The following is a 72,089-nucleotide window of genomic DNA, read 5'->3' as shown; positions in this document are numbered from 1 at the left end:
TTCTGTTCAAACGACAGCCTCTTGATCTATGTACAGGCTCCTCATGAGCACAATTAAGTGTTGTGGAATTCCCATTCTTTACAATATTATCCATAATTTGTTATGATCCACACAGTCGAATGCCTTTGCATAGTCAATAAAACACAGGTAAACATCTTTCTGGTATTCTTTCTTTTAGCCAGGATCCATCTGACTTCAGCAATGATACCCCTGCTTCAATATCCTCTTTGGAATCTGGCTTGAATTTCTGGCAGTTCTTGTCGATATACTGCTGCAGCTGCTTTTGAATGATCTTCAGCAAAATTTTACTTGCTTGTGATATTAATGATATTGTTCGATAATTTTCGGATTTGGTGGGATCACCTTTCTTGAGAATAGGAATAAATATAGATATATAGATCTCTTCCAGTGGGTTGGCCAGGTAGCTGTCTTCCAAATTTCTTGGCGTAGACAAATGAGTACTTCCAGCACTGCATAGGTTTGCTGAAATGTCTCAATTGGGATTCCGTCAATTCCTGGTGCCTTGTTTTTCTCCAATTTTATATATATATATATATAATTTTAGGTTGATTTTAATGAGAGGGAGAAAGGGAGGAAGGGGAAATGAAATTTAAAAACAGAGAAAAGAAACTTTGGAAGAAAACAACATTTATTTACTTGACAAACATTTATCAAACATCTACCATGTGCCTGGCACTTGTTAGGAGCTGGGTACCCAGAGATAAGTAAGATTTCAGTCCTTGCTTTCAAGCCTTTCTCTGGGTAGGTTTGAGTCACTAAACTTTCAGTTAGTAGTTGAGCACTTAATCATTTGTGCCAGCCAGGGACTCCTAGGGAATAGAGTAGGCAAAGGCAATTTTCAGATTCAAGTATTACATCAGGTCTGTGATATCTGATTTAATATTCCATTCCCTACATTTAGGTATAGGTTTTTTTTTTTTTTATAGCATGTTTATAGCATGTTAGGTGCCATCAGGTTGATTCTGACTCATTGTGACTGCATGCGACGAAATAGAACTGCCCCATAGGGTTTCCTAGGCACCTAACAGCAACAACCTTTTTTTTTTTTTTAATAGTACATTTAGTTTTATTGTGCTTTAGGTGAAAGTTTACAGTGCAAGTTAGTTTCTTATTCAAAAATTTATGCACTGATTGTTTTGTGACATTGGTTGCGATCCCTTCAACGTGACAGCACCCTGTCTCTATTCTGGGCTGTCTCTGTTCATTTGTCCAGTTTCCCTGTCCCTTTCTGCTTGTCTTGCTTTGGGGCAGGTGTTGCCCATTTGGTCTCATGTATTTGTCTAAACTAAGAAGCATGTTCCTAACTTGTGTTATTGTTTATTTTACAGGCCTATCTAATCTTTGTCTGAAAAGTGGGCTTCAGGAGTGGCTTCAGTTCTGAATTAGCAAAGTGATTGGAAACCCTGGCGGAGTAGTGGTTAAGTGCTGCTACGGCTGTTAACCAAAAGGTTGGCAGTTCAAATCCACCAGACGCTCCTTGGAAACTCTATGGGGCAGTTTTACTCTGTCCTATAGGGTTGCTATGAGTCAGAATTGACTCAACGGCAATGGGTTTTTTTTTTTTTTTTTTTTTTCTGAAGCCATAGTCTCAGGGGACCCTCCAGTCTCTGTCAGACCATTAAGTCTGCTCTTTTTGTGTGTGTGTGACTTTGAATTTTGTTCTACATTTTTTTCCCACTCTGTCTGGGACTCTGTATTGTGGTTCCTGTCAGGGCAGTCAGTGGTAGTAGCCAGACACCATCTAGTTTTTCTGGGCTCAGGTTGAAGGAGGCTATGGTTCATGTGGTCCTTTAGTCCTTTGGACTAATATTTTCTTTGTGTCTTTGGTTTTCTTCATTCTCCTTTGTTCTGAACAAGATGGGACCAATAGATGTATCTAGATGGCTACTCGCAAGCTTTAAACCCCAGACACTACTTACCAAAGTAGGATGTAGAGCATTTTCTATGTTATGTCAATTGACCTAGATGTCTGCTGAGACCATGGTACTGAGCCCTCAGCCCCAGCAACTCCATTCCTCAAGATGTTTGGATGTGTCTAGGAAGCTTCTATGACCTTGCCTTGGGAACATTGGCTGACTTCCCCTATATTGTCTTTCCCTTCATTAAAGTTGACACTTGTCTACCATCTAGTTAATGATTTTCCCTCCCCAACCCTTTCTTCCCTCGTAACGGCGAAAGATTGTTTCTTTCTGTGTACAAACCTTTTCATGAGTTTTTATAATAGTGGTCTCATACAATATTTGTCCTTTTGTGATTTACTTATTTCATACAGCATGATGTCTTCCAGATTCATCTATGTTGTGAGATGTTTCACGGATTTGTCATTGTTTTTTATTGTTTTATAGTATTCCATTCTATGTACATACAATAATTTGTTTATCCATTCATCTGCTGATGGGCAGTTAGGTTGTTTCCATCTTTTTTTTTTTAATTGTGAATAGTGCTACAATGGCCATGGTTGTGCATATGTCCATTCATGTGATGCCTCTTATTTCTCTAAGACATATTCCTAGAGTGGGATTGCTGGATCATAGCTTTTAAAGGACCATTTTACATTCCCACCAGCAGTGAATAAGAGTTCCAGTCTTTCCACAACTTCTCCAACATTTATTATTTTCTGTTTTTTTGATGACAGTATTGTTGGGGTGAGATGGTATCTCATTATTGCTCTGATTTGCATTTCTCTAATGGTTAATGATCATGAGCATTTCTTCACCTGTCAGCTAGCTGTCTGAATGTTTTCTTCTGTTCATATCCTTTGTCCATTTTCAAATTGAACTGACTTTCTGTTGTTGAGGTGTTGAAGCATTCTACAGATTTTAGAGATTAGACCTGTGTCAGATATGTTGTAGCCAAAAATGTTTTCCCAGTCTGCATCTTCTCTCTTTACTGTTTTGGTGAAGTCTTTTGGTGAGCATAAGTGTTTGCTTTTTAGGAGCTCCCAGTGATCTAGTTTCTCTTCTGGTGTTTGTGTACTGTTAGTTATGATTTGTATACCATTTATTCCATGTATCAGGAACCCTAGCATTGTCCCTATTTTTTTCTTCCATGATCTTTATCATTTTTATGTTTTATATTTAGGCCTTTGATCTATTTTGAGTTAGTTTTTGTGTATGGTATGAGGTATGGGTCCTGTTTCATTTTTTTACAGATGGACATCCAGTTATGCAACACTATTTTTTAAAGAGACTGTCTTTTCCCCACTTGTTGGACTTTGACCCCTTGTCAAATATCGGCTGCCCACAGATGAAAGAATTTACATCTGGGTGCTCAACTCTGTTCCATTGGTCTATGTGTCTGTTGCTGTCATCAGTACCAGGGTGTTTTGACTGCCATGGCAGTATAGTGGGTTCTAAGACTAGCTAGGGTGAGGCCTCCCACTTTGTTCTTCTTTTTCTATAATAATTTACTTCTCTGGGGCTTCTTCCTTTCCATAAAAAATTGGTGGTTTGTCTCTCTATCTTGTTAAAGAATGCTGTTGGAATTTGGCTGGGGATTACATTCTATCTGTAGATCGCTTTGGGTAGTATTGACATTTTCACAATGTTGAGTGTTCCTATCCATGAGCATGGTTATTTTCCCGTTTACGTAAGTCCCTTTTGGTTCCTTATGATAGTGTTTTGTAGTTGTCTTTGCATATGTCTTTTACATCCCTGGTTAAATTTAATCCTAAGTATTTCATCTTTTGGGGGCTATCATAAATGGTTTTGGAGCCCTTGTGGTGAATTGGTTAAGAGGTCAGCCGCTAACCAAAAGGTCAGAGTTTGAATCCACTGCTTGGAAACCCTGTGGGGCAATTCTACTCTGTCCTAGAGGGTCATTATGAGTTGGAATCAACTCCACGGCAACAGGCTTGGCTTTTTTTGTTCAGTCAATGGTATTTATTTTTTGATATCCTTTTTAAACTTCTCTTTGTTGGTGTAGAGGAATCCAACTGATTTTTGTATGTTAATCTTGTATCCTGCTACTTTGTTGAAACCTTCAAGACTGTAATCTTTACATTAGCAGACTACCCACATTTTCTCTCATGGAGTGGCTAGTGGGTTTGAACTTTTGACTTTTGGGTTAGCAGCTAAACAAGTAACCACTGTGCCACCACTGTGCAAAAGAAAGAAATTGTGCTATTATGGAATCTGTGATCATTCAAAAAAGGGTTGTGCTCAAATTCACCTTCGTCTTATGAAAAGAGGGTTTGCTAAACAAATTAATAGCGGGAAGGTTATGACCCCTTTATGAAAAATGTGTTCATCTGCAGAGGTGTGCAAATGGGCACATTGGGCTTGTTCTAAAATTTGAGGCAACTCTAATTTTTTTCTAATGTGGGCACTGACTTCAGATGACCTCAGGTGTAAACTTGTTCTGCTCCCCTCCTGAGCCTTTCAACTCACCTTTTCAAAGTCCAGAATGGTGCCAGGAACATGATCCAGAAGTGTGGAGCTGGTGTTTAGCACTGACCCTTGGAAGCTGGGTCAAGTTGATTAAAGGTTTCCCTACCCTTCCAACTCCCATGGACAGCCTAGTATTTGGAATCCTCAGGTACTCCTTTCCCAGGGGCGGGAACCCTGGAGTTTCCAGGAAGCAAACCCTCCAGCCTCTGGGGTTTATTTCTCACTTTAGCTTGATACCCTATTTCTGTTCTACAAAACTGTTAGCTCCTGGTTGATTTTCCTTTGTGCCTGGATCCTGCTCTTGGTTTTTGGCACCAACTTGATAATCTGGAATCATCTATGATAGCTCTCTTTGCTCTAAAAATATATTTTTTTTGTCGCAGAAAGCTGGGGCAAATTAACCACTAAACAAGGTACACGTGGGCTTACATTAAATTTACATTAGTGTTTACTTGTGAATCTGTAGTGCATAATTTCACGTGGGTTTCACCACATTAAAGATTGGGTAAATCTGTCTATCAGGAAGTATTAAGCTTCCAGCATCGAGAGAGGTTTCATCATTTCGTTTGCCCTGCCCCTCATTTGGAAGGCAGGTAACCTCAAGTTTCCAGGACATAGGATAGTCTTTAAAGTAAATGACTTTTGAGCTTGGTTTGAGTGTTCTGTTATGATAATTAACCCAGAGCCATCCTGGCACAGCTTTGAAGAAGTGAGAAGTAATTGTGCCCTCTTGGCATTTCTTCTGGAAGCTTCTGGTTGCTCTCAAGTCTAACAGGTAACTGTCTTACAAAGCTTGTCTCTGATCAGGCTAAATAAGTTATTCATCAGTATAATAAATTTGAAAAATATGATTATTAATGAAAGGCGGGATCATCAAAACAAAAACTAATGACATAGGATTACAATGTGTCTCTTTTAATCCTTTCTCTAACCATTATGCTTCCCTATTGGCACATTATTTGTCTGGAACTCACTAAAATGTAGGACCTTTTCTCTCACATCCTCATGGAGTTATCAGCTCATTACCTCTGATTTACTGGTGAGTCTGTAGCTCTGGACTGTAAGAGGGAACACTTCCCTCACTCTACGGTGTCCTGAAATATTTTCTCCTTTTCTAATGAAGAGTTTCATTAACTCTTTCCCTCCCTTCTTAACAACCCAAAATATCACTTGGAAGTGATGTTTTAAGCCTTTCATATGTCAAGTAAGTTACCACAATTACACAAAGACTGAATTTTATTCTTGCAGGTAATTTAAGTTTTTCTTTGGGTTTTGGGAAGGAACAGTAAACTTCATTTTTAAAAGGTTATATTTTGGGGTTCAAGAAATATACCCAATTACAAGGGGGTACTTATATTAGGAAAAAAACTGATTTTAATTGCTGGTTTTAATGTGGTGAGTTGCTATTCATCCTTTAATATGAAGCTCAAGTATTACTTCCGTAGGAAAACGTCTCTGGATTTCTCCTACTCCCACCCAATAGGCATAAACTGGGACTGATCTGGGCCAACCAGGATGTATGGTTACCCTATATAATGTTATGTCTAATCTTAATCAGGGTGCTTTGCACATTGATTGGCCTATAATCACACAGAGTCACTAGATGACAGAATGGCAAAAAAAAAAAAAAAAAAAAAGGGTCGTATAGGATATGCCTTATCTGGGTGTTCAGAAGAAGGTAGCCAATTTGTCCAATGGTTAAATGCATTACCTAAGGAGCAGACTGATTCTGTTCAAATTCCAGCTTTCTCACTGGCTGTGTAACCTTCAGCAAGTCGCTTAAACAATCTGTATCTCAGCTTTCTCCACATGTAGAATGGGGGTAGAGTTGTTAGTGAGGATTAAATGAATTGCATATGCAAGATATTTAGAGCAGTGCCTGACACTTAGTAAGTGCTATATAAATATTAGCTATTTATTGTTATGGAATAAAGGAAGGAAACAAAAACCCTCACAACTGGACCAATAAATATCATCATGATAAATGAAGAAAAATATGAATTTGTCAATGATTTCATTCTGCTCGAATCGACAATTTCCACAGAAGCAGCAGTCAAGAAATCAAATTGGGCAAATCTCCTGCAAAAGATTTCTTTATAGTTTTAAAAAGCAAAGATGCCGCTTTGATGGCTGAAGTGCAACTGACCCAAGGTGTGCTCTTTTCAATCACCTCACATGCATGCAAAAGCTGAACAATAAAAAAGAAAGACAGAAGAATTAATGCATTCAAATTGTGATGTTGGTGGAGAATATCAAATATACCACAAACTGCCAGAAGAATGAACAAATCAGCCTTAGAAGAAATACAACAAATACTCTTTAGAAGCAAACATGGTGAGACTTTTGCTTGTTTATGTTGGACACATTATCAGGAAGGACCACTTGCTACAAAGGGACACCACGATTGATAAAGTAGAGGACTGGTGAAGGCGAGTGTAAAAACAGTGTGGGGGTGGCATCTGACCTCTAAGTTCACAAGGGGGAAGGAGAATAGAGATAAACAGCTCAACGCTGATTCCTATGAGGCGGAGGTCAGACGTACCTCCACTCTCTGCCATCTTTACCAATTCTAGACACCAACTATCCCTACAGCACTCTCTACTTCTCTGCTGGGTTTGACAATTCATCGCAATGGCCAGAACAGAACTCACAGATGATACAATTACAGGGTTTATTAGGGAAGTAACAGATTACAATTCAGGTTCAGTATAGTTCTTCCATTAGGATGGCCTCTTCTCAGCCATGCTCACAGGAACATGCCTCTCTGGCCCTCAGCCTCTGCCCTGCTCAGGGAAAGTGTTAAAAAGCTCTTTTAGCTCTGCTGATAAGTGCCCAGAGGCACCCTACTCCACCAGCAACCCTCCTGCCCAAGGGCACTCAGCTTTCTCGCTCAGTGGGCCAGCGAGCTCAACATACTGTCTCCTGCCATCGTTCCTCTGTCACTTTTTCTGCCACCACATCTCAAGAGCTCTCTCTCTGTCTCCTGGCTCCAGGAGTTTTTCAGTGTAGGGATCCAGGGTCCAAAGGACACACGCTCTCTGCTCCTGGCTGTTCCTCCTTGGTGTTGGTGGGATTCCCTCTCTGCTCTGGAATTGGCTCTCTTTTAAGCTTAGCAGAATGGCAAAACTGACCAGTCCCCTTGGTGGGCCGCAATTATCTTATTTGCACAGTACCACGCAGTCACTTGGGTGGAAGTTACAAGACTGTAACAAGAAAGGTCACACAAAAGGCCGTCTATGAGATAGATTGACACAGTGGCTGAAACAATGGACTCGAACATGGCAAGGATCATGAGGATGGCTCAAGACTGGGCAATATTTCATTCTGTTATCCATAAGGTCACTATGAGTTGGGGCTAACTCAGGCAACTAACAGTAACAGCAACATTGTTATGGCACGAAGCTGCCCTAGTAGAAGAGGTAGAATTTGAAATGGAGCTGAAGGATAAGAGTGACTGGGTAGATAGACACAGACTGTCAGTATGTGTATACATTTTTATATGGCTGGGAAGATCAACAGTTAAGCTGTTGTAAATAGTTGTATCATTTTATTGCTACTTATCTCCATTCACTGTACTGGGCTGAGAAGTAATTCTCCAGTCATTGGTTCAGTAGACTTAAACTCCACTTTCCTCCCCTGACCTCATGGTAGATACTAATATGTTGATAATGGTCTCATTTCCAATGAGCAGATATAAACTCAGAGCCTTTCTCAGCCCAGCCCTCTAGGGAGGGCCTGCCAGTAACGGGAGTAATTAATATGATAAAGGTGATCCAATCGAATGCGGAATTATTGAACAATATTAGTAATATCACATGCAAGCAAAATTTTGCTGAATGTCATTCAAAAGTGGCTGTAGCAGTATATTGAAAGGGAACTGCCAGAAATTCAGGCCGGATTCAGAAGGGGACGTGGAGCCAGGGATATCATTGCTGATGTTAGATGGATCCTGGCCGAAATCAGAGAATACTAGAAGGATGTTTACCTGTGTTTTATTGACCATGCGAAGACATTTGACTTTGTGGATCATAACAAACTATGGATAACACTGCGAAGAATCGGAATTCCAGAACACTCATGAGGAACCTGAGGAACATGAGGATCAAGAGGGAGTTGTTCAGACAGAGCAAGGGGATATTGCATGGTTTAAAGTCAGGAAAAGTGTGCGTCAGGGTTGTATCCTTTTACAATACCTATTCAGTCTGTATGCTGAGCAAATAATCCAAGAAGCTGGACTGTATGAAGAAGAACAAGGTGTCAGGATTGGAGGAAGGCTCATTAACAACCTGCTTTATGCAGATGACACAACCTTGCTTGCTGGAAGTGAAGAGGACTTGAAGCACTTACTGGTGAAGACCAAAGACCACAGACTTCAGTATGGTTTACACCTCAACATAAAACAAAAATCCTCACAACTGGACCACTAAGCCCTATCATGATAAACAGAGAAAAGATTGAAGTTGTCAAGGATTTCATTTTACTTGGATCCACAATCAACACCCATGGAAGCAGCAGACAAGAAATCAAAAGACACATTGCACTGGGTAAATCTGCTGCAAAGGACCTCTTTAAAGTGTTAAAAAGCAAAGTCGTCACCTTGAAGACTAAGGTGCACTTCACCCAAGCCATGGTATTTTCAATCACATCACAGGCATGGGAAAGCTGGACAGTGAATAAGGAAGACCGAAGAACTGACACCTTTGAATTGTGGTATTGCTGAAGAATATTGAATATACCATGGACTGCCAAAGGAAGGAACAAATCTGACTTGGAAGAGGTACAACCGGAATGCTCCTTAGAAGCAAGGATGGCAAGACTGTGTCTTACATACTTTGGACATGTTGTCAGGAGGGATCAGTCCCTGGAGAAGGACATCATGCTTGGCAAAGTACAGGGTCAGTGGAAAAGAGGAAGACCCTCACGAGGTGGATTGATACAGTGGCTGCAACAATGAGCTCAAGCATAACAGCGATTATAACGTGGCACAGGATTGCTAGTGTTTTGATCTGTGGTACATAGGGTCGCTATGAGTTGAAACTAACTGAGGGCACCCAACAAACAACAACAACAATATGATAAAAACAATGTCATTCTCAGTTGAAACCCTTATTTCATGGAAGAGCTATCTGGAGTCTTGAGAAGCTAAGATACTTGCCCAAGGCCACACACAGCTAGCCAGAGCAAGAACTAGAAGTTGGGTCACTCCACTTTGAGGTTGGTGTTTATCTTTCCATCACATATATCACTTGGTTAGCTTAGTTTCTAATTAAAATGCTTTCTGCCATGAATTATATTGGTGAAGCCTTAATGGTAAATATGAATATGTGTGTGACAATGAAAACATAGCTAAAACTAATTAAACACAAAAGGCATGAGATACAGTCATTCATCCGTGTGGCATTCTACAACATGATTATAAAATACATAAAGCCTTGCATACTCCCCAGCAATGCTGATGGTGCTATTTACCTGGCTGGACCAAATCACTGTGACATGATCTTGTACTCAGGTTGCAAATGAAAAACTCCACTAGACTCTTCAGCAGCAAAGTGAGTGTACTTTAGAATTTCATGTCTGTGAGCATAAATTGTGATACTTTACTGCTCTTAAATGATACATGATGAAATGACTGAAGACACCATTATGTGGGACAAAATCCAGTGGGGAGCATGATGCTCTTAACTATTTAGCACTTCAAGCTCTTATGGGAATGTTAAGTACTTTTACTGAAGAAAAGTAGGGAAGTGGTGTTTGTTTGAAGACTGTATCTGGAGAAACAGTAGTGCATTGATCATATCATAGACAAGTTCAGTGTGCTGGACAAGTTGGAGATAGTAATAGAATATCCAGCTCTAAGCTGGATTAAAAAAAAAAAATGTTAGTGGGTTAATCAGTATTTACTGAAAGCCTGGAAAAGTGGCACTCAGTCTTGACATTAGTACCACCTGCGGAGCTTTTAAAAAATACCATGCCCAGGCCCTCCTCCAGGGATTTTGATTTAATTTTTCAGGGGGTGGGGAGCATTGGTAGTTTGAAAGCTCCCCAGATGATTCTCATGTACAGTAGAGTTGAGAACTTGAAGAGCATATTGTTTGCAGATCTTTGCAAATTCATCAATTATCCCTTTTGATCCATCAGAATTGACTGAATGGCAACTACCCTTTCTAATGAAAAATCATGTCTGGAATTGTTACCGGAATAAGGTTCTTGCCTCTCACTGCTCAAGAATGAACAGTTAAGGCACATAGAGTTTCCACAGGAGCAAAGCTTTATTGAAGAGGTTTCCAAGTGGAGATGAGGAGGGCCTAGAGCAATGCATATCCCCGTCTCACAGAACAAAAGGCTGGCCTGGGTTTTTAAAAGTTCTTGGATGGGAAAAGATCCATGTTTATTCATAGGCACAGGTGGGGATATGTTAACTATGGTGCAGGTGCAGCAACTTTCTGAGATGGCTCCTGTCCCGGAGGCCTCTGGGATTTGTAGCAGGACTTATTATGGAGTGTTGCACCTGCGCAGTCTCTCACTCTCTGGGTTCAATTCCCTGGCTGGTGCTGTAGCCCCTCACTGCGCCTGGTGGAAAGTCACACAACAGTCAGAGGTGGATGTTCTTCACATGTCCCTGGGCTGGTTTTCTCCAGCTGCTTCTGAAAGGCAACTTTAAAGAAGTTTGCGGGCTATTTTTTGATACCGTGCCCCATTGTTCTGCGGAATGGCTTTGTTTCTGTGCCCCTGCCCATTTCTTGTTACTTTGTTTGCAGTTGCTGTTCAGTCAATCCTGACTCATGGTGACCCCATGTGTGCTCAGTAGAACTACTCCATAGGGTTTTCAAGGCTGTGACCTTTTGGAAAGAGATCACCAGGCTTGTCTCCCCAGGCATCTCTAGGTGGGTTTTTCAAACCACTAACCTTTTGATTAGTAGCCACTTAACCATTTGCACCATTCAGGGGCTCCTTTTACTGAGTAGAGGCTTTCATGTTAAAACTGCCTGATTTCTTGACATTTGTGTGTGTGTATGTGTGTGTGTGTTTGTTGTTTTTGGACAAGTAGATAAAACCAGATTTGACTTGGCCAATATCAGTGAAGAAATATTTTATGATTTCTAGTTAAGTGACAAATTGAAGCTCATTGGAACTATGGAACTTTTGGCTTTTTTTTTTTTTTAATTTAAATTCTGTTCACAATATTGAAATATGCAAATAATAGAAGAAAAAGAAAAGCACACAAAAAGTGTTTCTAATCAAGGCTAACAGCAGTCAAGGTAAAGGGCATTTATGGCCTACAAAATCAACAGAGCAGGCAGAGCAGCCTTTCTTCCCATTGTCTGCTGATAGTTATTTTTCCAAAAAATGTTTGAAGAGCCCTGGTGGTACAGTGGTTAAGACCTTGGTGCTAACCAAACGGTCAGCAGTTCAAATCCACCAGCTGATCCTTGGAAACTCTATAAGGCAGTTCTTCTCTGTCCTATAGGGTCACTATGAGGTGGAATTGACTTGACAGCAATGGGTTTGGTTTTTTGGTTTGTATTTATTATTTTGATTGCTCAGAGGAAATGCTTACCTTCAAAGCGACATCCTGGGACAGTACTATGCAATAACCTTTTATTAAGCCTTACTGTGTCTATTCATGTTTATTTTAACTCTCATATATATATATATATATATAATTTTTTTTTTTTTTGAGAAGGTTAATGCAGTATCTTTGAGACTGAATTCCAAGAGTGCTTCCATTCCCAGTTTACAAGGTTGAATCATTGTAAACCGGGAACGCATCCAAGCTCATACTTAGCTGAGAATTCTGTGTTAAATATTTAACAGTCAAAACAATCTTTCAAAATAGGCATGTGGGTCTGGGTAACATAGAAAGGGGTGAGCACAATACTGCAGGTACAGCCACAACGGTGGCATCTGGGACCTGGACTTGTTCCTCCAATCTCGGCTGTCTCCTCAGGCCCCTAACCCTTTAATTTGATGGAGTTCTGCTGGCTAAGATGTTGGTAACCCCCATTTCTTCATCATTAATTTGCTCCCCCTTTCCCCCCATGGGCTTCAATGTGGCAAATACTCGCAGGGTCCAATGTGGCCCTGACCTGGATTTGCATCTTTGCTGTTTTTAGTAACTAAGTGATCTTGAATAAGAAAAATTTCTGTTTCAAGTCCCTTACCTCTAAGTGGGAGGCCTTAATACTGACTTCGACATATAAAATATGTTCGGCGGGGGCAGACCCTTGATAAATGTTAGTTCTTGCTCTACCATTCTGAGAACCTTTACCACACTGAATCAGTAAAAAACAAAACAAAACAAACGAACAACCCAAACCCCTGTCCTCAAGTTGACTCCAACTCATAGTGACCTTGTAGGACAAAGTAGAACTATTCCATATGGTTTCTAAGGCTATAAATCTTTATGAAAGCAGATTGTCACATATTTCTCCCACAGAGCAGCTGGTGGGTTCTAACTACTGACCTTTTGGCTAGCACCCAAGCATTTTAACCACTATGCCACCGGGGCTCCTATTGGATTAGTAAGAGAATAATTTTGGGCAAAATATGAATGTAATAACCAAAATATTTAGTACAAGGGAAAAGCAAGTTCGGAGGTGGATACTTATAAATTTAAGCTTAGTTTAATTTGCAGAAATCAACAAGCATATGTTCAGATTTGGTTTCTCTTCAAAACATGTGTTGGCTTTTGTAACAAAGATACAAATTAATTTGGCATACCAAACATCTTTCTCTCTAATTCCCTTGGAAGTTTTTTTTTTTCATAACATAAACAAGAGTGCAAATATTGTTGAAAAATGATTTGCATTTGTACGTTCCAGAATTACTAGCATTAATATTTTTTTTGGAGGAAAGAAAAACTGCAAAGCTTAATCTTTGGCATTCACATTTGATTCAGCAGTATAATTAAAACTTGTATGTTTTAAAGATAAACACTTTGAAGGAAATTTAATAAATTTTGTTTCTGCTCTGCAAAGGAGCCACTATATCAAAGCATTTAACTGGCGCTGTCGAGTTCCTGCTGGTAGAATATTACTTCCAGCCTATTTATTAGCTTTTCTTCCTGTAGCCCAGTACATACTTTTTTTTCCTCTCTCCACTGAGTGAAAGCACAGAAAGAAAGCAAATTTTATTCTCTTTTTTTTCCCCCCAGCATCATGCAAGGCAAGGCAGCATCACAAGTCAGGACATCTGAATTTACTTTGATTCTATTTTATTTCTTAATGTTATTTTGTATTATAATACTTGGTTATCTAAAATCAACATTGTTGTCTAAACTGTCATAAAGTCAGACTTTTACAGGCATTTGAAACAATTCATGAACCATGTCTGAAAGGAGATAATTGTCTTTAGCCCATTCTTTTGCATTTGAAAATGAAGAATTTTAGGTATCAGCAGTTCACTAGAAAATAAGACTTTGAGGGGGTCAATAAAATTTATTTACTTTTTTTTTTTTTTTACATATTATAAACAAGAATAGGATACTTCTGACAGTAGCCTATGATTTTTAAAAATATATTCTTTAATATAGAATAGGCATCAAAGGAGCCTTTTAAATATAATTCTTGTAGGCATCCTATGAGTCAGATTTCCAGAAAATTTTTAAATGAAATTGTCTTTATTAACAACAAAAAATCTGAAGTCATAGATATGAGTTAAGAGAATATGGTATGTGAGGTAAAGCTCTCCAGGCAGGATATAAGGGTGCTTTTTGGGTCAGATAGTGAAAGAAGACAAAGTATTTGCATAAATCAGTAAGTTGTAAGCAACATATAAATATGCAATGCCATTTCACAGAATGCAAATAAGATCAGTTAGAAATTGTAGTATGTAATCCATATATTTTTGAGAAGAATTCCCAAGCCAGGCGAATGTGGATTGGGATAAAGACATAGGCAGTGTACACCACCATAGCAAAAATGGTTAGTAAGATGGTATTGAACATAGATTGCTCCCAGGGCTCCAAAACAGCACAGCAACTAATAATTTGGTATTGATAGTAGATCCAGGAGAAATATTCCTTTACACGCCTGAAATCCATGGTTGGCTCCTTCCAGCTGCAGAAAGTCTGACCTGTTATGAAGGCAACAGATAAGAAGAAAATATAATAAGGAACCAAACACAGAACCTCCTTCGATTTTCAAGATCTAAGCATGTTAAATAAAACCTTTCAGAGAATGTTAAAGATCATTGAATGGGTTATTAATATGAATATCATATAGAAATAATACATAATACATTAATAATAGAAATTAACAATATTACTACTACTACTAATTATTATTAATACTAAAATTAATAGCAATAATATTAGTAACAGTAATATTTATGCAATAATGATAATTGCTAGTAAGAGTTCTTGTGATAATATCTAAAAATTGAGACTAATCACATTTTTTTAAGCCAAGTGTGCAGAGAGAGATAAATGTGAACCTTTCTATTTCTTACAACATATATTCTGGCAGAAGTTTAAAGAATGGTGTGCAGAAAAGAGTTAACATAGCAAACCTGAAGCTGCTATCTTTAGAAAGGTCTGCTTGCAAGGTAGACCACTGGCTGGTGTCTGGGAACTTGGCTTCCAGAATGTTCCCTCCCTTCTTAACTGATGAGGATGATTCACTGTGCCTAGACTGTATAAACAATGCAATTTATGGTGAACACCTGCTTTATTCTGGGAGTCTGGAATTTTGTAATTGTCAGAAAAAGGGTGCCTACGTGACCAGACCCAATAAAAACCTTGGGTGCTGAGTCTTTGATGGGCTTCCATGGGCAGAAATATTGCACATATATTACTGTGTATTTCACTGGTAGAGAAAGAAGCATACTCAGTGTGTCCACTCATGGGAAGGAGAGAGCATTTGAAGGCTGTGCATGGATTTCTCCCAGATTCCACCTGTGCCTTTTTTCCTTGTTGATCTTCTTGTATGTACTTTCTCTGTAATAAACCTTAGCTTTGAGTACAAATATATGCTGAGACCCATAAGTCCTTCTAGCAAATCACTGAACATGTGGGCAAGTCTTGGGGATCCCTCTAAAAATAGGAAGACAAAAGCATACTTTTGGGTGATCATTTGTTTTTTCAGTAGAGAACTCATAATGAAAACTACATAGAAATGTTTTGTTGGCCTTCAGATATGACCAACCACATGCAAAACTACCCCAAAAGAACAGCATCTATCATTTCTTAGAAAGATTCCTGGTAAGATTTTGCAGACTTTAATGTCATAGTTGGTGTGAATGTTCAGGAAGGGATACAGGCTCGCCTTTATGTCTGTTCTGCTTATACCTAAGAATGGTGCCACATCGTTAAAGTCCATTTTTGATAACTTCTACTATTCCAATCACAGCTGAAATTGTATGACAATCATGTCTATCTTCTAACCTGGAAATGTCTCTCTTTTCTTTAATCCTTCTTTGAGTAAAAGTGGGATAGTTTTGCTCCATAAGACTATAGACTCCTTGGGATTTGGGGTGATCCTCACTGAACCTTTTCTACCTGGATCGTAGAATAGTGCCTGGCAGACAGGCAGTCTTCAGTAAATATTTGCTGAGTGAATGAGTCAATGAATGAATGTCAACTTAAAAAATAATAATAGCAAACTTATGGTCCCAAGCTAAGTGGCATATAGTTACCTAAGTTGATTTTCACAAGATTGGCTTTGACAAGAAATAATCCTTCTGATTCTATCCTGAAGTACAATGCTGTCAGTGATAGGATAATACCCACATGCCTACAAGGAAGACCAGTTAATATGACTATTATTCAAATTTACACAGCAACCAATAAGGCCAAAGATGAAGAAATTGAAGATTTTTACCTACTTCTGCAGTCTGAAACTGATTAAACATACAACCAAGTTGCATTGATAACTACTGGTGATTGGAATGCAAAAGTTGGAAATGAAGAAGGCTTGGTAATTGGAAAATACGGCCTTGGTGATAGAAATAACACAGGATATCGCATGATAGATTTTTGCAAAACTAATAACTTCTTCATTGCAAACACCTTTTTTCAACAACATAATTGGTGACTATATACATGGACCTCGCCTGATGAAATACACAGGAATGAAATTGACTACATCGGAAAAGAGAAAATGGAAAAGCTCAATATCATCAGTCAGAACAAGGCCAGGGGCTGACTGCAGAACAGACTATCAATTGCTCATGTGCAAGTTCAAGTTGAAGCTGAAGAAAATTAGAACAAGTCTGCGAGAGCTAAATTATGATCTTGAATACACCCCACCTGAATTTAGTGATCATCTCAAGAATAGATTTGACACATTGAACACTAATGACCAAAGACCAGATGAGCTGTGGAATGAAATCATGAAGAAAGCAAGAGGTAATTAAAAAGACAGGAAAGAAAGAAAAGACCAAATGGATGTAGAAGAGACTCTGAAACTTGCTCTTGAACATCGAGTAGCTAAAGCAAATGGGAGAAATGGTGAAGTAAAACAGCTGAACAGAAACTTCAAAGGGTGGCTTGAGAAGACAAAGTAAAGTATTAAAATGACATGTGCAAAGACCTGGAGTTAGAAAATCAAAAGGGAAGAACACGCTCGGTATTTCTCCAGCTGAAAGAACTGAAGAAAAAATTCAAGCCTCGAGTTACAATATTGAAGAATTCAACAGGGAAAATATTAAACAGCACAGGAAGCATCAAAAGAAGATGGAAGGAATACAGAGTCACTATACCAAAAGAATTGGTCGACTTTCAATCATTTCAGGAGGTAGCGTACAATCAGGAACTGATGGTACTGAAGGTAGAGGTCTAAGCTGTACTGAAGGCTTTGGTGAAAAACAGGCTCCAGGAATTGACGGAATACCAATTGAGATGTTTCAACAAACAGATGCAGCACTGAAAGTGCTCACTCATCTATGCCAAGAAATTTGGAAGACAGCTTCCTGGCCAACTGACTGGAAGAGATCCATATTTATGCCTATTTCCAAGAAAGGTGATCCGACAGAATGCGGAAATTATCAAACAATATCATGAATATCACATGTAGCAACATTTTGCTGAAGATCATTCAAAAGGGGATGCAGCAGTACATTGACAGGAAACTGCCAGAAATTCAAGCTGTATTCAGAAAAGGACGTGGAACCAGGGATACCATTGCTGATGTCAGATGGATTCTGGCTGAAAGCAGAGAATACCAGAAAGATGTTTACCCGTGTTTTATCGACTATGCAAAGGGATAACATTATGAAGAATGGGAATTCCAGAACACTTACTTGTGCTTATGAGGAACCTGTACATAGATCAAGAGGCAGTTGTTCGAACAGAACAAGGGGATATCGTGTGGTTTAAAGTCAGGAAAGGTGTGTTTCAGGGTTGTATCCTTTCACCATACCTATTCAATCTGTATGCTGAGCAAATAATATGAGAAGCTGGATTATATGAAGAAGAAAGGGGCGTCAGGATTGGAGGAAGACTCATTAACAACCTGTGTTGTGCAGAGGACACAACCTTGCTTGCTGAAAGTGAAGAGGACTTGAAGCACTTACTAAGGAAGATCAAAGACCACAGCCTTCAGTATGGATTGCACCTCAACATAAAACAGAAATCTTCTCAACTGTACCAATGAGCAACATCATGATAAATGGAGAAAAAATTGGAGTTGTCAAGGATTTCATTTTTCTTGGATCCACAATCAACACCCAAGGAAGCTGCAGTGAAGAAATTAAATGACACACTGCACTGAGCGAATCTGCTGCAAAAGACCTTTAAAGTGTTAAAAAGCAAAGATGTCACCTTGAAGACTAAGGTGTGCCTGACCCAAGCCGTGGTGTTTTCAATTGCCTCATATGCATATAAAACCTAGACAATGAATAAGGAAGACCAAAGAAGAGTTGACACATTTGAATTGTGGTGTTGGTGAAGAATATTGAATATACTATAGACTGTCAAGTCTGTCTTGGAAAAAGTACAGCCAGAATGCTCCTTAGAAGCAAAGATGTTGAGACTATGTCTCACATACTTTGGACATGTTGTTAGGAGCGATCAATCCCTGGAGAAGGACATCATGCTTGATAAAGCAGAGGGTCAGTGAAAAAGAGGAAGGCCCTCAAAGAGATGGAATGACACAGTGGCTGCAACAATGGGCTCAAGGATAACAATGATTGTGAGTATGGCACAGGATCAGGCAGTATTTCGATCGGTTGTACATAGGGCCGAGTCAGAGTGGAGTTGACGGCATCTAACAACAACAACAACAATCCTTCTGATAAGGATTATTTCCACAAAAACCTAAAATTAAAAGTCCATTTGTAACTAGGTCTCAATTAACTGTAATAATGGGTAGGATAATCCTAATCAATAGATAACATAAAATGAAAACAATTTTTCTTTCCTATGAAAAAAAATTCAGACTCCTCCATCTCTCCTAAAAATAGGAAATAAGTGATTGAACTTAAGCATATTGTTCTGGTAGGTGGGCGTCAGTAAGAGGTAGCTCAAACATTTTCTCTCCCAGCTCTGGTTGCAGAGAAAGAGCAAAGGTAAATGGGATTAGGTCTTGGAGGAAATGAGTGACAGGAGTAATAATTTCAGCAAATGATATTATCTAAGCAACCAAGATTTTCCATAAAAAAAAAAAATAGATAGGCTGAAATAGGAAAAATTAGGAGTTATCATTATTGAGCTTTTAGGTTGTGCCACTAGACAGTTGTATATTCCAAACTAAACTTAATTTTTAAAAATCTTACTCATGGCTACTCACAGTTGCTTCCTTGAAATTATCCAGCCAGAGTTTGGGGCAGCACCAGCTACAGGGTCAGGAGTGTGAGAGTCCACTCATTTACCAACTATCATTTACTAGGCTGTGCTGGGTGAAGCTGAGATAATGATGGCCAAGGCTGACCCAGTCCTTCCCCTTATGAAGTTTGGACTAGTTGGAGCGACAGATAGTAACCAAATCATATATACAAATATAGAATCATCGACTGTGTTACGTGATCTAAAGGAAAAGTGCAATGTGTAAGTGGCTGTGGGGAACCTGATCCAGTCTGGGCCTGTCTCTGAGGAAGAGACATTTGAGCAATGATCTGAAGGATGATTAGAAGTCAAATAGATAAAATGGGTAGTGAGGTGGGGAGAACCGTCAAGGCAGGGCTCAACTCCTGCAAAGGTTGGAGAAGGGAAGGGGTGCAGTAGATGGTCAGCAAGTGAAGAAGCATAGAGAACTGAGGAGGGAGGTCAGGGGTATGATAAAACTGAGGAGGTGGACATGGCCAGAGTCAGGTGTGCTTTATCCTATGCGTTAGGGAGACCCCAGTGGCTTTTAATGGGGAAATGCTGCGGTGGGTTTGAGAGCATGAAACTTTAAGCTCATTATGGACATGTATTCTAAAGCCACGTTGAAATGATTTTAGATTTATGAATTGTTTCAGAAAATCTATGCCTGTATCTCCCCATGGACATTACTTATTCAGAATCAACTGTGTTTTGTGCACTGAAAATCTGTTTAAAATGGTCTTGATACTTTTTCCCACTTTTACAAATGATAGGATAATGCTCATTTAGAAATATCATTGACTTTTTCTCTATACATTATAGCCTTTAAAAATGCATGAATTAATTGGCTATTATTACTTGATTGCAGTCTTGTGAGAGACCCTGAGCCAGAGGCATTCAGCTAAGCTGTGCCCAGATTCTGGAGATACAGGAGTGACGAGTGTGATGGTTAAGGTTGTGCGTCAACTTGGCTGGGCCATGATTCTCAGCAATTTGGCAGTTACGATGTAGTTTGGCAGTTATGTAATGATGTAGTCAACTCCATGATGAGATCTGCTATGAGCAGCCAATCAGTTGAAAAGCAGTTTCCTTTGGGGTGTGGCCTGCCTCCAGTATATAAATGGATGTTCCAGCAAGGGTCTTGGTTTGGATCCCACATCCAGCTTGTCATCATCTGACCTCCGGTTCTTGGGACTTGAGCTAGCTGCTTACTTGCAGATCTTGCCATTCCTCAGCCTCCACAGCCTGTGAGTCAGCAGTCTGCTGCCTGACCTGCTGATCTTGTGTTCATCAGACTCTGCAGCTACATGAGTCAGGAGAAGCCTCCAGCCTGATGCCTGACTCATGGACTTGGGACTTGCCAGCCTCAGCCTCTACAACCACGTGAGCCATTTTTTAAAGATAAATCTCTCTCTTTCTCTATGTGTGTGTGTGTGTATGTGTGTGTGTGTGTGTGTGTGTATATATAGTGCATCACTGGCTTTGCTTCTCTGGAGAATGCAGCCTAACGCAGTGAGATAATAAATGTTCCTTGTTTTAAGCTGCTAAAAATCGATCAATCGAGGAAAAGACAGATCTGAAGCACAGCAACGTGAGTTACACCAAAGGTGTAGTCTGGTAAGATTTTAGTCACAAATACCCAAAGTCTGCACTGACTTGAAATCTGGTCATTTTAAATATGCTTTCTTACTGCTCAAAACAAACGGAGTTAAGACGAAAAAAATTTTTTTTCTTGTCGTGTTCCACAAAATCTCCTGTGTCATTTCCTGCATTCATTGTTTCATCTCACTTTAATCTCATGAACTCTGGGAGTCACTAAATAGAAAACATTGATTTCCCTCTCTATTTTTACTTTTTTTCCTTTAGTGATGCAGAGAAATTTTAAAGACTGTTTATTCATTGTTTCTTCTTATGAAAAGGTGAGAAGAGGGAGTCAGTTATTACTGGTAAACCATCTGCTACAATCTATTGTTAGAATATGCATTAATTTTTGGATCTAGAGTCACTTAGGTAATATATTTCCACTTCTTTCTGAGTCCATTTTCTTATCTTCTAGGGGACTACAGGAGCCCTGGTGGCACAGTGGTTAAGAGCTTGCCTGCTAACCAAAAATCAGCTGGCAGTTTGAATTCACCAGCTGCTCCTTGGAAACCCTATGGGGCAGTTCAACTCTGTCCTATAGTGTTGCCATGAGTCAGAATCAACTCAATGGCAATGAGTTTTATGAGACTACATAACAGTTTTTTTTTTTTAAAGACTTTAGACAATTTAAAATGAGTAACATGGATAGAAAAATTCATTCATTGACTGAACAAATACATTTTGAGTACTACTATGTACACTTTTTCCTCACTAATTGACTACCTCACTGTCTGACATTTTGCATTTAAGACTAGTAAAAAATCTACTATCTGACTATTTTGTACATTAATGATGTACTTCTGGCAATAACAAACACCGAGGTGTGAGGTGAGAGTAAATGATGGTTAAGTTATATATCAGTTTGGCTGGGCCATGATTCTCAATGTTTTGGCAGTTATGTAATGATATAGCCATCCTCTGTTTTGTGATCTGATGTGGTCATCCTCCATTTTCACATAACGCCAATTTCACATAACAAACTAATCTTTGGAAACTAACCATGTTGATGAGTGAGAAGAGTGTGTGTAGTTTCTTCTGAATGGTAAAGGTTTCTGAAAGAAAGTTTCCCAGGAGGCATTGCAGTTGGGAGATACTCTTCTAGTAGCAGTACCAATTACTGGGAAGTTGATTTTGACTCATGGCAACCTCATATGTGTCAGAGTAGAATTGTGTTCCATAGGGTTTTCAGTGGCTGATTTTTCAGGATTAGATCACCAGGCCTTTCTTCTGAGATGCCTCTAGGTGGACATGACCCTCTAACCTTCTGGTTAGCAACTGAGTGTCTTAACTTTTTGCGCCACCCTGAGACAATACTTTTTTTTTTTCTAGGCAGCAGCAAACTAGGCCATTTAACTACTCGAGGCTATGAATGGGCACTCAGAACCGCTTAAAGTGGGAGAAAATAGATGGAAGATCCTAAGGAAGCTAGGAAAAGAGTCTGAATTCGGGGAAAGAAGGTGGCAGAAAGGCCATGAAATTAATTATTCCTAGGTAACCTGGAACTACTTGACAGTAAAAGTCTTAAAACCTTAAGTTTTTACAATAAAATGTGAAATTAATTTACTCACTTCCTTAAAGACCTAATGCCATATCCCAGCAAAACTAAACAAAGGGCTTGAAATGTTTACTGAAGAACGCTGTGACTCTTGTTGTTTTTAGAGTGTATTTTTTAAAAGATGATATCCCAAATATGGAAAAGAAGGAATAATTTTCTTTCTTTTTTAAAATTTTTTTTTCTCTAAAATTGAGGGCTTTAAAAACCCTGTTAGATTTTTAACAAGGTTGTACACTCAAAGGTGGCCTTGCTTAAGGAGATGATGGTATATCTTCAGGGGTTCAGTGGCCTGGGTATGATATTAACATGCTGACTCTGTATGATGAGGCCCTTGGGGGAGAAGAGGGAGGAGTAGGGGCTTTTACCAGAGTCTTATCACCTTGGGGAAGGAGCTCTGGTGGCGCAAGTGGTTAGATGCTTGGCTGCTAACCAAAAGGTTGGTGGTTCGAACCCACCCAGTGGCTGTATGGGAGAAAGATCTGGAGATGTGCTCCCATAAAGATTATAGCCTAGGAAACCCTATGGGGCAATTCTACTCTGTTATATAGGGTTGCTATGAGTTGGACTAGACTAGACAGCACCTAACAGCATTACCTTGGAGACTGTGCTCCTCAGGAGGCCCTATGTGGAACACAAAGGGATCAGAGTTCCCTGTAAAATGGCAAGGAGTGGGAAGTTCAGCACCGTTACCTGGAGGAATGGATTATGAAGCCTGAGCAAAGGCTTTTTCTGGGCCATTGTTTCTAAAATGTGATAAAGACTCCTTCAGGAATAGCCAGTGCAGCACCACAATCTAGGATACCTAGTGGGTTATTCATCAGAGTGTCTCTAGTAATAATAACAGCTTATATTTTCATAGGATTATGTGTAGTTTAGAAAGTGCTTTTATTCACTTGCATAATGTAGAGTATGGATTTGGGAATAAAGACGGACCTGGGTTCTTGATTGCCTTACTTAGTGGCAGTGTGATCTTAGGCCAGTTACCTAATTTTTTGAGCCTCAATTTTAATTTCTGTAAAATAAAGATAGTAATCCCTACTGCTGTGAGTATTATCAGTAATGCAAGTAAAGCATTAATCCCAAGTGCTTATGTATGGAGGAAGTACTTACACAGAAGATAGAATATAAGTGGAGAAAACCTTTCCTCCCTTCCATCTATTTACTGAAAATAATTATTAACATGGTGGGAATTGCAGTTAGAACTGGAGATTCCATAGTGACTTACTTAGATACTTAGGTTGCTGCCCTCAAGGATTATTATTCAGCTGAGTATACTCTGCCAACACGTGTTATGTAGCAAAAGTGGAACCCTACAGTGTCAGTGACTGGATGAACTGTAGTGATCCCCTAGACCAAATCATTCATTTTAAAAGAAAAGGACCAAGGCTATGGGGCTAATATTAAATTTATATTTATTTTTTTGACATTAAGTTGGTTTGTCAAACTGTGCTAAAATACTTGGACCACGTGGAGAAATGTCCTTTGATTTGTGACCTGACATTGGATAAAAGAAGTAGAAATTCCAGTGGAGGCTTTCTTTGGCCTTCAAAGACCAAAGTCTGGCAAGGATAATGGAGTTGGGTGTGTGAGATGTCTGAAAGGCCTCAGTTTCATTCTCTCTCTCAATTTCCTCAGATCCTACTCCTTCCTTACTCAAGACTTTTTCCTTAAATCCTGCAGCTCAGATTCTCCTTCAGCCAACTGAAGGTCTGAATGCCTATTTATTGCAAATATTACTGGGAACTGGAAAAACCTAAGGTTCTTATTAGTAATTAACGTATATTTTAGCACAGGTGAAGACCCAAAGCAGAGGTTTGCCAAGTTGGAGGTAGGGAAATGGAGAAGGATAATTAGAGCCTTGGGAACCAGAGGGAGGGACTAAATCCTAAAGGGACTCCCCTGAATGAGTAGGGACACTAGGACAGTGGAAAATATTCATGACTAATATTTTAGTCCTCCAAAGAGATTATTTCATAATTAATTGGAGAATAAGAAACTATTTTTCATTTCTGAATGTCACCACCCTTTTATCAACAGATGATGTTTTCTCACTAGATTTATGTGCAGTGAGGAAGGAGATGACGTTTCATCTCTCTCAGAATGACACGGAGAAGACTTGGGATTTATGACACACATTACTCAGAGGTAGCAATTTCTTCTGACCTGAACGGAGAAGAAAGTTAGAATAAACGTAGCAACAGTTAAAAAAAAAAAAAAAGAAAGCCATGTGTTGACATAAGCCCATAAGTATGAGTCACAAAATGAGAACATTTTAAGGGGAGCATGCAGGAAAGTAACAAAATTAGTGGCTGGGCTGGCTCAGGAAGTTCTTTTTTATTGTTGTTTTCTGTCCATGGGAAAAAGAGTGGTAGAAAGCGAAGCAATTGCAATGAACGATGAGTAGCTGGTGAGTTTGGTAGGGTGGCATTTTTAACTTGGGAGTATTACAGAAGACTGATCTTGCAACCAAAAAAAAACACTCCAATTGGATTTTCTCTGCAAGGGATTTCCCTTCTTAAAAATTAGCTAAAACTGAATCTTCTCCCCTGGGGAGAAAGATATCACATGTTTTTGTGTTAGAGTTACTTCTAGAACATCATAATCAGGGGCTGAAGAGAAATGCCAGAAGGATCTGCAATCGATTTTGGGTTACCCCCATTCCAACTTATTTTGGAATTCCCCGTCATTTGCTCAGTGATTTTTGTGCTTCATATTTGGAGCCTGTAAATCTGAAAAGCAATAAAAGTGTCCTGTCTGTTGCAGAGAGAGAATGCTGTATCCAAAAAGAGACTGTGTCTGTACTGAGAAGTAGCTTTCTTCGGGAAGAGCTGAACATGACTTACTCAAGGTCAAGCCTTCCTTTAATTAGTGTATTTATTTAAAAAATTAGGAGCATAGTGACTTCCTTCCAAAGAGTGCAGTCTACAATGGAGAAATCTGACAAACACTACCTCATCCAGGTGTTCAAGGTCATATCAACAGTCATAAATCATAATTTTTTACCTTTGATATGATGTGATGAGAATGACACTTTACATATGTGGTCTTCCTCCTAAAACCCTGTTATGGACTGAATCGTGTCCTCCAAAAATGTGTGTCAACTTGGCTAGGCCATGATTCTCAGTATTGTGTGATTGTCCACCATTTTGTCATCTGATGTGATTTTCCTTTGTATTGTAAATCCTACCTCTATGACATTAATGAAGCAAGATTAGAGGCAGTTGTGTTAATGAGGCAGGACTCAATCTACAAGGTTAAATTGTGTCTTGAGTCAATGTCTTTTGAGATATAAAAGTGAGAAGTGAGTGGGGAGAGGGGAGGCTGGGGGGGGTGCCTCATGCCACCAAGAATGTAGTGCCAGGGGGGTAGCATGTTCTTTAGAACTGAGGTCCCCGTACTGAGACTCTCCTAATCCAGGGGAAGATTGATAGCAAAGACCTTTCTCTAGAGCCAACAGAGAGAGAAAGCCTCCCCCTGGAGCTGGTGCCCTGAATTCAGACTTCTAGCCTCCTAGACTGTGAGAGAATAAACTTTTGTTTGATGAAGCCATCCACTTGTGGTATTTCTGTTATAGCAGCACTAGATAACTAAGACAAACCCTTTAGTGCAGTCTAATCGTAAGAAAAACATCAGACAATTCCAGTAGAGGGGCATCCTACAAAATACCTGACCAGTACTCCTTAAAACTGTCAAGATCATCAAAAACAAGGAAAGTCTGAAAAAGTGTCATGTTAATGAAGCAGGATTAGAGGCAGTTAGTTAGGTTAATGAGGCAGAACTCAATCTACAAGATTAAGTTGTATCTTGAGTCAATCTCTTTTGAGATACAAGAGAGAGAAGTGAGCAGAGAGACAGGGGAATCTCATGCCACCAAGATGAAGCCTAAGGAGACATGACAACTAAATGTAATGTGATGTCCTGGATGGGGTTCTGGAACAAAAAAATGACAAAGTAAAAACTAACAAAATCTGAATAAAATATTGACATTAGTTAACAGTAATGTATCAATATTGGCTCATTAATTGTAACAAATGTTCCATACTAATATAAGACATTAATAATAGAGGCAACAGAGTGCAGAGTATATGGGAACTCTGTAAAATGATTAGGAAAGTCTTGAAAGGTTCACAGTTGTCCCTAGTTCAACTCTAATTAACTTTGCTTATGCTGTCCTGCCCTTCTAGAAAACTCTTCCCACTAACTCAAGATTCAACCTAATCTTGTAAATTGAGTCCTGCCTCATTAACATAACTCCCTCACTGAGTGCCTTCTGGTGGAAGTTTACTAGAGGAGTGGGGTAACTCGAGGTACTTATTGGTGGAGCTAAACAGCTTTGGAACACTTGTCCTAGCAGGGTTCCAGAGAGAGGCCAGGGTTCCAGAGAGGACAAGAGGCCTTGGAAACTATTGTGTGATTGTCCACCATTTTGTCATCTGATGTAATTTTTCTATGTCATAAATCCTACCTCTGTGATGTTAATGAAGCAGGATTAGAGGCAGTTAATTATGTTAATGAGCCAGACTCAATCTACAAGATTAAGTTGTGTATTGAGTCAATCTCTTTTGAGATATGAGAGAAGTGAGCAGAGAGATGGGGGATCTCATGCCACCAAGAATGAAGGACTAGGAGGGGAGTGTGTCCTTTGGACCTCAGATCCCTGGGCTGAGAAGCTCCTAGACCAGAGGAAGATTGATGACAAGGACCTTCCCCCAGAACCAACAGAAACAGAAAGCCTTCCCCTAGAGCTGGCACTCTGAATTTGGACTTCTAGCCTCCTAGATTATGAGAAAATAAACTTCTGTTTGATGAAGCCATCCGCTTGTGGTATTTCTTTTATAGCAGCACTAGGTAACTAAGACAAGGGTCATCCTCTTTTTCACTGACCCTTTACTTTATCAAGCATGATGTCCTTCTTTAGGGACTGGTCCCTCCTGATAGGTTGCCCAAAGTACGTGAGATGAAGTCTCACCATCCTTGCTTCCAAGGAGAATTCTGGCTGTACTTCTCCCAAGGCAGATTTGTTCATTCTTCTGGCAGTCCATGGCATATTCAATAGATGTCTACACACTTGAATATTGCAGCTGCTAGCCACATGTGGCAATTTAAATTTCTAGTGCTCAATAGCCACATAAAGCTACCATATTGAACTTCTTTTTTTTTTTTTTTTAATAATATTTTAGTGAGTTTTCAGTGAAGGTTTAAACAGCAGTTTAGGTTCCCATTCAACAATTTCTACACAAGCTGTTCAGTGACTTTGGTTACATTCTTCACAATGCATGATCATCTTCATTATTTCTGTTCTGGTTGTTCCTTTTCCATTAATCTAGTTTCTTTGCCCCTGTATATTCTTGTTTTTGTTTTAAAACAATTTTTGACCACTTGGTTTGATACAGGTGATTTTTTAAAGGAGCACAGTACTTATGTGTGATTTTAATTGTTTTTTCAGCCAACTCATTATTTAGCTAAGAGGTACCTCAGGGGTTAGCTCCAGTTCAAGGTTTGAAGAGAATCTCAGGGCAAATCTTGGGGAGTCCTTTTAATCTCAACCAGTCCAGTAGGTCAGTTTTTTTTTTTTTTTTTTGGAATTTGAGGTTCTGTTCCACATTTTTCACCCATTCTACCAGGGTCAATCTATTGTGACCCTAATTAGAATGGTTGGTAGTTGTAGCTGGACTGTTTCAATCATTGCAGAAAGTTTTACGGAACAGTGCTGTGGACTGTCTCCAACTCTTGTTGGGCTAATGCAATAATCTACCAATTTGTCTCCTTTTCACTTTACAATCTTCTACACTGCTGCTGGAATTAACTTTTTAAAATTATAGATCCATTTCTCTGCTTGAAAATCTTCAATAACTCTTTATTTCCTATGGGATGAAACATTCATTCACTGTTTGATTCCTCTATCTCTCCAGCCTCGTCTCTCAACACTCCTGTGAAATACTATTCACTTTCAAGCTTTCATGCTTTAAAAAACCCATGTTTTTTCTTTTCTAGAAATGTTTTTGTGCCCTTTCTCTGCCATATAAAATCCTATTACTTTCAAAACCTAGCTCCTCTTCTATGAAACATTTTCAGAAGACTCCCCACCTCTCCTGCCAAGGGAAAATTTTGCTTTTTTCTATGTGTTACTATTGTAGCAACATTTCAGCACTTATACTATATTATAATTAGCCATGTGCAATCTGTTTCCTCAATAGACTATGAGGTCTTTGAGCACAGGGAACATGCTACATTCATCTCTTTATCCCCAGTGGCTGGAACGTGGGATACTTATAAAAAATGTTGCATCATTTATTGTTGATACAATAAATGATAGCTGATTAGCTGCCTGACCGACCAAATGAATTGTAAGGTTGCTGAGGGAAGGGACCACATGTGTATTTATTTAATATTTTCCGTAGCAGTATCGAGCACAATATGGGGGTACATAAAAGGCGCTCATGAATTCTCATTGTCTGCTTCAGGCAATGAGTTTTATACAGATTGTTTTCTGCAATTTCAGTACAATCTGTCTTTTTATAAGCTGGAAAAGATCTGGTGCTAGGTTTTTTTTCTAACAAATGTAAAAAATTTTTTTCATAAATATTGAAAGTTCATGGACTCTGTGAGGAATACAAAATACCAGTTAAGTGGTTTTAAATCCCGTTAAAATGGCTTTTAAAAGTACTTACTCTAGGTGAGTAATAATTTAAGATTGGTAGGTAGAAAAGTGGCCCTAGTGGGAAAAAATCACAGGCTAGGAACATCTGGAAACCTGAATTCTATTGCATTTTTCCTTCCTTCCTTCCTTCCTTCCTTCCTTCCTTCCTTCCTTCCTTCCTTCCTTCCTTCCTTCCTTCCTTCCTTCCTTCCTTCCTTCCTTCCTTCCTTCCTTCCTTCCTTCCTTCCTTCCTTCCTTCCTTCCTTCCTTCCTTCCTTCCTCCCTCCCTCCCTCCCTCCCTCCCTCCCTCCCTCCCTCCCTCCCTCCCTCCCTCCCTCCCTCCTTCCTTCCTTCCTTCTTTCTTTATTTTTACTTTGTGTACTTGGGCAAGTTACAAAATCTTTCTGCATCACAGTTTATGTATAAACTTTAGATAATTGATAATTGCCTCTAATTTTGTCTAAGTAATGTGGTAAAGAGAGTAGGGCAGGGTTCTGAGCTCTTTAGAATATGATATATTAGTTCAAAGTAATGGTAGTGTTTGTTGTCATTACTTGTGGACTGGTACAACTATAAACTGTAAGATTTTACTAAATTATAGAGTCAAAGAGTTTTTGTGGAAGAGCCTATTACAGTTACTTCAATAATGAAGTGGATTGTATATTTTATAGAAAATATCAGCCCTAATATTGAACTGTCTAGTACATTAAAAAATAAATAAAACAATGCATGTGTATAGCCATTACTGAAAACCACTATTTGAAAAACATTTCAATCTTTATATGAATTTTCAAATGTATCTTGGGTGGGGCCACCACATACTGTTGTGTGGGCTATGTACTGCACAACTTACATCATGGCTCTTGGCTGGGGGGCCTAATCACAACCCGCTTCTCTAAGTGAGCACAATTAGATTCACAAAGATACAAAAACTCACAATTTCTTAGTGATTTTAGAGATATGAATGTGGTTTAAGTTTATGTGATTAATGGCAGATCCTTATGTCTATGGGAGAATTGTGCACAACAGATTGTGTCTCAGTTTCCAGATATCTTGATGCAAGTTTTATGTTAGTAGTTCAGTGTTTTCTGTGCCTCGTGGAATAGTCCATCCTTCCTTAACATGTTTCTGGGAATTCCCTTTCATCTTAGAATACTTGCCATCCTTTCTGTGGGAACAAATTTCTCATGCTGACACAGAGTAACTATTTGAAGTAAAGACTGAAAGTGATGACTTTAGAGTCCATGTATTAAGATGAAGCGTAAAAACCAACTTAAAGGTCTGTGATGAATCAAAGCCTAGGAAGAAACCAGCCAGTAAGAAACTTTTTCCACACATTTGTGAATTAGTTGGATAATTCTGTAGGCTCCCCAGAGAGAGAGAAACAAACAATTGTAAGTCAAAGCATGCTATTGCTTTTAGGCAGTTAAGTCGCTCTAATTAGATTTTATAATGGCAACAGGATTTTTGGATTTAGAAGTGAGTTACCGAAATGATGTACTAAATGAAAAGCCTCACCAACAGATTAGCCAAGTTGTTGTTGGTATGTTGTCATTTTCAGTTATACACAAGAGTGGAGTGTTTTTTGTGGTTATCTGAACCAACCTTATTGCCTCAAGATCTCATTAACACTAACAAAAGCAGAACAATAGAAAGAAAACATGTATTTTCAGTCCAACTATTAACTGATGCCATTGCTCAACATGAGGTGTATTGACTAACTGTAGTTTCAAAGCAGTCCCTGATTTCTGGCATACTCTGAAAGACTCTAGAGGCATTTATGAATAAAGGACTTCTGGCTGGGAAAGAAAATTTAGAATCTGACTTTAACAGAAAATTTTGTAATAATTTAGGGAATACTAAGGTTAGATTAGATCACTCTAAATGTCATGTGGCTGTCGAAAAGAACATACATATTTTGAAACTAAAAAGAGGAGCAAATGCATTAATATTAGTAGATGTTATAATGGAATGAGAAATTTGTTGTGGGGCCATAATACATTTCATCTTGTTCCTGGTATCCTTTCACTTACTAGTATAGAAAAGGGGCAAGTACTGTATTTCTGGCAATATTGGAGTAAAGAGTAGGGCTTCTGGGCCAAGTTTTTAACTTCAATGTTATTTCTTAGAATGAAACTCTTTATTACTATATTATTAAAAATATACATTTAAAAAACCCATATATATAAACCCTATCATCCTATTAAGAAGGAAAGAGGAAAGTGTGTAGCTTCTGGGTGGCTTTTTCTTTCCGAAGTTATTGCTCCCAAGGACTGCCAAGTTGTTTTTAGAACCGAAAAGTAAACAGAGTTACAACATTAGTAGTGGACTTAAAAAATTGTTAAAAGTCACTGGGATTCTCAAGTTGGAATGGGGCATTGCTAGTCTAGCAAAACCTCAAAGACGCACCATCTAAAGCTGAGTAAACAGACAACCCCAAAGGCCTTCAAATAATAATTTGCAAAGTAGGGGGCCAAGATGGCTAACTAGTCAGAAGCTTCCACTGAACCCTCTTGCAACAAAGTCCTGAAAAAAACAAGTGAATTGATTACATATATGACAATCTATGAATCCTGACCATCAAACACAGAACTAAGGAATTGACCTGGGTGACGGGAGCAAGAGACCACACAGAAGCAGTGACAAGTTGCCGAGCCCATGCAGCTCCTCAGCTCCGACTCCTTGGTACTGTTCTTTGGCGCAAATGTGGCGGGGCTCATGGTAGTTTCCTGAGACACAGGACACAGCCCTAACCCCCTGGGGCAATCTCAGCGGGGGCCCACCCAGTGCACACAGGCTACACACACCTCTGGAATCTGAGATAAAAACAGCCGCTGTCAACACAAGATAAGTGATTTTGTCTAATTTACCGTGCAGATCTAATAGCTCCTTCTGAAAGTACTCTCTCCTATCTATCTGATCCCTCCCCTCCCTGCCCCAGCTGGCTTCATTAACATTTGAATTCCCTGGGCCTGAGATAGAACATGCCATGTTTTTTCTGAATCGTTCTCCCAACCCGGGAGAAGGAGCAAATTAACAAACAGAGGAAAAATACTTTCCCGACTCCCTTAAACTGGAAGACCAGAGCAGAAGCGGCTCCAGTCCAGGCATAAGCAATCCACAGACTTTGGCTTTCACCCCTACATGGATCCAGGTCGCTATTATAGTGTAAAGGCAAATCTGTTAGAGGTCTGACTGTAATTGTTTCAGCTGTGTGGTGGAGAGGTAGGTTTTGGAGGTCTGATACCACTCTACCTACTAAACAGAGCCCTCACCTACCCACAGCAGGGACTTGAGGGCTGAGGCTCCATCCACACCACCTAGCCAACTGTGAAGGGGGTCTGAGGATAGTGATGCCTACCACTCTTTACAGGTATAAGCATTGGGTGCCTAAGGTACAGCTGCAAAGCCCACCTACCAGAGCAATCTAGAGAACAGAGATGCTACTTCCTCATTGACACTTGGGGGAAGGCTGTCAGCACCCTGCCCTCCTCAGAGTGTGACCCGCCTGCCGCTACCAGAAACCAGTGCATACAACCACCACCACTGCTCTTCTAAGATAGTAGGTGAGAGTCTATACCACACACTAGGTGACTGACTATCAGGACACCTGAGCTGAATCTACTCAAGAATAGTGAATGGACTCATAGGCTTATATACCTGGTAACAGATCTAACCATCTGGTAGCAGGACATTAGTGCTTCAAAGGCTCTAATCAAGTTAGTGCACTCTAGTAGCCTATCTGGGTATATTGAAACAAAACAAGAAGATTGGACACAGTGAGCAAACATAAATTAATTATTACAATAACTTATAGATAGCTTGGAGACAGCAGTTGATATCAAATCATGTAAAGAAGCAGACCATGATTGCTTCTATAAACTCCCAAAACAGAGAATCAAGGTCTCTCCTCGATGAAGATGTATTCCTGGAATTGCCAGATGTAGAATATGAAAGATTAATACACAGAATGCTTCAAGACATCAGGAATGAAATCAGACAATGTACAGAAAAAGCCAAGGAACACACAGATAAAACAGTTGAAGAAATTAAAAAGATTATTCAAGAAGATAATGAAAAATTTAATAAGCTGCAAGAATCCATAAAGAGACAGCATTCAGAAGTTCAAAAGATTAACAGTAAAATTACAGAATTAGACCAGTCAATAGGAAGTCGGAGGAGCAGAATTGAGGAATTGGAATGCAGAATTGGGGAGATGGCAGATAAGGCACTTGGCACCAATATATTTGAAGAAAAATCAGATAAAAGAAGTTAAAAAAATGAAGAAACCCTAAGAATCATGTGGGACTCTATCAAGAAGAATAACTTGCGAGTAATTGGAATTCCAGAACAGGGAGGGATAACAGAAAATACAGAGAGAATTGTTAAAGATTTGTTGGCAGAAAACTTCCCTGACATCATGAAAGATGAAAGGATATCTATCCAAGATGCTCATTGAACCCCATACATGGTAGATCCCAAAAGAAAGTCACCTAGACATATTATCATCAGAGTTGCCAAAACCAAAGATAAAGGGAAAAGTTTAAGAATAGCCAGGGATAAACAAAAAGTCACTTACAAAGGAGAATCAATAAGAATAAGTTCGGACCACTTGGCAGAAACCATGCAGGCAAGAAGGCAATGGGATGACATATATAGGGCATTGAAGGAGAAAAATTGCCAGCCAAGAATCATATATCGGCAAAACTGTCTCTCAAATACGAAGGTGAGATTAAGTCATTTACAGATAAACACAAGCTTAGAAAATTTGCAAATACCAAACCAAAACTACAAGAAATACTAAAAGGAATTCTCTGGTTAGAAAATCAATAATATCAGATATCAACACAACATAAGGATACAGAACAGAGCATCCTGATATCAACTCAGACAGGGAAATCACAAAAATAAAATATGATTTAAAAAAAACACTCAAAACAGGGAATCACTGATGTCATTCTATAAAAGATGACAATAATCAATAAAGAGGGACTAAATACAGTAGGCACAGATCTTCCATATGGAGATGAAATCAAGGCGATACAGGGAGATAAAAGTTAGGTTTATACTTAGAAAAATAGGAGTAAATATTAAGGTAACCACAAAGAAGACTAACAATCCCATACTTCAAAATAAAAACCAAGATAAACATAAAGACTCAGCAAAAACAAATTCAACTGCAATGAAAAAGAGGAACACACAATTTACAAAGAAAAAATCTCAGCACAAAAAGTAAATGGAAAAATGAAACTGTCAACAACACACACAAAAAAAATGAATCAAAATGACAGCACTAAACTCATACCTATCTATAATTATGCTGAATGTAAATGGACTAAACCCACCAATAAAGAGAGAGTTGCAAGTTGGATTAAAAAAACATAATCCAGCGATATGCTGCCTATAAGAGACACACCTTAGACTAAGAGACACAAACAAACTTAAACTCAAAGGATGGAAAAAAATATATTAAGCAAACAACAATCAAATAAGAGCAGGAGTGGCAATATTAATTTCTGACAAAATAGACTCTAAAGTTAAATCCACCACAAAGGATAAAAAATGACACTGTATAATTTTTAAATGGACAACTTGCCAGGAAGATATAATCATATTAAATATTTACGCACCCAATGACAGGGGTTCAAGATACATAAAACAAACTCTATCAGCATTGAAAAGTGAGATAGCTCCACAATTATAGCAGGAGGCGTCAACACACCACTTTTGGTGAAGGACAGGACATCTGGTAGGAAGCTCGATAAAGACATGGAAGATCTAAAGACCACAATCAACCAACTTGACCTCATAGACATATGCAGAACACTCCACCCAACAGCTGCAAAGTATACTTTCTTTTCTAGTGCACATGGAACATTCTCTAGAATAGACCACATATTAAGTCATAAAGCAAGCCTTAGAATCCAGGACACTGAAATATTACAAAGCATCATCTCAGAACATACAGCCATAAAAGTAGAAATCAATAACAGAAAAACCAGGAAAAAGAAATCAAATATTTGGAAACTGAACCCTGCTCAAAAAAGACTGGGTTATAGAAGACATTAAGGAGGGAATAAAGAAATTCATAGAATCCAATGAGAATGAAAACACTTCCTATCAGAACTTTTGGGACACAGCGAAAGCAGTGCTCAAAGGTCAGTTTATATCAATAAATGCACACATAAAAAGGAGAAGGGGCCAAAATCAAAGAACTGTCCCTACTACTTGAACAAATAGAAAGAGAGCAACAAAAGAAACCCTCAGGCACAAGACAAAAGCAAATAATAAAAATTAGAGCAGAATTAAATGAATTAGAGAACAGAAAAACAATTGAAAGAGTTAACAAGACCAAAAGCTTGTTCTTTGAAAAAATTAACAAAATTGATAAACCATTAGTCAAAATGACCAAAGAAGAACAGAAAAGGAAACAAATAACCCGAATAAGAAATGAGATGGGCAATATCACAACAGACCCAACCAAAATTAAAACAATCATTATCAGATTACTATGAACAATTGTACTCTAACAAATTTGAAACCCTAGAAGAAATGGATGAATTCCTAGAAACACACTACCTACTTAACACAAACAGAGGTAGAACAACTAAATAGATGCATAACAAAAGAAAAGATTGAAAAGGTAATCAAAAAAAAACTCCCAACAAAAAAAAGCCCTGGCCTGGACGGCTTCACTGCAGAGTTCTATCAAACTTTCAGAGAAGAGTTAACACCACTACTACTAATGGCATTTCAGAGCATAGAAAAGGACGGAATTCCAAACTCACTCTAGGAAACCAGCATATCGCTCATACCAAAACCAGGTAAAGACACCCCCCAAAATCAAAATTACAGACCTATATCCCTCATGAACTTGGATGCAAAAATCCTCAACAAATTTCTAGCCAATAGAATTCAACAACATATGAAAAAAAATAATTTACCATGACGAAGTGGGATTCATACCAGGTATGCAGGGATGGTTCAACATTAGAAAAACAATTAATGTAATCCATTATATAAATAAAAGACAAGAACCACATAATTTTATCAATTGATGCAGAAAAGGCATCTGACGAAGTCCAACACCCATTTATAATAGAAACTCTCATTAAAATAGGAATAGAAGGAAAACGCTTCAACATAATTAAGGGCATTTATACAAAGCCAATATCATCCTAAATGGAGAGATTCTGAAAGCATTCCCCTTGAGATCGGGAACCAGACAAGGATGCCCCTTATCACCACTCTTATTCAACATTGTGTCGGAGGTCCTAGCCAGAGCAATTAGGCTAGATAAAGAAATAAAGAGCATGCAGATTGGTAAGGAAGAAGTAAAAATATCTCTACTTGCAGATGATATGATCTTATACACAGAAAACCCTAAGGCATCCTCAAAAAAACTACTGAAAATAATAGAAGAGTTCAGCAGAGTATCAGGACACAAGATAAACATACAAAAATACAGTTGGATTCCTTGACACCAACAAAAAGAACATCAAAGAGGATATCACCAAATCAATATCATTTACAGTAGCCTCCAAGAAGATAAAATACTTAGGAATAAATCTTTCCAGAGATGTAAAAAACTTATACAACGAAAACTACAAGACACTACTGCAAGAAACCAAGAGAACTACATAAGAGGAAAAACAGACCTTGCTCATGGATAGCAAGACTTAACATTGTAAAAATGGCTATACTACCAAAAGCCATCTATAGATACAATCCAATTCTGATCCAAATTCCAATGACGTTTTTTAATGAGACAGAGAAACAAATCACCAACTACATACGGAAGGGCAATAGACCCTGGATAAGTGAAGCATTACTGAAAAAGAACAAAGTAGGCCTCACTCTACCTGATTTTAGAACCTATTATACTGCCACAGTAGTCAAAACAGCCTGGTACTAGTACAACAACAGATACATAGACCAATGAAACAGAATTGAAAATCCAGACATAAATCCATCCACATATGAGCAGCTGATTTGACAAAGGCCCAAAGTCAGTTAAATTGGAAAAGACAGTCTCTTTAACAAATGGTGCTGGCATAACTGGATATCCATCTGCAAAAAAATGAAACGAGACCCATACCTCACACCATGCACAAAAACTAAGTCAAAATGGATCAAAGACCTAAACCTAAAATCTAAAATGATAAAGCTCATGGAACAAAAAATAGGGACAACATTAGGAGCCCTAATACATGGCATAAACATTATACAAAACATTACTAACAATACAGAACAGAAACCAGATACCTGGGAGCTCCTAAAAATCAAACACCTATGCTCATCCAAAGACTTCACCAAAGGCGTAGAAAGACTACCTACAGACTGGTAAAAAGTATTTAGCTATGACATTTCTGATCAGTGCCTGATCTCTAAAATCTACATGATTCTGCAAAAACTCAACAACAAAAAGACAAATAACCCAATTAAAAATGGGCAAAGGATATGAACAGGCACTTCACTAAAGAAGACGTTCAGCCTGCTAACAGATACATGAGGAAATGCTCATGATCATTAGCCATTAGAGAAATGCAAATCAAAACTACAGTGAGATTCCATCTCATTCCAACAATGTTGGCACTGATCCAAAAAGCACATAATAATGGAGAGACTGGAACACTTCTATACTGCTGGTGGGAATGTAAAATGGTACAACCATTTTGGAATCGATTTGGTGCTTCCTTAACAAACTAGAAATAGAGCTACCATACAATCCAGCAATTCCACTCCTTGGAGTATATCCCAAAGAAATAAGAAACTTTACACAAACAAATATATGCACACCCATGTTCTTTGCAGCACTGTTCACAATAGCAAAAAGTTGGAAGCAACTAAAGTGCCCATCAACAGAGGAATGGATAAATAAATTATAATATATTCACACAATGGAATACTATGCATTGATAAAGAACAATGATGAATCCATGAAATATTTGATGACATGGAGGAATGTGGAAGGAATTATACTGAGTGAAATTAGTCAGTTGCAAAAGGACAAATATTGTATAAGACCACTATTATAAGAACTTGAGAAATAGTGTAAACAGAGAAGAAAATATTCTTTGATGGTTATGAGAAGCGGGGAGGGAGAGAGGGAGAGGGGCTTTCACCAATTAGATAGTAGATAAGTTTTATTTTAGGTGAAGGGAAAGACAACACACAATACAGGAGAGGTCAACACTACTGGACTAAACGAAAAGCAAAGAAGCTTCCTGAATAAACTGAATGCTTCAAAGGCCAGTGTAGCAGGGGTGGGGGTTTGGGGACCATGGTTTCAAGGGACATCTAAGTCAATTGGCTTAATAAAATCAACTAATAGAACATTCTGCATCCCACTTTGGAGAGTGGTGTGTGGGGTCTTAAATGCTAGCAAGTAGTTATCTAAGATGCATCAGTTCGTCTCAACCCACTTGGAGCAAGGAAGAAAGAACACCAATGACACAAGGTAATTATAAGCCTAAGAGACAGAATGGACCCACAAACCAGAGACTACATCAGTCTGAGACCAGAAGAACTAGATGGCGCCTGGCCACAACCGATAACTGCCCTGACAGGGAACAGAACAGCGAACCCCCAATGAAGCAAGAGAACAGTGGGATGCAGACCCCAAATTCTCGTAAAAAGCCAGACTTAATGGTCAGACTAGGACTAGAAGCAGCCTGGAGGCTATGGTCCCCAGACCTCCTGTTAGCCCAAGACGGGATCCATTCCCAAAGCGAACTCTTCAGACAGGGGTTAGACTGGAATATGGGATGGAAAATGATATTGGTGAAGAATGAGCTTCTTATATCAAGTAGACACATGAGACTATATTGGCTTTTCCTGTCTGGAGGGGAGATGAGAGGGCAGAGGGGGCCAGAAGCTACCTGAACGGACAGGAGGAGAGAGAGTGGCGGGAAGGAGTGTTCTGTCTCATTAGGGGGAGAGCAATTAGGAGTGTATAGCAAGGTGTATGTAAATTTTTATATGAGAGACTGACCTGATTTGTAAACTCTCACTTAAAGCACAATGAAAATTAATTAAAAAAAAAATTGCAAAGTCCCCACTGGGGTTCTCTTCTTGGCTTTCAGGATATAAAAGGGAAACTGCGAACTGCCAAACTACAAAGAAATTTCTGAAAGGAGGGTTGGTGTGTTTAAGTTTATTCTTGGCATTAAAGTTCTAGCAGCTTAATCTCTTACAATATTTGAATCAATTCAATGGTATGCTTACCTTATTTTGTGAAATAAGGGGCTCATAAGACCCCACTACCCAGAGCACTTGAAAGGGATTAAGAGTGGGCAGTTAGCTAAACTGTTCCACAGAAGTATTTCTCTACTGTCATTACAAATCCCTTTCCTGGTTACTGTTTTCCATGCACATTGTGACAGTGCCCACTTTCTCTTCTCACATGGCTGTCAAATCCACAGCGTGGTAAAGGAACTGTGTGCTCAGTGTTTGTGTGTAAGGATTCTGTTTTATGTAGAATCTAGGAGCCCCTAGATGGCACAGTTAAGTGCTCGACTACTAACTGAAAAGTTGGCTGTTCGAACCCAATCAGAGGCACTTCAAAAGACAAGCCTGGGAATTTGCTACTGAAAGGTCACAGCCTTAAAATCCCAATGGGGCAGTTCTACTCTGCTATGTGGGGTTGCCAGGAATTGGAATTGACTCAACCCCAATTAACAACAACAACAACAACAACAGAAGCCTGACTCTGAAAAATTAAGCGTTTATCTCATGCCCGTTGGTAGTCATTATATTTGATGAATATTCAGAAACTGAAGACTTTTTATCCAAGGGACAATTTGATAGTGAGGAAGGTCAGTTACTGTAATACTGGTTTATCAAAAGTATTTTTTATGCCTACTGATCACTTGCTCCCAGAGTTCTGCCAAAGGAAATCTGGTTGCATAAACAGTGGGTCAACCAAGACCTCTTCAACAGTACTTTCTATCACAAATTGTTGACTTTTTTTTTGCAAAATTTTTTTTTTTTTGGTAATACTGAACAGCTTTGCTCATAAAACTTTTTTTATTCTCGTTTTTCAGTCCTTCTTTTCCTCCTTTTTTTTTACTTATTCTTTATTCCTTATTACACTCTCTAGAAAGCTTCTGGTGATAAGTTCAGTGCTTTTCTTTTTTTGGTGACCAGAAACATTGAGATTTCATAGGTGTGACTTCGTGGCAATAGTAATATAGCCTGTTGCTCTTTCAAGTGACCTGCTTCTGTGTCTCAGTTATTACCACTTTTAGGAAAATGAGTTGAGAGCTTGGCTCATCCCGAAGATCCTGGAGATAGATACAGTATTGTTGAAGTACTCTCTCTGCCAACCCCTAGATCAAAGTAAAATTTCCTACTGGATTGGTTACACTGCTGTGTTCCAGGTCAGATGGTTCTAGGGGATAGGAAAGAGGGCAGTGAGAAGGAAGGCAAGACAGCAAGCTAAGTCAAAATATGCTATGGCTTTTAGGCAATTAATTTATCCTAACTAGATTTTATAATCTTGTACTTAGAAGTCAATTATATACTGACGTACTAAAAGGAAAAGCCTCGCTGACAACCAAGTGGATTTCTCACTCTCCTGGGCAAAATGCTGTGGACCCGTTACTGCTAGCCTCTGTTGTTTTAAGCCAACCCACCTTGTGGGACTGTGTTACGGTAGCCCTAGGAAACTAATACAGAGATCTTCCTTGTAAATACTAGAATCTTATAATGTGGAACTTTCTCAGGGAGCAGAAACAGCATTTATTGAGGCCAATACGGCAGGCACTGGCTAGATAAACCCAGAAACCAAACCCAGTGCCGTCGAGTCGATTCTGACTCAGCAACCCTATAGGAGTAGAGTAGAACTGCCCCATAAAGTTTCCAAGGAGCGCCTGGAAGATCTGAACTGCCGACCCTTTGGTTATAAGCTGTAGTACTTAACCACTATGCCACCAGGGTTTCCAGCTGGCTAGATGCTTAACTTAAATGACTCCTATTTTATGGATGAGAAAATGAGGACCAAGGTCCTGAGAGGTGGTGTGATGGAAAAGTTACAAACTTAGGCTCTGAATCCTCTCTGGGTTTGAATCTGGGCTCTATCACATACTAACTGTGACCCTGGCTAAGTTACTCAATCACTCTGTCCCTCGATTTCCTCAAGTGGAAAATTGGGATGATAATAGACTTCACTTCCAGGGTTACTTAATTTATAATAGTACATAGCAAAACCAATTGCCAGCTCAAGTCAATTCCAACCCATGGAGACTCCATGCATGTCAGAATAGAACTTTGTTCCACAGAGTTTTTCGTGGCTGATTTTTCGGAAGTAGATCATCAGGTCTTTCTTCTAAGGTGCCTCTGGGTGCACTTGAACCTCTAATCTTTTGATCAGCAGCAGAGTGCATTAACCATTTGCACCACCCAGGACACCACAATAAAATAACAAACAAAAACCAAACTTGTTGCTGTTGAGTCAATTCTGACTCAGAATGACCCTGTAAGACAGAGTAGAACTGCCCCATAGGGTTTCTAAGGCTATAAATCTTTACAGAAGCAGACTGTCACATCTTTCTCCCACGGAGCTGCTTGGTGGGTTCAAAATGCCGACCTTTCAGTTAACAGCTGAGCTCTTAACGACTGTGCCACCAGGGCTAAATGAATGCTAGCTATTGTGATTACTACTACACGACACCAATATACTATTGTTAAGGTTATTAATATGAGATGCAAAAGAGTGAAAGATAATAGGATTATTTTTAAGGCATAACATGTGACCTTTATCAATTCCTAAATCAGAAGCCATTTTTAAGCAATATGGAGCCTTGGTGGTGCAGTGGTTAAGAGCTACGGTGTGCTACAGCTGTTAGTCAAAAGGTCGGCAGTTTGACTCTACCAGCTGCTCCTTGGAAACCCTATGGAGCAGTTCTACTCTGTCCTGTAGGGTTGCCATGAATCAGAATCAACTTGATAGCAATGGATTTGGTTTTGGTTTAGCAATATCATTCTTCAAAATGGTTACTCAGTTCTGGTGTGGCTGTCCTAAAGGGGATTAAAAAGGCCTCAACAACCTCATCAATAGCCACTCTTTGCTTCTTACCTTATTTTAAGAACTATAACTAAACACTTTAAATATATTACCTCATCTCTTAGATGAGGAAACTGAGGCTCAAAAGCCTTTTTTTGCCTTGTTTATTGTCAGAAACTTAGGAGGAAATAACGTTGGGATTCAGTCCTGGGACCCTTTGACTCCCAAATGTTCTGTCATACCACACTGCCTCCTAGAACAGTGCTTTATTTTTTGAATTAGTGGAATTGTCTCATTACCAATAACTTTAAAGTACTATTGGAGGTTCCCAAACTATCCGAAATGACAGAAATAGTTGCCAACCATTTCACAACCATAAATCTCCAGAAATGTTGTAACAAAAGGGAAGGATTACAAAACAACTGTTCAGAAGATAAGTTTATTTTTTCCACACCCCCTTCCCTCTTTCCCATTGGCTGGTAGGTCACTCTTACTATAGACTAAAAGTGGACAGGCAGCTGGTATTATTCAAGGTTTTTTTTTTTTTTTTTTTTTCATTATGTTTCCTTTCCTTTCTCTTTTTTCTTAAAAATAAAAGAATCAGAGAGAAAGTGGATGTTCTGTTATTAACACTGACCACCCTCACTTTCATTGCTAATATTTTTGGGAGACAATGTTTTCATTTTACTGTATTTCTCTCTTAATTCCTCCCATCTGGTTAATTAAATGCTTATTAAATCATGCATTCCTCTCTCATATCAAAGGTCTTCCAGCATAAGCTGCTGTTACATTTTAAAAAAAGATGAAGGATGCTGAAACAGAAGCAGCCTTTAACCAATAGATTCATAAATAAGACAGTAGCTGGTGCTATGTAATTCTGATGGTGGCACTTGTACTGGGATTGGCTTTTTTAGGCCAGGGGTTCCTAACCTGGAGGTGAGGGACTTGTGGGAAGGCATTTGTGAACTTCTTGAAATGTAGGCAAAATTTTGCACAGATCAACATTATGGCTTGAATTATGTCCCCCCAAAACATGTGTCAACTTGTCTAGACAATGACTCTCAGTAATATGTAATTATCCTCCATTTGTGATCTGATGTAATGATCCTATGTGTTGTAAGCCCTAACCTCTATGACGTTAATGAGGCAGGATTGGAGGCAGTTCTGTTAATGAGGCAGGGCAAAATCAACAGGATTAAGTTATATCCTGAGTCAATCTCTTTTGAGATATAAAAGAGATTAAATAAGTTAGCAGAGATTGAGGATCTCCTACCACCAAGAAAGAAGAGCTGGCAGCAGAGTACATCCTTTGGATCTGGGGTCCCCATGCTGAGAAACTCCTAGACCCAAGGGAAGATAGATGGCCAAGAACTGGGAGGGAGAAAAAGCCTTCCCTTGGAGCCGGCAACTGAATTCAGATTCTAGCCTTCTAACCAGTGAGAGAATAAATTTCTGTTTGATGACGTCATCCACTTGTGGTATTTTCGTTATAGCAGTGGTAGATAACTAAGACAGAATAATATATTTCTGCATGTATTTCAAAGGAGCCTGTAGTGTCTTTAACCACTGTTGACCACTGTTTTGAAGCTTTCTTTCTAAGGTTAATTGCCTTATTTTACTCAGTTTTATCATCTTACAATGTCATTACGATATCAGGTATGTAATAAATGCTTCAGAAACCCCGGCGGTATAGTGGTTAAGTGCTACAGCTGCTAACCAAAGGGTCAGCAGTTCGAATCCACTAGGCGCTCCTTGGAAACTCTATGGGGCAGTTCTACTCTGGCCTATAGGGTTGCTATGAGTCAGAATCGACTCGACGGCACTGGGTTAATAAATGCTTGTTGGTTGCCAAAGAGAGAACTGGATGCTTCACCTAGTTAAAGATGGCTTCTTGTAATAAAAAGAGTTTGATTCATAAAGTGAGACTCCATGATAGAATCAGAAGAATTTACCTGCCTAAGAGGGTTCAGGTCTGGGTTCTCGTCCTTGCTCCTCCACGAAATGACCCTGCTTGAGTTACTTCTCCTCTCTGGGCTGCTGTTTCTTCATCTGTAAAGGCATTGGGCTAAATAAATCCAAAGGTACCTTCAAGCTTTAAACATTTCTGTTTCATGTAAAAGATCATTAAGCCACCTAGATGTAAGATGATCTCCCACAAAATTCTAAAATGTTTTGTAAAAACAAGGCACACCTGTGTGACAGCCAGCCACCTGCCTTGCCCCTACACCTCCTGAGAGCGCCTGAATGACCCCCAGCTGCCGACTCTGCCCATCCTTTCCAGAGAGAGCACCTATGTGACTCCTGCTCTATCACCCTGCCCATTTCTCACTGGAGAGAGCACCTGTGTGCCCCTTGGCTGAGTGCTTCACTCCCCCTGGTGGAAGGCGCACCTCAGTATCCCTCAGACACCTGCCTTTCTCCTCGCCTGTTGCCTGACCACCTGGTGAGTGACTGTGAGCATTCTCATACCACTACATAGCATCTGCCCAGCATGCCCTCACATGTACAGTGAACAATGATGAGGGCTTGCTCTGCCCACCATTGTCCCATTCAACTAGCGGAAGGGAGTGAATGCCCCTGTGCCACCAGATGAGAAATCACTGAAGCAAGCCCAACCTGCCCACACTGATAAATCAAAACAAAATATAACAAACCATAAATAAATAAAACAACATCTTAACACCTTGAGACAGCTGACAATATCAAATCACACAAAGAAACAAAACAAGATGGCTCAACCAAATGACCAAAATAAAGGGCAGAAAATCTTCCTGAGGAAGAGACAGTAATGGAACTTTCTGATAAGGAATTCAAAAGGCTTATATATAGGGTCCTCAAAGAGGTCAAGGAAACCACAGTCAAAATTCTAGAAGAATTCAAGAAAACAATGCAAGAACAAAATGACAAACTAAATAAACAACTAGAAATCACACAAAAACAGCAACTAGAAATACAGAAGATTACAATATTGGAAATAGATAACTCAATGGAAGGATATACAAGTAGAACTGAAACAAGGGAAGAAAGAATTAGCGAGTTAGAGGACAAATCCCTTCATACAAATTTGTTTGAGAAACAATCAGAAAAAGAATGAAAAAAAAATGAAGAAAGCCTAAGACTTATGTGGGACACTATGAAGAGGAATAATTCCCACATGATGGGAATCTCAGAACAGGAGGTGACAAAATAAATAAATAAAATCACAGAGAGAATTTTTGAAGATTTGGTGGAATTTTCCCAATATCATGAAAGACAAGAAGATTTTCATCCAAGAAGCTCAATGAACCCTATACAGGACAGACTCCAAAAGATAGTCAGGAAGACATATTATAATCAAACGTTCCAAGTCCAAGGATAAAGAAAAAATTCTGAGAGCAGCTTGAGAAAAATGAAGTAACACCTACAAAGGGACTCCAATAAGACTAAGCTCTCATTTCTTGGCAGAGACCATGCAGGAAAGAAGACAAAGGGTGACAATATATAAAACTCTGAAAGAGAAGAACTCCCAACCAAGAATGATACACCCAGCAAAACTGTGTCTCAAATATGATGGCAAGTTTAGGACATTCCTAGATAAGCAGAAATCAAGGGAATTTGTAAAAACTAGAGCAAACTTACCAGAAATATTAAAGGTAGTCCTTTGGATAGAGAACCACCAACAGCAGACAACAACCTGAGAGTAAGGCACATGATGTCAGCCAAGATAGAGAAATCTCAAAAGTAAAATAAAGCTACAGAACCGAAAACAGGGAACCAGAGATGTCAATGACAACTTCAAAACAAAAAGGGGTAATGAATGGTGTAGTTACAGAACTTCCAAAGGGAGAGGAAGTCAAGGCGATACCTAAAAATAACAGAATGTTTTAAACATAGGATGATAAAGGCAAACTTCACAGTAACCACAAAGAAAATTAACAAACCTACCTACCAACCAAAATAAAGAAGAAAATAAAAAATACTCAGTAAACACAAAATCAACAAAAATGAATGAAATGAAAGACATCCATGAACAAAAAGAACTCGGCACAAAAAATTAAGCAGAACAAAGAAACTATCAACACCAAAAAAAAAAAAAAAAAAAAAAAGGCAAAACAAAATGACAGCAGTAAATTCATATCTAGTAATAATCACATGGAATGTAAACAGATTAAATGCACCAGTCAAGAGACAGAGGGTGGCAGAATGGATTAAAAAAAAAAATGACTCATCAGTATGTTGCCTACATGAGACACACCTTCGACACAAAGACATAAAGAGGTTAAAAATCAAAGGATGGAAAAGAATATATCAAGCAAACAGTAACCAAAAAAGAGCAGGAGTAGCAATATTAATCTCTGATAAAACAAATTTTAAATCAAACTTCAGGAAGGACACTATATAATGATTAAGGGATCATTCCACCAAGAGGACATAACCATAATAAATACCTATGCACCCAAAGACAGAGCTCCAAAATACATAAAACAAACTGAAGTAGAAATGAAAAGAGAAATAATTCTACAATAATAGTAGCAGACTTTAATACACCATTTAAGACGACGGACAGACCAACTAGAAAGAAACTCAACAAAGACACAGAAGACCTAAATACCACAATCAACCGACTGGACTTCACAGACATGTATACAGCACTCCACCCAACAGCAGCACAGTATGCATTCTTCTCCAGCACACATGAATCATCCTGTAGAATAGAAATATCCTAGGCCCAAAGCAAGCTTCAATAAATTAAAAAATATTGAAATAATGTAAAACATCTTCTCAGATCACAATGCTATAAAACTAGAAACTGATAACAGGAAGAACAAGGGAAAAAATAAAATACTTGGAAACTGAACAACACCATGCTTAAAAACTACTGGGTAATAGAAGAAATTAAAAATGAAATAAAAAAATTCCTAGAATCAAACGAGAATGAAAATACAACATACCGAAACCTTTCAGACACAGCAAAAAAAGTGCTTAGAGGCCAGTTTATAACAATAAACACACACATCAAAAAAGAAGAGCCAAAATCAATACTTTAACCCAACAACTTAGACAAATAGAAAAAGAGCAGCAAAGGAAGCTGCCAGAAGAAAGAAAATGTAAAGGTTAGAGCAGAAATAAATGAAACAGAAAAACAATGCACAAGACTAGAAGCTGGTTCTATGAAAAGATAGATAAAATTGACTAACCACTAAACAAAATCGGGAAAAGTAAAAAAGAGAAGATGCAAATAACCCAAATAAGAAACAAGATAGGCAACATCACAACAGAACCCACTGAAATAAAAAGGATCCTAACAAAATATGATGAAGGATTATATTACGACAAATTTGAAAATCTGGAGGAAATGGACAAATTCCTAGAAACATACTACCTACCTAAACTAATACAAATTGAAGTAGAAAATCTGAACAGATCCATAATAAAATATGAAGTTGAAGAGGCCATTAAAAAACTACAACATAAAAAAGCCCTGGCAAGGATGGTTTCATTGGAGAATACTACCAAACATTCAGATGAAAGTTGACACCAATACTACTCAAACTATTCCGGAACCTAGAAAAGGAAGGAATACTCCTGAATTCATTCCATGAACCCAGCATAAGGTTGACACCAAAGCCACTAAAGAAGAAAATTATAGACCAATATCCTCATGAATATCAATGCAAAAATTCTCAACAAAATTCTAGTCAATAGAACCCAACAGTGTATCAAAAAATAATACATCATGACCAAGTGGGATTCATATCGGGTACACAAGGATGGTTCTACATTAGAAAATCAATCAACAATCCACCACATAAATACAAGTGTCACATGATCATCTCAACTGATTCATTAAAAGCATTTGATAAAGTCCAATACCCATTCCTGATTTAAAAAAAACCCTGAAAAAAACTCTCTGCGAAATAAGAATAGGAGGGAAATTCCTTAATATAATTAAGGGAATATACACAAAACCAACAGCCAACATTATTCTTGGTGGAGAGAGACTGAAAGCATTCCTCCTGAGAACAGAACCAGATAAGGGCACCCTTTATCACCACTCTTATTCAACACTGTGCTGGAAGTCCTAGCTGGAGCAATAAGGCAAGAAAGGGAAATGTAGTGCATCCAAACTGGTAAGAAAGAAGTAAAACTATCTCTATTTGCAGATGATATGATACCATACATAGAAAGTCCCCGAGAATCCACAAGAAAGTTACTGGAACTAATAGAAGGATTCATCAAAGTGACAGGGTAAAAGATCAACATACAAAAATGAGTCAGATTCCTCTACACTAAAAAAGAAAACACCAAAAAGGAAACAATACCAGTTACAATAGCACCCCCCACAAAAAAAAAAAAATAGAGATAAAATACTTAGGAATAACCCTAACTAGGGATGTAAAGACTTATACAAAGAAAACTATAAAACACTACTGCAAGAAACCCAAATAGACCTTCATAAATGAAAAAAACATACCATTCTCATGGATAGGAAGTATAACATTGTGAAAATGTCAATACTACCCAAAGCAATCTAGAGATACAACGCAATCCTGATCCAAATCCCAACAACATTCTTTAACGAGATGGAAAAACTAATCACCACCTTCACATGGAAAGGAGAGTCCCCAGATAAGTAAAGCATTACTGAAAAAGAAGAATAAACTAGGAGGCCTCATACTACCTGATGTCAGAACCTACCATACAGCTACAGTAGTCAAAACAGCATGGTACTGGTACAATGACAGGCACATAGACCAATGGAACAGAACTGAGAACCCAGAAATAAATCCATCCACCTGTGGACACCTTCTCTTCAACAAAAGTTTTAAGTCCATTAAATGGGGAAGAGACAGTCTCTTCAACAAATGGCACTGGCAAAACTAGATATCCATTTGCAGAAAAATGAAACAGATTCCATACCTCACGCCATACACAGAAACTAACTCAAAATGGACCAAAGACCTAATTGTAAAACTAAAACTACAAAGTTCATGAAAAAAGAAAAAAATAGGGACAATGCTAGAGGCCCTAATTTATGGTATGAAGATAATATCAAGCATAACTAAAAATGCACAAGCTCCAGAAGACAAACTAGATAGCTGGGACCTCCTAAAAATTAAATACTTATGCTCATCAAAGGCTTTTCCAAGAGAGTAAAAAGAGAACCTACAGACTAGGAAAAAATCTTTGGCAACAACATATCTGATAAAAGTTTAATCTCTGAAATACACAGAAACTTCAACAACTCAACATAAAAAGACAAGCAACCAATCACAAAATGGGCAAAGGACATGAACAGACACTTCACCAAAGAGGACATTCAGGCAGCCAACAAATGCATGAAAAGATGCTTGTGGCCATTAGCTATAAGAGAGATGCAAATCAAAACCATGATGAGATACCATATAACCCCTGCAAGAATGGCACTGATCAAAAATTCTGAAAATGATGAATGCTGACAATGTTGTGGGGAGATTGGAACTCTCATACACTGTCAGTGGGAATGTAAAATGGTACAAGCACTATGGAAAACAATATGGTGCTTCCTTAAAAAGCTATAAATAGAAATACCATATGATCTAGCAATCTCACTCCTAGGAATATATCCCAGAGAAATAAGAACTGTCACATGAATAGACATATGCACACCCACGTTCACTGCAGCATTATTCACAATACCAAAAAGATGTAAACAAAGAATGCCCATCAACAGATGAACAGATAAACAAATTATGGTACATACACACAATGGAATGCTTCACAATGATAAAGAACAATGATGAATCTGTGAAACATCTCACAACATGGATGAACCTGGAAAGCATTATGTTGAATGAAATGACTCAATCACGAAAGGACAAATACTGTATGAGACCACCACTATAAAAACTCAAGAAAAGGTTTAGACACAGAAAAAAAAATCTTTGATGGTTATAAGGGAGAGGAGGGGTGACAAAAGGAAATCACTAACTAGATAGTAAACAAGTGTTTGGTCAAGAGAACGACAATACACAATGTAGGGGAAGTCAGCACATCTTGACTATCGCAAAGGAAGACACTTAGAGGAACACAAGGAAAAACAGACAAAAAAAACCCAAAGCAACTACAACAAATACTATGGCATATACAACCCTACAACAGTAAAAACAAATAATAATTTACAAGCAGATACATAGGCAGATATGCTGAATAGGGGAAGGAGGGTGTATAGGAGTATGCTCATGTACACCTATAGGTCAGGCTGTGGATATATTTATATATTTGTATGTATGGCATGTATTTTTTTTTTTATGGCATGTATACTCATATATATAATAGAGCACAAAGAGGGCACAGTTATAGAAGCATCCTATACACATCCAAACACCTTGAGGGACCGAGTTACTGGGGTTGAGGGCTGGGGATCATGGTCTCAGTGGGCATACACGTCAACTGGCATAACAAAGTTCATGAAGAAAATGGTTCTATATCACTTTGGTGAGTAGCATCTGGGTCTTAAAAGCTTTCTAGTGGCCATCTAAGATACATCTATTGGTCCCATGCCATCCACAGCAAAGGAGAATGAAGAAAACATAAGACAAAAGGAAAATATTAGTCCAAAGGACTAATGGACCACATAAACCATGGCCTCTACCAGCCTGAGCCCTGAAGAACTAGATGATGCCTGGCTACCAGCATCAACTGCTCTGAGAGGTATCATAATAGAGGTTCCTGAACAGAGTAAAAGAAAAATGTAGAAAAAAACTCAAATTCATAAAAAAGACCAGACTCACTGGTCTGACAAAGACTGGGGGAACCCCCAAGACTATGGGCCCCGGACACCCTTCTAACTCATAACTGAAGCCACTCCTTTCAGCCAAAGATTAGACAGCCTTATAAAACAAACAATAACACAGGTGAGGAATGTGCCTCTTAAATCAACCAAGTATATGAGACCAAATGGGCAACACTTGCCCACAAGCAAAGTTGAGAAGGCAGGAAGGGACAGGAAAACTGGATGAATGGAAACCGGGAACCCAGAGTGAAAAGGGGGAGAGTGTTGACATATTGCAGGGATTGCAACCAATGTCAAGAAACAATTTGTATATAAATTTTTGAATGAGGAACTAATTTGATCTGTAAAATTTCACCTAAAGCACACGCACACAACACCAAAAAAAAAAAAAAAAAAAAAAAGGCACACCAATTTAGCCTATTTTAAAAATTGTTTTTAGAGATGGTTTCAGTTTGAGAAATGCTATAGGCTAGTGATTTTTCAGTTGCACTCTGAGGACTACAGAGGTGCTTCAGGTGTCATCCATACCAAGGATGAGGAGAGGCCTCAGATGGGGCAAACAGACAGGGGCTAAAAGCCCCCCACCATCTCAATTTTATCAAAGCAGCCGATTTTAATCTGCCTTATACATCGCATTTTACAATGCTATTTTGTAGAAAATATTTCTTGATTTTAATTACTTTCTGTTGAAATGCGTGTTAAAATTTAAAAAAGTAGAGAGTAGCTAAATCACAAGTGTTTAAAAATCCTTTTTTTTCTTGAAAAAGCACTGGATACAGGGTCAGAGGTCCTGAGACCTATCTTCTATTTTGCCCTTTATTATCTGTGTCATACTAGGCAAGTCATCTAATCTTTCTGAATCCTTTTCCACACTCGTAGAACAATTATAGTTTATTATCTACAGGGTAGTTGTGGTAATTAAATAATACATGTGAAAGTGTTTTGTAATTGGTGAAGCACCATGAAAATGATTAGTGGGTCTTTAGCAGGGAGTCCTATGTTGTTATTTGTTGCCTTTGAGTGGATTCCAACCCATGGAGATCCCATGTGTGCAGAGTAGAACTGCTCCATAGAGTTTTCAAGGTTGTGACTTTTTGGAAGCAGATCACCAGGCCTTTGTTCCAAGGCATCTCTGGGTAGATTGAAACTACCAACCTTTCAGCTGGTAGTCAAGTGTTTAACTCTTTGTGCCACCCAGGAACTCCTAGAGAGCCTATAGGGTTCTGAATTTTGCCTGACCATTGTAACATCTGAGTTAATGCATGGAAAATATGGGTGATCAAATTTGCAGATGACCCCAAGTTACACGATGAGTATATAAGATACTTAGCAGATGGCAGAGTTCAAGAAGATCTGAGGGTAAAACTTTAAGGGAAACATAAAGTCTTATTCTCCAGTTCAAAAAGTCAATTTTCTAAGGACAAGATGAGGAAACTTTAGGCTATGTGCAGTTCACATTAAAAAAGACTAAGGGATTTTACTTGATTTCAAGTTTATTACGAGCCAAAAGTGTGATATGGTTGGCAAATAAAAAAATAAGTAAATGCAATGTTTTTATATATTTGTCAAAGTACCACGCCACAGATGAGAAAAAGGAACTATGGCTCTTGGCTTTGATTAACATCCTTCATCCAGCTGTTAAAACCTGGCTACTCCAGCAAGTTGAGTTTCATCCATAGAAAGCCAGATGGAGGTGTTCTGGAAGGTTTTCAATGAGGAATGTTGAGAGAACTAAGGATCTTTAGACTTGAGAAGATTTTGTGGGAGGAGTATCTCAGAAAGGTATTAAAAGGTGTTAGAGTTTTCAAGGAGGAGAACTGTTTCATTGTTTTTGAAGGTGAATATCACAAAAAAACACATTTAAGCAATGTTGTTAGTTGCCGCCAAGTAGGCTCCAACTCATGGTGATCCCACGTACAACAGAAAAAAATGTTGCCTGGCCCTGTGCCATCTTCATGATCCATGGACAATGCTCAGGTCCATTGTGTATGCTCAGGCTATAGTGTATTCTGAGTGTCTTCCAATCTCGGGGGCTCATTTTCCATAAATGGACTACATTTTGTCTTGATTCATAGGGTTTTCATTGGCTAATTTTCGTAGATAAATTGACAGGCTTTTCTTCTTAGTCTGTCTTAATCTGGAAGCTCTCCTGAAACCTGTCTACCATGGATGACCTGCTAGTATTTGAAATACCAGTGACATAGTTTCCAGCATCATAGCAACACATAACCCACCACAGTACAACAAACTGCTTAAAGAGGAAGAGGATATGGTGGGAGGTTGTAAGAGCTCCATCAGGGAACTTGTTGAAGCAGAGATTAAATAACACTTTTTAAGTGTTGTTATAAAGCAAGAGGAAGGTTTTAAAAAGAGGTTACTAAGATTTCACTAATTCTAAGATTTTATTTCTATAAATTGAAACCAGTAGTTCTGACTCATAGCGACCCTACAGAACAGAGTAGAGCTGTCCCATAGAGTTTTCTAGGCTGTAATCTTTACGGAAGCAGATCATCACATCTTTTTCCTGCGGAGCTGCTGCATATGTTTGAACCATTAGCATTTCGGTTAGCAGTTGAGAGCTTAACCATAGCGCTACCAGGTTTCCTCTGATAGAAGCAGAGGGAGGCATTAAAGTTACTGGGTTCCCATAGGTTGGTCATGGGCTGTTCTTCATCTCATTTAGACTTGAACCTTCTGTTTTCTGACTTTAAAAAGAGGGTGGTAGATAACTACATGTGACACACTATAATTTTGACACAGAAAAGAGGATGATTAGATTTACAAATAAAGAGAGGCATAATATAGCACCCTTTTCTTTTTTATGTTTAGATAAGCCTCTATTTTAAAAAAGATTTTTTTGTTTTGTTTTGTTTTGGCTTTTCTTTCTTCTTATGCACCAGTGAACATTTATCCTTATTTGACGTTGCATTCTATGAGGAATAATGAGGATGTTCCAGAGCATAGAGATGAACCGGTACCTTCAATGGGGGGGTGAACTATCTGTGGGGGGATGTGGTATGAGAGCAGTAGAGGTATTATTGCTCCAGAAAAGTTGCTTAGACATGCCATTCTGAGCTTTTTTTCCTTCTTTATTTTTCTAGTCCTTTTAATTTTCTTGTTTAATATCCTACTTATATTCATTTCCAAATTCTCTTTTTAATTTTTTCATTGATCTTAAACTCTTAAGTGGTAACTTTAGCTTGTCATCCTTTGATCTTAGAATGAATTGAAAGCAGGGATAAAACACTTGAATGGCAAAACTATCACCCAGAAAGCTGCCTTTCTATATTGATAGCACCTCATATTTATTGAACAACTTATGTTCCAGAACTGTGCAAAGGACTTTATATGTATTATCTTATGCAGTTTGCAATAACAATGCTATAATGGAGGCACTATTTCTATAACCATTTTTACAAATGTGGAAATAAAGTATTGGGAAACCTAAAAACTGGCCCAAGTCACACTGCTTATGCGGAGCACATACTCTTAGCCACTCTGCCAGGTTGACTTTCTGTCTGAAGAGTTCTGATTATAACCTGGCAAATCATCCTTCCACCCACCGAATCCGTCCGTCCGTCCATCCGTCCGTCCGTCCATCCGTCCGTCCGTCCATCCGTCCATCCATCCATCCGTCCATCCATCCATCCATCCAATAAAATATTTAGCATGCATGTCTGAGGGATATAAACTGTAAATAAGACAGACATGGTCACTGTTCTCAGCCTGCTATCAGGAGAGAAGGAGGGACAATTAAGCAACATCCCCACACTGTGTGCTATGACAGGGAAGTGTAGAGAACTGTGGGACACAGAAGCAGGCTCCAACCCAGTATGGAGGGAGTGTCAAGACAGGCAGGTCAGAAAGTATTTGTCCTCATCACTGTGTTCTTCAACTATTTTATAGCAAAATGCATACGATGTAAACACTAGAAAGAAAGGTCTTTGAAAGCAGAGGCCTCCTCTCCTTCCCCCAGTAAGTGGCACATAGAAACTGCTCAATTAAAATTTGTGGAATAAATAAATGAGAATTCTAATGTTCCATAATTACTTCTTTATAACAGGGTGTATTTTGACTTATATCTTTTCTCTGAACATTTTTAGACACTCCTAAGTCTGAAAACACTGGTGGTGTTGTGGTTAAGTGCTACGGCTGCTAACCAAAGGGTGGGCAGTTCAAATCCTCCAGGCACTCCTTGGAAACTCTATGGGGCAGTTCTACTCTGTCATATAGGGTCGCTATGAGTCGGAATTGACTCCACGGCACTGGGTTTGGTTTTTGGTTTTTAAGCCTGAAATAAATGTTCCCTTTTGACTTACAAAATCAAGTCCCTGCTTCCTTTAAATATTACCTGAAGGCTCTATCTCAGGAAAGGAGCCACACCCTTTATATTTTACTAGAACAATTCGTCCCCAAATATCTTTTAAAGCAGGTGTCCTGAGTAGAGATTATGGGACAGTGTAGGAAAGTGGTGATAACTCAGGTTGGTTCCCCCTGCACCTTGTTTTTTTTCCCCCAGTTTGTCTGTGGGAGTTAATGCTTTACACACTCCCTGTAGTTCTGGAAGATTTGGTTTCCCTTCACATTTCCAGGCTGGCCTGCAAATTTTCCTTCCTTTCAGCCTCTCTCTGGCCCTCTTGCTCTTCAAAAGGTGTTAACTTTGAGGAAGCAGTTCTTAATTATCTACCACACAATCCCTTGGCAGACTACAAGAATCCAGGGCAGAGCAGAGAGAGAAAGGCCAAAAGAAAACTGAAATCTCAGGCTAATGATTTCCCTCAGCAAGAATTCTTGTTATCGTAAGGCAGTGTTTTGTTTCTGCTGTAATTCTTTAGAGCAGGTATGTTGGGTTATGTCTTCCTAGTGCCTGCTCGGAATGTGTTGGGGCTAATGTTATATTATCCTTAATGAAACAGCAGCAAATCCAAGGCAGCAAAATAATGCTGGTTGTTGAAGTTAATTGGAAGGGGAAACCAAAGCTGTAAAAGAAGGAGAAATGTTAACTTGGAGCTTGTAATTCTTGTGGCCTATTCCAAAGTCATGGTGACCAAATTTATACACAATGCTTACATTATTTAATTACATAATAGTACTTCCTAGCCTGATCCCACAATTTAAAATTGTATCTCATTCTTTCCCTGCTTTATTTTTCTTCAAAGCTCTTATCTCCTATGCTATATAATTCATATAATTCACATTTTTTTCTTCTCTGCAACATCCCTGCTAGAACTTAACCTCCTCCAGGCAGGAATTTTTGTCTGTTTTGTTTATTGCTCATCCAGAACTTAGAAGTATCCTGGTATAGAGGAAGGCATGCAAAAAATACCTATTGAATAAATGAATTATTAATACAGATTAAAGTAATTTTATTCAATAATAATTATGACCAAGTTTTTTTTTTTTCTACATGTATTTAATTTATTTACAACTGGTTGGACGGTTAAGAGCAATTTACAGAAATTTTTTATTAGACAAAATATAATAGAACCTCTGCAAAAGCTTTGAAGGTCATAACTTGCATGGAGTCCATTTTATTAGCATGGTATGCCCCTTTGAACCCGTGCACGGGAGGATAAACCAGAACCCTCCTTCCCTGCTCCCAGCACTGTGGTACATTAAAGCAAATGGTTAAGTGTTCAACTGCTAATGGAAATGTCGGAGATTCAAACCCACAAGAGAAAAGGCCTGGCAATCTTCTCCATAAAGATTACAGCCTAGAAAACCCTCTGGGGCAGTTCTACTCTAACCTATAGGGTCTATGAGTCAGAATTAACTCAGGGGTATAAAAGAACAACAACAAAAAAAACAACAACCTCTCTCTTACCACCCAGGTCAATGGAAACAGCAGGATGGGAGATGAAAGATAAGAACATATTAGAATCTATGTTAATCTGATGGTCTACTTTTATGGTCAGTGGCTAAAGAGGAGGTTACATTTGACTTCAATACTATTATCACAGTGTGAGGCAGATGAAATATAGTGAACCATTCATTATGTCAGCAAAGAGATAATTTGGAAATGTTTTTTTTTATATATATACTTAGGGGAAAAACTCCAATGGTTCTAGTAGGATTGGGAAGTTTAAATGGCCTCCTTGGTTAAAGTAAGGCAGAAGGCTGTTCTGAAAAGACAAAACAACAGAGCCCCAGATTGTTTTTGCTTTTCATTAGAAAGACAATTACCCAGAAAAGACATCAATTCAGTCTACATTACTCCTTTTCTGAGGGCATCTAACTAACTGAGACAGGTAGTCCTTGGGGCTGGAGTGTGGTATGCATGTGAGTGGGTGGGGATAAGGGTGGCTTTGGGATGGCAGAGCTGATAGAAGCTGGTTCTACCAGGAGAAAAGCAGGAGGGGCCACTACTCTTCCTGGTGTAGTAAATAGGTCACTTTTTAGGGCTTTCCAGTGAGGGGACTTTCTGATCCTGGGTGGGGCCTGACATGTCCCTGACATCCCTACAAGTAAGTGTGTGTGTGTGTGAGTGTGAGCGAAAGCGTGTGTGTGTGAGTGTGAGCGAAAGCGTGTGTGTGTGCGTGTGTGTGTGTGTGTGTGTGTGTGTGTGTGGTGGAGGGAGAAAGTTTATTTTATACCTGGTTTATCAGCTATATAGTGAGGCCTGGTGGCGCAGTGGTTAAGAGCTCAGGTTGCCAACCAAAAGCTCAGCAGTTCCAGCCGCTCGTTGGAAGCCCTATGGGGCAGTTCTACTCTGTCCTATAGGGTCACTGTGAGTCAGAATTGACTTGATGGCAACAGGTTTATCAGCCATATTCTAAGATCTCGGTTTCTCCTTTAATGGACTGTCTCTTCTTCGACCCTCCTCCTTGGCAGTTTGAAGTTGTATCCTTACTTTATGAGTGTGTACTGCAATGCAGAAGCTATTCATCTCTCTCAGGGTACAGTCTGCCTAAGTTGTTATGGTGTGAAAACCCTGGGGTCTTGATTATGGGCCCTCACGCTGGCTAACCAAAACCAAAAACCAAACCCAGTGCCATGGAGTCGATTCCAACTCAGAGCGACCCTACAGGGCAGAATAGAACTGCCCCATAGAGTTTCCAAGCAGTGCCTGTTGGATTCGAACTGCCAACCCTTTGGTTAGTAGCCATAGCACTTAACCACTATGCCACCAGGTTTTCCCCCACACTGGCTAGATACTATTAATATGGATGGAAAACTCTCAAAAACACATCTAGGTATTTTGGAACCATGCACAAGCAGCTTGCTCTCAAATGTATTCGATTCTTAAAAGAATAGCTGACATTAAATATTAGCCTCTTGGAACCCTGGCTCTTTCAGAATCATCCAAGTTACCTTCATCATGCACAAGGAAGCTATCTATGAAATTCTCAACCAACCTAAGGAAAAGTCTCTTGCCATCCTGAGAGTTAACATTCTTAGTATTTTTAAATAATAACCTGTAGTTCAGACTTTCACAAAGAAAATGGACTACTGTTGAAAAGATTTAAATAACTATTTCCCCAAGTAAAGGTTTTCTCTTAATAAATAAGACTGCATTGGACAGAATGGAAGATCCTTAAAGTTTCCTGAAACAGGCCAGACTTACCTGAATCACTGAAGCTAAGGATATGGTTTTGTTAAGTGTACTCATAACTCTCTAGCAACAAGTTCAGGTGCTGCTTCCCACTCCCGTGAAACTCAGAGCCTCGCTAATTTTGTATTCCCACTTCTAAACGAAACATTATCATCTAGTTCCATGGCTCTTACAAGCAGCTTGTGGGAACTCAAAACATAAAAGATGAATAGAGGAATATATTATTTGGCAGTTTCTCCTGCATTTGAGATTGTCATAATCTCAAGAGATGATTCCCAGTAATGACAAGTCAGTGTGCTGTAAAGATCATAGTGGCTGCTCCAGCTCTTTCTTTCCTTTAAGACTGTACTTTCAAGGCCCATCTAGTTTAAGGGGAAACTGGGGCAATCTGAGTGGCAGATAAGTAAGTACCCTCTTGGCTAAGATTCACGTACCTCCCTCTGTCTGACAATGTGGGCCATAAGTAACTCAGTAACTGGCTAGAAGCAGGAGGAACAACTAACCTCATTGGGCTTGGATTAATATCCTAAGTGGGTGAGTCTGAAACATGACAGAGCAAATTAATTCTCTATAGGACTGCATTAACGATAGAGCCTTATTTCTAAACAAAGGAGAGCAGGTGCGTAGGCATATGCAAATTGCATAGCTGTGACACAACTGTGCCACCCGTCTTTATAAGTTTCAATGTGGGCCTTGGGAAAGAGCTTCATGTAAACTACTGGTCTAGTGGCACACAGGGATTCATGAATTCCCAGCTTGAAACTAATCCACTCTTTTAATATCTTGGATAATTTTTTATACAGCTTTATTGAGATATAATTCCCATACGTACAACTCATCCATTTAACATGCACAATTCAATGGTTTTTCATATATTCACAGAGTTATGCAATCATCACTACAGTCAATTTTAGAACATTTTCATCAATTCCAAAAGACACCCTGTTTTCTTTAGCAATCATTCCCTGTTTGTCTCCAATCCAGTATCCCTCTGCGGCCCTAGTTAACCACTAGTATGTTTTCTGTTTCTATAGATTTACCTATTCTGGACACTTACACGTAATCATATAATATGTGGTTTTATTTAGCATAATGTTTTTGAGATTCATCCATGTTGTGGCATGTATCAGCACTTCATTCCTTTTTATTGCTGGATAGTATTCCATTGTTCCCTTCCATAAAAACATTTTTATTTATCTATTCCTCAGTTGACGGACATTTGGATTGTTTCTACTTTTTGGCTATTACAAGTAATACTACTAGGAACATTTGTGTACAAGTTTTTGCATGAACATGTTTTCAATACTCTTGAGTACCTAGGAGTAGAATTTCTGGGTTATGTGGTAAGTCTATCTTTAACTTTTTTGAGGAGCTACCAAACTGTTTTCCAAAGTGGCTGCACTATTTTATATTTCCACCAACAGTATATGAGGGTTCCAGTTTCTCCATATCATCTCCAATGCCTGTTATTACATGTCTTTTTGATTATAGATATCCTAGTGTATCTGAAGCAATATTTCATTGCAGTTTTGATTTGCATTTTCTTAATGGCTAATAATATTGAATATCTCTTCACGTTCTTATTGGCCATTTGTACTTCTGTAGAGAAATGTCTATTCAAATCCTTTGCACATTTTGTAATTGAGTTATTTGTCTTTTTAGTTGAGTTGTTCTGTAATATATGTTCTGGATAAAAATCCTTTGTCAGATGTATGATTTGCAATAATTTTCTTCCATCCTGAGGGCTGTCTTTTCACTTTCTTGATGGTGTCTTTCAAAGCTCACAGATTTTAATTCTGATGAAGTCCAATTTAGCTTTCCTCTTTTGTCACTTGTGCTTTGGTGTCAAATCTAAGAAACCATTGCCTAACCCAAGGTCATGAAGATTTACTCCTATGTTTTCTTCCAGGGGTTTTAGAATTTTAGCTTTTACATTTAGGTATTTGACCCATTCTATTTGATTTTAATGTATGGTGTGAGATAGGGTCCATGTTCATTTTTTTACATGTGGATATCAAGTTGCCTCAGCACCATTTGTTAAAAAGATAATATTTTTTCCCAATTGAATTGTCTTGACACCTTTATCAAAAATCAACTGTCCATAAATACAAGTGTTTATTTCTGAAATCTTAATTCTATTCTGTTGAGCTATATAGGTCTATTCTTGTGCCAGCACTGTATTGTCTTGATTCGTGTAGTTTTGCAGTAAGTTTTGAAGTTGGAAAATATCAGTCTTCCAACTTTGTTCTCCTTTTTCAAGGTTGATTTGGCTCTTCAAGGTGGCTTGCAATTCCATATACATTTTAGGATCTGCTTGACAATTTTTGCAAAAAAATGCAGATGGAATTTTGATAGGGATTGATTTAAATTAGTAGATCAATTTGGGGAGCATCGCCATCTTAACAATATTAAGTCTTCTGACCCATGAACATGGAATACCATTCCATTTATTTAGTACTTCTTTAATTTCTTTCAACACTTTTGTAGTTTTCAGGGCATAAGTTTTACATTTCTTTTGTTAGTTTCGTTCCTAAATATTTTATTTTCTTTTGATGCTTTTGTAAATTAAATTGAATTGTTTTCTTAATATAATTTTTAGGTTGTTCTAGTGTACATAAATATAATTGATTTTTTGAAAGAAGAAATATGACTTGGCTGGTCTACTTTAGTGAAGCCTATTTTCCCAGAAGTGTGTAGGCTCTGATGTTACTCCTCAGAGAACACAATTTTTCACATGCACAGTCACACTGGGGTGACAGTGGTTTTATCATGGCTGTCTTTGATTGATCCTTCCTTTTATTGTTCTGTGAATCAGGCTGCCTGTTGGTATTATACCTAGCTGTTATCCTCTACTAATTGCTCTATTGTTTCTGATACTGCACATATAGTTCCACAATCTGATCCATTTAAATTTAGGTCCCATTCCAGCGATAGTTTATGAGGTTAGTCTTTGAGCTTTATTCTGACTCCAGAGGGCTCATTTTAGCTGTACCTTTCCCTGGCTTTCTCTGGTACACTTTTAGCTAGTCTAAGGTTTACCTTGGAGTCCCTGGATAGTACAAATGGTTAATATGCTCAGCAGCTAACCAAAAGGTTGAAGGTTTGAATCTACCCAGAGGTATCTTAGAAGAAAGGTCTAATGACCTACTTCTGAAAAATCAGCCATTGAAAACCCTATGAAGCATGGTCCTACTCTGACACATGTGAGGTTGCCATGAGTTGGAATCAACTTGATAGCAACTGGTACTGCTAATGTTTACCTTATTACTCTTATGGAGTTACCTGTCTTCTTAATTGCTTACCACCAAAATCTCCATGGTTTTTGACAGTGCCTTTAGGCTTGAACTTTCTCATGCTTTGTTCCAAATAAATTCAGTTCCCTTGGGGAAAGCTTTGGAGCTCTCTTTTCTTAAGGCCTGCCTCTGTCTCTGGGCAAAACCCTCTGCACCACTGCTTCAGAGTTGAGGGTGGGAAAAATACCCCCCTTTTTTCTGAATGACACTGCTGCTTTGTGAGCAGAGTGCTTGGTGAAGGTGGTGGCCTCTGGTCTTCTTTGCTCGCCTCTCATGGCAGAGAACTTCTGCTGTACAAGAGAGTGGGAGTGAGGGTGTTTTGGTTATCTAGTACTGCTATAACAGAAATACCACAATTAGATGGCTTTAACAAAGAGAAATTTATTCTCTCAAGTCCGAATTCAGGATGCCAGCTCCAGGGGAAGGCTTTCTCTCTCTAATAGCTCTAGAGGAAGGTCCTTTGATCAATCTTCCCTGGTCAAGGAGCTTCTCAGTACAGTGACCCCAAAGGACGTGCTATTTTCCTGCCTCTTGTTTCTTGGTGGTATGAGGGCCCCCGTCCCTCTGCTCACTTCTCTTTTTTAATATCTCAAAAGAGATTGACATAAAACACAACCTAATCTTGTTCCTGCATCCTTAGCATAGCTGCCACTAATCCCACCTCATTAACAGCACAGAGGTAGGATTTATAACACATACAAAAATCACATCAGATGACAAAATAGTAGGCAATCACATAATGCTGGGAATTATGGCCTAGCCAAGTTGACTCACATTTTGGGGGACACAGTTCAATCCACAACAGAGGGTAATCAGGGACCTTGTATTCTTGGCTTGCCATGCCTGGGGTAGAGCTTCTGCCCTAAAAGTGGGGACTGTGTGGAGGGAGAGAGCCTTAGATTTCTCAGCTGCACTTGCAAGGAGCTGGGGAGGATGAGAAACGCTGGTAGCCTGCCTGCTTCTCCTAGTGCAGATACAATAGCCCTAGATTGGGATCTAAGTGGATAGGGAGCCCTGTGCTCTTGGCTTCACCAGTCCAGAGTAGAACACTGTCATGCTGAGCTGGAGGGAGCCAGGGAAGTAGGTTGTGGCTCAAGTGCCACAAACCCTAGTTGATCTTACCAAAAGTTAAATATGTTATCTTGACTAAATATTTCTTCATTTGCTGTATTTTCTAAGGTTAATTTCCAGAGACTATAAAGGGTTGTTTATAAATAAATTTTCACTAGTTATGGTTGTTTTACTGTGGAGTGTGTTTGTGGATATCCTTACACCACCATCCTGGAAGCTGAGTCCTATTTGGATAATTTTTAACAAAGATTTTGATTCTTTCATGTTTAGTGGTTAAATAGTTAATGTTGACATAGTGAGTATAGAATTGCCTGTAGAATTATGAAAGTTTTTTTTTTTTTTTTTTTTTTTACAAAATATTTGCAAAGTTATAAACAGCAGATTACGAGGACCAGTGAAAGTTGAGAACTGGTTGACTTTCAACTTCGTACCCAGTCAAATTCTAGACTGTCCATGCATTCATTTGGTTTGACAAACCAATCTTAATTTATTGCTATTAAATTGTTGTATATAAATATTTGAATAATGAGTGTGACTGTGCCTTTTATACTACATTTTGGTGTTGTTGCTCTAGTAATTTATGTACAGAAGCATCATAGCTAAAGAAACAAACATCAAAATGATGCCTATTTAAAAAAAAATAGGAATAATGCATTCAGATGTGGAAATCAAATTATCAAAACCTCATTAGTCACATGTATAGACCTAAAAAGCACATAAGCAAAATGACTGTACTTCTTAATTTTTGTTTCATTCAAAAAGACTACCGCACTAAAAAGTAAAAAACAAACAAACAAGTTTCCCAGCTTCCTTAATGCATTTATTGGGACTTTTTGTGCTAAGATTCACACTTAACAATTCTTCAGATTCTTCATTTGATGTGAAATTTTATTCTGGCTGGGCTTATATGTGAATTACCAACCAGTTGAATATCACTTGAATTGAAAAATCTAAAATCTTGCTTCTAGCTAAGACTCTTCCCTATCCATTCCACCACCTCTTCACTCCCCAGGCAAAGTTAACTATATATTCTTCTTTGAGTGTAGAAGCCTGGACACTTATCATACAGCCTTAAAATAATAATAATAATAATAATAATAATAATAATAATAATAATAATAATAATAATAATAATAATAATGACTGCTTAATAATCATGAGAGAATGTTAAAATGTATCTCTTTTTGGAAATTTTTCACTTTTTGAGCAGTTGGCTTATGTGTATTTTTGCCTGAAGTAGTTCATGGGCAAAAAGTATTGTATAAGAGCATGAAACTAGATAAAGATAAATATTTAAGAATGAAACCATGTACATTCCGGTGCTATTTTCCTGCATAGTTTTTAATGAACTACACAAAGATAATGAAAGTAATTAGCAAAGGAATTTTCTCTTCTTTTGATAGGGAAAGTTTCAACAGAAAAGTTTGGCTGCTGTTGAATGAACGAACAATCTTAGTTTGCAACATAGTAAAATGCAAATGGAAAAACCCATTCAATTCTTAAAATTGTAATGCCATTAAACAAACTTATGATTGTATTATATCTCAGTATTATTTTTTCCCCTCAAAGACAGAAATTACATCCTACAGTTCAAATAGATATTTTGGAAGATGCTTACCTCCTCCTTGGGTGTATCTCCCTGCGGTTTAGGAGAGCTCCGAAGCTTTAGTTCCTCCCTGGCTGCTGCGAGCTTCTCACTGCACCCGGCTACTCCGAGTCTCCCGGAGTGAGTTAGGTGTTCGGCCCCGCCCTCTGCACTGTTGCTAAAACTTCAATTCGGTCAGACTGATTCCAGTGATTAATTATTGACAAAAGGAAAACACTCCCACGCAAACTTGTGTCCAGCCGCACTTCTCCCAGCGACTCCTTCCAGAAGAGAATGCCAGCTGCACCACTCCCTTCCCCCCCCCGCCACCCTCCTTGCTCTACGGTCCCAACTACCCACACCCAGCCACTCTTAATTCTGAGCGATCAGGCTCACCCTCGGAGGAATGCAGCCCTGCCACTTCAACATTTTAAAATTTGGGTTTCTGCAGCTCGTTAGCACTTCTCCCGGGATCAGCCTCCCAGGAGGGGGCGCTTTCCGAATGCCGGGGAAGCCGAGGCTCCGAGTGCAACAGAGGAGGCTAAGGCGCCGCTTCACCTCAGTCTGCTGCAGTAAAAACCCGAGCTGAGGCGGGGATGGGAAGGAGGGGACAGGAAGGCGTCCTTGCTCACCCCCGCCCTCGGGCTGGGAGCCCGGACACTACCAAAGGGACACGTCCTTTGCGGGGGAGGGGCAGGTAAACAGAAGTGCAAAGGTGGGAGCTTTGGCCTTTAGCCTAAACCGGAGAGTGCCTGCGCCTAGCATCCATCCATCTGCAGACCTCCGCCAGGGGAGCAGCCAGGGCCCTCACCAAATGGGACTGCGGTCTGAAACTCAGCATCAGGCTGCCAAGCGAGCTCAGGGCTCCGGGCCTGGGCAGCCCATTAAGCAGGCATCGCACTGCGTATGCTTGTCAAAAACAGAAGAAAGCAAGCCCTTTTAACTTTGGCAGCTAATGCCTTTGAACCTGCAAAATACCCAACTCCCTTCCGTGTCACCTTGCCCCCTCGCCTGGGCTGTTCATCTTTTAAAAGCTGGATTCCCCGGGTGGTGGTGACGGGGGGAGATGGAAGGTCGTGTCCGGGGAACTTGTGTGTGCTCACTCACAAGTGAAGAGAATTAATTTGGGTCCGGACTGCGACAGGAAGACAAAATGGGGAAAGAGGGCTCCAAGGAGGCCGGGTGGTGCACCCAGCACGCTGAGCTGGCTCCTCCCGCTCCGGAGATGGCGCGCTCTGCACTTACGCTAGGCGCTGAGTTATCTCTCCGGGAGGCGCGGGACCCGGGAAGAGCATCTTCCCTGGAAACCCGCATCCAGAACTACATCTATTCCTCCTCTAGAGAGGGCAGAGTACTTAAATTTTATGCAGCGGCTGCTTACAGAGAGCTCAGAGTACCTTGAGGCTCCCCTCCTTGATATCTCCGGGGCTGTGACTCTTCCTGCCTGAGATCCAGGGGTGTCCGGGGGCGAAAGCTTCTTTTGGTTAATGAGCATTTGGACAGCATCTGCCAGTCAGTCCCCACCGCAAGGGAGGAGGCACTGCACATGCTCCGGGCTGCTTGTGTTGAAGCGCAAATTTTAGCTGCTGGCAGGTTTCTGCTCGTGTTCACAACATGTTTCCAGCAGGTTCCAAGCTGCAGGACTGGCTTTGTGAAGAGGGAGACGCAAGTTATTGCGCAGAGGTTTCTCCTTGTAAACGGAGGGTGCCCTCAAAGAAAGCTGTAGGTGATGGGGGGCAGGGAAGGAAGCCAATAGGAACTGAGTACCTGCTTGGAGCCTGTGTTGGCCGTTTGACAGTTATCTGTTCCTTCTGCTCCTGCAACTGAATACAACCACTGTTAGTATTTTTCATTTGTTTATCACTTTATATTCACATCCCTTATCTCTTGGCTTCTCCTGACACACCTTGTAATGTTGACAGGACAGATATGACTACCCCCATTTGAGAGATGAGGAAATAGAAACCCCAACAAGTGACTTGAGCATACTAGTATCTAGGCCATATTAATCTAATCTTTATTCATAGCTCCAGACTAAACCAGACTAGGAAGAAAGGCCTGGTGGTCTACTTCTGAAAATTAGCCAGTGAAAACCCATGGATCACACAGAATATTGTCCAATGTAGTGCTGGAAAATGAGTCCTTTAGGCTGGAAGGCACTGTACTGTAGCAGTAACAATGGACTCAAACATAGTAATGATCATGAAGATGGCCCTGGGCTGAGCAAAGATTGTTCTGTTATACATAAGATTGCTATGAGTTGACTCCATGGTAACTAGCAACAACATTATTCATTGTCTAGTTGCTTTCCCACTAGATCACCCCACCCCCAACACACACAATGTGAATGTACATTTGTGGAAGTGATGGATATGGTACCTTGCAATTTTGCCAACAAGGGAGGTGGAGAAGAGAAACTGGTACAGCTTGCAGAAGTTTTCAGACTATTAAAAATAATATTAAATGGCATATATGCAACATAACTATACACAGACACTCTTATATGTATTTTGCACCCCCAGTGGACTACAGGTATTTTTTCCATACAAGCACAGAGCATTCTTAAACTTAACTAGGAAACAAATCTCAACACATTTTAAATGGCAGATATGATGCAGACCACATCAACCATAAAAATGCAATATGGAAAAAATTAACAACAAAAATTTACCTCCAAACCTCCTGATTGATACGACTGGAAATTTAAAAGTGCTTTAAACTTTTGGATTAATTATAGATAATTGAGAACCTATGGATCACAACAGAATGATGTCAAATATAGTGTTGGAAGATGAGCCCTCTAGGTTGGAAGGCATTTCCAATGAGAAATTACAATTCTTTAGAAACAGGCAAGAGAGGGAAACAAGAGCTCCACATAACAAAATCAGGAAAATGTGGAAAAATCAAACCAAGAAATCACTTGACCTTAAAGATATTTATTGCAAAACTTAGAAAAAAGTGTAAAAGAATTATGCTAACTACTAAAGAGAGAAGCAGAAATTAATGAAATAGAAGATAAAAAAAAACAAGAAATGATCAAGAAACAGAGGAGACGCAAGTAAACTTAAGAAGGAAAAAAGTTATATAACCACAGATAGAGGATTTTTAAAAAGAAACTTCAAACGATGTTTTTTGACCATTAAAAGGATCCTTTTTTTGTGATTATAACTAGAGGTTATGAGATAACAAGTGGTTAACACCACAGCAAATAGGGAAAGAGGAATGAGATTTGAAGAACCAGGCAGAATCCTTTAGAAAATATAAAGTAATGATAGTTATATCAACTGTACATTTAAGTAGGCCCTTCACCATCATTATTACAAAGCAGATGTTGAATAACTAAGAACACTCACTGCTGGAGAAGAAAACTGCTAAAAGTAATAATTGCAAGGGGCTATATCCTCTCCGGAAAGCCTGGTGGCGTAATGGTTAAGAGCTACGGCTGCTAACCGAAGGGTCGGCAGTTCGAATCCCAGGCGCTCCTTGGAAACTCTATGGGGCAGTTCTACTCTGTCCTGTAGGGTTGCTGTGAGTCGGAATTGACTCGACGGCACTTGATTTGGTTTTTTGGTTTATATCCTCTCCGGTAATGTGGGGGATTTAGGGACAAATGCTACAGGAATGGGAATGGGACTACTGTGTAAAAGTTGTGTGTATGGCCTAGAAAGGTTGCTTGGAATGTCCATGGAGTTCAGAATACCAGGAGGGAAAAAGGACCTGATTTAAGAATTCACTTAAAATGACTGGCAGGTGCCCAGTCTTGCATGTCTGCTGAGGATGGTATTACTCCTAAACCAATAACCCTGAAATGTGTGTTTTCCCAAGCCCCCAAACCTGACAAGTTTGGCCTGAAGGAAAGGGTATGGACTTCAGATCAGAGTAGTTCTAGTTTCAAATCTCAGTTTTTCTACTAACAGACTCTGTAATCTGAGACACATAACCTAGTATATCTTTACCTTAGTTTTCTCATCTATGAAGTGGAAATACGACTGACTTCATGGGGTTCTTCTGAAGATTAAATGAAACACCATCTACAAAGTACAAGTCCTTTTTCTCTCTTTTGTTTTGCCTTCACTAAATACCATCAGAAATTTCTCTTCTGTCCATCTCTTTCCTCCTATTTGTCAGTGGAAGTCTATCTTCCTTTCCAGTCATCTCCTCTGTGACTCTTTAGCAATCAGATTGGTCCATGACTGAGCACCTTTGGGATGTTTTGGAATGATCCCAGTGAAACTAAAAGTGACTCAGCCCTCTCTAATAAGGTAGTAGGTGGCAAAAGCAGGCCGCCTCTTCTTTCTTCCTTCCTTTATTTAACACGTTTTTTGGATTCCTAGTTGGCTATGCTTTGGTAGCTTGAGTGACATTGGTCCAACTCACAGATTCTAATTTAACATATATGTAAACGGTTAGTCTGAAGTCTTTCATTTCAGTCTTTCATCTAAACTTTCTAGATTTTAATATTAGAATAAAAGTTGTATTCATAAAAAGAGTCAGTAGTTGTTCTAAAAATTTGAAAAGAACATTCCATCAAGAGACTCACGTGGCTGTTCTCAATAATTATTAACAAAAATAATGAGACACATCATAATAGGCACAATTCTTACCCTTAAAAGTTTACCTAGCCTAGCCTTAAAGAGACCCCAGGGGAACAATACAGAAAGCCCAAGAGCAGTTTAACAAAATTCCAGTTTAAGAAAAGATTTTCTGCAGTATCTGTTCTAAAGCAGTCTCAAACAGAATCTTTATATCCATTTTGGTTTAGCTAAATCTATTTGGGCAAGACAAAGAAGACAATGGAAAGTCAACCGAAGTCAAGTGAAAAGTATAAGGCTTCGTCTATTTACATCAACGTCTAGCCTCACTATCAACTCTTATTGTTCTTCTCAGGAGGCGAAAAAAGAAAGAAAACAAGTTGTAGATGTGGGCATTTAAAAACAAGAAAGGAATTTGAGACAACTTTTTTTTTTTGGTTTGCTTTCACAATGTACAGATTAAACCTTTATTTCTTTTAAGCCTTTTTTTTTAATTTTTATAAAAACAATTTTTATTGTGCTTTCAGTGAAATTTACAAATCAAGTCTGTCTCTCACACAAAAACCAATATACACCTTGCTACGCACTCCCAATTACTCTCTCCCTAATGAGACAGCTTGTTCTCTCCCTCCACTCTCTCTTTTCCTGTTCTTTTCGCCAGCTTCTAACCCCCTCCACCCTCTCATCTGCCCTCCAGGCAGGAGATGCCAACATAGTTTCAAGTGTCCACCTGATCCAAGAAGCTCACTCCTCACCAGCATCCCTCTCCAACCCATTGTCCAGTATGATCCGTGTCTGAAGAGTTGGCTTCAGGAATCGTTCCTGTCCTGGGGTAACAGAAGGTCTGGGGGCCATGACCACAGGGGTCCTTCCAGTCTCAGTCAGACCATTAAGTCTGGTCCTATGAGAATTTGGGATCTACATCCCGCTGCTCTCCTGCTCCCTCAGGGGTTCTCTGTTGTGTTCCCTGTCAGGGCAGCCATCGGCTGTAGCCAGGAACCATCTAGTTCTTCTGGTCTCAGGATGATGTAGTCGCTGGTTCATGTGGCCCTTTCTGTCTCTTGGGCTCATAATCACCTTGTATCCTTGGTGTTCTTCATTCTCCTTTGATCCAGGTGGGTTGAGACCAATTGATGCATTTGGATGGCTACTTGCTGGCATTTAAGACCCCAGAAGGAGAGCGAGGTGGGGCCAAGATGGCGGACTAGGTAGACGCTACCGCGGATCCCTCTTGCAACAAAGACTCGGAAAAACAAGTGAATCGATCACATACATAACAATCTACGAACTCTGAACAACAAACACAGACTTAGAGACGGAAAATGAACAAATACGGGCAGACAGCGACCGTTTTCAGAACTAGGAGCCAGCGTACCAGCTGATTACCTGGAAAATCTAGTTTCCCAGTGATGGCTCGGAGACAGCAGTCCATATCAAACCACATAAAGAAACAGACCATGACAGCTTCTCCAACCCCCCAAACAAAAGAATCAAAATCTTTCCCAAATGAAGATACAATCCTGGAATTATCAGATACAGAATATAAAAAACTAATTTACAGAATGCTTAAAGATGTCACAAATGAAATTAGGATAACTGCAGAAAAAGCCAAGGAACACAACGATAAAACTGTTGAAGAACTCAAAAAGATTATTCAAGAACATAGTGGAAAAATTAATAAGTTGCAAGAATCCATAGAGAGACAGCATTCAGAAATCCAAAAAATTAACAATAAAATTACAGAATTAGACAACGCAATAGAAAGTCAGAGGAGCAGACTCGAGCAATTAGAATGTAGACTGGGACTTCTGGAGGACCAGGGAATCAACACCAACATAGCTGAAAAAAAATCAGATAAAATAATTAAAAAAAAATGAAGAAACCCTAAGAATCATGTGGGACTCTATCAAGAAGGATAACTTGTGAGTGATTGGAGTCCCAGAACAGGGAGGGGGGACAGAAAACACAGAGAAAATAGTTGAAGAACTCCTGACACAAAACTTCCCTGACATCATGAAAGACGAAAGGATATCTATCCAAGATGCTCATCGAACCCCATTTAAGATTGATCCAAAAAGAAAAACACCAAGACATATCATCATCAAACTTGCCAAAACCAAAGACAAACAGAAAATTTTAAAAGCAGCCAGGGAGAAAAGAAAGGTTTCCTTCAAGGGAGAATCAATAAGAATAAGTTCAGACTACTCAGCAGAAACCATGCAGGCAAGAAGGGAATGGGGCGACGTATACAGAGCACTGAAGGAGAAAAACTGCCAACCAAGGATCATATATCCAGCAAAACTCTCTCTGAAATATGAAGGAGAAATTAAGATATTTACAGATAAACACAAGTTTAGAGAATTTGCAAAAACTAAACCAAGACTGCAAGAAATGCTAAAGGAGATTGTTTGGCCTGATGACCAATAATATCAGGTACCAGCACAATACAAGGTCACAAAACAGAACGTCCTGATATCAACGCAACTCAAATAGGGAAAGCACAAAAACAAACAAATTAAGATTAATTCTAAAAAAATAAATAAATAAACAAAATAATACACATAACAGGAAATCATGGAAATCAATAGATAAACGATCAAAATAATCAAAAAGAGGGACTAAATATAGGAGGCATTGAAGTGCCAGATGGAGAGTGATACAAGGCGAGATAGAAGGATACAAGTTAGGTTTTTACTTAGAAAAATAGGGGTAAATAATAAGGTAACCACAAAAAGGAATATCAATTTCATAACTCAAGAAAAAAGCCAAGAAAAACGTGACGACTCAGCAAACATAAAGTTAAACATTATGAAAATGAGGATCTCACAAGCTACTAAGAAAAACGTCTCAGCACAAAAAAAGCAGGTGGAAAAATGAAATGGCCAACAACACACATGAAAAGGCATCAAAATGACAGCACTAAAAACTTATTTATCTATAATTACGCTGAATGTAAATGGACTAAATGCACCAATAAAGAGACAGAGAGTCACGGGCTGGATAAAGAAACACGAGCCATCTATATGCTGCCTACAAGAGACACACCTTAGACTTAGAGACACAAACAAACTAAAACTCGAAGGATGGAAAAAAATATATCAAGCAAATAATAAGCAAAAAAGAAGAGGAGTAGCAATATTAATTTCTGACAAAATAGACTTTAGACTTAAATCCGCCACAAAGGATAAAGAAAGGACACTATATAATGATAAAAGGGACAATTGATCAGGAAGACATAACCATATTAAATATTTACGCACCTAATGACAGGGCTGCAAGATACATAAATCAAATTTTAACAGAATTGAAA

General features: G+C 39.0%; 1 protein-coding gene across 5 annotated transcripts; it reads right to left on the bottom strand.

Moving 5' to 3' along the window:
* Window positions 1-13,419: 13,419 nt before the first annotated feature.
* On the bottom strand, window positions 13,420-64,798 carry SPTSSB (serine palmitoyltransferase small subunit B). 5 transcript variants are annotated; one of them, XM_049867585.1, is made up of 4 exons: window positions 64,644-64,798; window positions 64,281-64,425; window positions 43,944-44,040; window positions 13,420-14,483 (listed from the first exon to the last, which is right to left on the bottom strand). In XM_049867585.1, the coding sequence occupies exon 4, from the start codon at window positions 14,449-14,451 to the stop codon at window positions 14,221-14,223; it is 231 nt and encodes a 76-aa protein (XP_049723542.1). In that variant the 5' UTR covers window positions 14,452-14,483; window positions 43,944-44,040; window positions 64,281-64,425; window positions 64,644-64,798; the 3' UTR covers window positions 13,420-14,220. The 5 variants fall into 5 exon arrangements, with proteins under 5 accessions (XP_049723542.1, XP_049723541.1, XP_049723544.1 ...); XM_049867584.1 differs by lacking the exon at window positions 64,644-64,798 and having other exon boundaries at window positions 64,281-64,542; XM_049867587.1 differs by lacking the exon at window positions 64,644-64,798 and having other exon boundaries at window positions 43,948-44,040; window positions 64,281-64,542.
* Between the last annotated feature and the right edge of the window lie 7,291 nt (window positions 64,799-72,089).

The sequence above is a fragment of the Elephas maximus genome, chromosome 23 (genome assembly GCF_024166365.1).
Source record: "Elephas maximus indicus isolate mEleMax1 chromosome 23, mEleMax1 primary haplotype, whole genome shotgun sequence".
NCBI lineage: Eukaryota > Metazoa > Chordata > Mammalia > Proboscidea > Elephantidae > Elephas > Elephas maximus.
This window is presented reverse-complemented; position numbering and strand designations above follow the sequence as displayed.

Bases quoted from the DNA above. Each gene is read 5' to 3' on its own strand.
- SPTSSB (XM_049867585.1), bottom strand. From the start codon at position 14,451: ATGGATTTCAGGCGTGTAAAGGAATATTTCTCCTGGATCTACTATCAA.